The 59,274-nt window shown below is 44.0% G+C and overlaps 1 protein-coding gene across 2 annotated transcripts; it reads left to right on the forward strand.

The window, feature by feature from the left end:
- Window positions 1-14,174: 14,174 nt before the first annotated feature.
- LOC126268050 (chitinase-3-like protein 1) lies at window positions 14,175-46,427 on the forward strand. 2 transcript variants are annotated; one of them, XM_049973478.1, is made up of 11 exons: window positions 14,175-14,187; window positions 27,451-27,520; window positions 29,118-29,294; window positions 32,432-32,526; window positions 32,614-32,745; window positions 33,856-33,983; window positions 36,313-36,439; window positions 36,523-36,708; window positions 39,612-39,734; window positions 41,835-41,993; window positions 45,321-46,427. In XM_049973478.1, exons 2-11 carry the CDS (start codon window positions 27,451-27,453, stop codon window positions 45,624-45,626), a joined length of 1,503 nt encoding a protein of 500 aa, XP_049829435.1. In that variant the 5' UTR covers window positions 14,175-14,187; the 3' UTR covers window positions 45,627-46,427. The 2 variants fall into 2 exon arrangements, with proteins under 2 accessions (XP_049829435.1, XP_049829434.1); XM_049973477.1 differs by lacking the exon at window positions 14,175-14,187 and adding an exon at window positions 27,332-27,370.
- The last annotated feature ends 12,847 nt before the right edge of the window (window positions 46,428-59,274 follow it).

Genomic DNA, 59,274 nt, shown 5'->3' on the forward strand with positions numbered 1-59,274 from the left:
AATATTTTTTGTATTTGCTATTTGTTTTCTGTAAGGCAAAAACTGAGGAGAATCTCCTCTGCCATTAAGCGGGCAATCTTAAACATACTGAACTCATTCAGTACGAAAACATTCATTTCGAAAACATTCTTTGAAACTATTAAAAGATCAAAATAGAGAAGTCTGCCGATTTACATGTAATATTACAGACTGAATTTCTAACTAAAAAATATCGTCAGCGTAATAGCCGACCAAATGCTGCTAGGGAAAGAGAGCTCCCCGCAACACCAAGTTCTGAAATAGAGTTATTAATTACAATTAATGGTGGCTATTACTGGAGGTGCTCACTAATTCAATAATCATCACTTTCTAATGACAATTGGACATATATTCTGATAACTTACAGACAGACTTACATTAAATGTCAGATTGAGATACAATGGTGGCCTCCAGCTAGACGAAACAAGCTGGGACGAAAAATCCAACCAAAAAATAAATTATCTCTGATCTTCTTCACCTCATGACACAGATACTATAGATAAAGGGCTGTTTGTTAAACGCATCGCTGTTTGCGGGCTTCACAGATAATAAACTACACTTTTTAATAATTTATAGTTCACTCGTCACTATTTTTAACACACACAAAAAACCCGTTTTATTATTCTCGAAATTTCAATTTATGTAACTTCCATCACAGCGAGCAGATTTAGTTCACCCAGTTGTCGACCTCATAATGAAAAAGTGAGTACAAAATACCTGCCATTCTGCTGCAATCTTATCAAAATTTGTAATACGCTTCGTAAATTATTTGAATCAACATACAAACTCAGCTAGTATAAGTCTGATTACATTGTCCAGGCCGGCCGCGGTGGTCTCGTGGTTCTAGGCGCTTAGTCTGGCACCGTGCGACTGCTAAGGTCGCAGGTTCGAATCCTGCCTCGGGCATGTGTGATGTCCTTAGGTTAGTTAAGTTTAAGTAGTTCTAAATTCTAGAGGAGTCCCATAGTGCTCAGGGCCATTTGAACCATTTTTGAACACTGTCCAGAGACTCATCATCAGCAATTTCCAAAAAGGATCCTACGACTGTAGTGGCAACACCTGCCCGAAAACAGCGTTTTGGAAGAAGCAACAGAAACTAAACAAACATCAGATTATGTGCGTACATCGTCTTTCGCTATGCCTGAATTCCGTCTCTCAAAGCAAATCGAGTATTTATGACTAAAACTTTCCCGAAGAAGACGAGAGGAGCACCAGAAATTATACAAGGATAAGACTAATCCGAATAAATAACAAATCGGCGTCGAAGACCATGAGAATATTGTTTCTTATTTCCCTCTTAAAAGTCGTAACGATAGGCTGACGCGTGAAAGACAGTTGCTGAGTGATGGAAGAGGCGTAGTAAGGGGGAAAAAAGCCTTTCATTGACATTTTGAAAAATGCAGGGTGTAACGGGTGTAAGTGCAAATATATTTATTAGTAATACCTGAATATGTATACATATCGGTGTTTTGGTTGTTTTTTGTGTGTGTCGAAGAGTCCTCCTGCAAATAACCCACAAATCAAACTTTACGATCTGATGTTTTCTGGATGGTCGCAACTGCACCACAAAGTGGACTACCTCTGTCAGTATAGCCTATCCATTTGCGCCTTCCCGTCCACACTTCAACACCTGACGAGTCGTCCAGGGAGGAACAAGCATCAACGGCTTAGTCATGCCACATGCACTTGGAGGCACTAATCATTCTAAAAACAGACTACTCATAATAGGTATAACTATTAGTGTGATAATGACGTAAATGCTGTCGTAATGTTGTTGAGTGCACTGCCCTCAGTCACCACTAGAAACACTTATACTCATCACATTCTGTACATTTCATGTCAACATCGATGAGTATACGAGATGCCGCGCAGCACACGTCAGGTAACATAATACGCAGCTAACCAGTGTGGATGCAGCAGAGGCGCAGAACAGTCATGAAGGAAGCGTGCAAGGGATAACTCTTTGCAGTCGCGCTATTCATCTGTGTCCTCAGTGGCTCAGATAGATAGAGCGTCTGCCATATGAGCAGGTGATCCCGGGTTCGAGTCTCGGTCGCGGCACACATTTTCAGCTGTCCCCATGGAGGTATATCAACAGCACCTTTCATCAGCTGAGGGGTTCAATTAATTATCAGTTATTCTAGAGAAGCTGCAAGGTCATCAGTGGTATCTGTTCTTTCGAGAACAGTTACTATCTTCATATATACAGGGTGAGTCACCTAACGTTACCGCTGGATATATTTCGTAATCCACATCAAATACTGACGAACCGATTCCACAGACCGAACGTGAGGAGAGAGGCTAGTGTAATTGTTTAATACAAACCATACAAAAATGCACGGAAGTATGTTTTTTAACACAAACCTGCGTTTTTTTAAATGGAACCACGTTAGTTTTGTTAGCACATCTGAACATATAAACAAATACGGAATCAGTGCCGTTGGTTGCATTGTAAAATGTTAATTACATCCGGAGATATTGTAACCTAAAGTTGACGCTTGAAACCACCTACGTTCAGTTGCGTGCTGTAACAAACACGGGCCACGGTCGGCGAGCAGCATCTGCAGGACATGTTTACGATGACGACCGTGTTTACGAGTGTGGCTGTAGTGCACTGTTGTGGTTTGGTCTAGGTGTCGCAGTGTCCGCATGTAGCGCTTGCCGCTATTGTTATTCTGCATTCGTCTCCGCACGCAGATCAACTGTAGTAGACCGTGTTACCAGACGTGTGATAGTGTAGTGTTGTAGGAACTGTGACCATGGTGTATTCGAACTCTGAAAAGGCGAAGATGATACTCATCTATGGCGAGTGTCGACGAAATGCAGCTGAAGCCTGCAGGGTGTATGCAGAACGGTACCCGGACAGAGAGCATCCAACGTGCCGCACATTGCAAAGCATCTACCGCCAACTGTAAGCAACAGGTATGGTCGTAGCACGCAAACGGGTCCGTAACAGGCCCGTCACAGGAGAAGCGGGTGCAGTTGGTGTGTTAGCTGCTGTTGCCATGAACCCACACATGAGTACACGGGACATTGCGAGAGCCGGTGGACTGAGTCAAAGTAGTGTCATGTGCATACTGCATCGTCACCGCTTTCACCCGTTTCATGTGTCGCTACATTAGCAATTACATGGTGATGACTTTAATCATCGAGTGAAAATTTGTCAGTGGGCATTAACAGAGAATGCGTTGCAGTTCTACCTGTTTACCGATGAAGCGGGTTTCACAAACCACGGGGCCGTGAATCTACGGAACATGCATTACTGGTCCGTGGACAATCCTTGCTGGCTCAGACAGGTAGAGCGACAGCGACCGTGGACTGTAAATGTGTGGTGCGGAATCATTGGCGACCACCTCATTGGTCCTCACTTCATTGCAGGGGCCCAAACAGCTGCAACATACATCGCGTTTCTACAGAATGATCTGCCAACGTTGCTCGAAAATGTCCCACTGGAAACGCGTCGACGTATGTTTTATCAGCATGATGGCGCACCTGCACATTCCGCAATTAACACTAGGCTGACCCTTGACAGGATGTTCGACGGGCGTTTCATACGACGTGGAGGACGCATAAATTGGCCAGCCCGTTCTCCTGATCTTACACCTCTGGACTTCTTTCTGTGGGGTACGGTAAAGGAGAATGTGTACCGTGATGTGCCTACAACCCCCAAAGGATATGAAACAACGTATTGTGGCAGCCTGCGGCGACATTACACCAGATGTACTGCTGCGTTTACGACATTCATTACGTCAGAGATTGCAATTGTATGCAGCAAATGATGGCCACCACATTGAACATCTATTGGCCTGACATGTTGGGACACACTCTATTCCACTCCGTAATTGAAAACGGAAACCACGTGTGTACGTGTACCTCACCCCTCATTGTAATGAGCATATCCGTCAGTGAAAAAGACCAATAAAAAGGTGTTAGCGTGTGGACGTAATGTGCTGTTCCAGTCTCTTCTGTATCTAAGGTCCATCACCGTTCCCTTTGGATCCCTACGTAATTCGGTGCTCTCCGATACACACGATCGAACAGCGGAGGAGTAGTACTCAAGCGTCAACTCCGGAGGTAATTAACATTTTACAATGCAACAAACGGCACTGATTACGTATTTGTTTATATGTTCGGATGTGCTAACAAAACTAACTGGGTTCCATTTTAAAAAACGGTGGTTTGTGTTAAAAAACATACTTCCGTGCATTTTTTTATGGTTTGTATTAACCAATTACACTAGCGCCTCTCCTCACGTTCGGTTTGTGGAATCGATTCGTCAGTATTTGATGTGGTTAACGAAATATATCCAGCAGTAATGTTAGGTGACTCGCCCTGTATAGTTAAAGGCTACCCAGCCATTGACCTGCGCACAGGTTGCCCGAACTCCAAACGACCTGTTGAGTCCAGGCCACATCGAGGTGCTACGCTATGGCGGGTAAATGGCGGTCCGACACGACATTATGAGATATCCCATGACTTTTGTTACCTTCACGAATATATTACAGTCAGTCTTTACATTGTGTCCATTCCTCACTGACGAAATGGTTTTAGTTGCATCTGGCCAGAATAGCTGATCGAATTTAAACTTAGTTGATTTTCTTAAATAAAATTAAATTTTACGAGTCCCCGTGACTGTAACTTGTGGTTGCAGAATATAGTGAAATTCTGTTGTTCAGCAGTTCATAGTTTCTATTGCGTGATGACATTATAACAGCATTTTAGTGACTGTGTGGTGACTTACTTTTCCATTTACTACAACACAGTGCAATTTGCTTTCCATTTGAAGCTTGATATGTGCTATAAAGAGAGATATTTACTCCTTTATTTTGATGGTTTACTCCTCGGAACGGCGGAATTTTGTTCATTGTGGGACTACATGAGTATAGGAAATCAGATGCAAACTTAGAGACCCAGTAAGACTCTACATACTTAATCTGTTGCGTATAGTTGGAGATTTTTATGTTGGCCCTTTTCTTATGGGCGGTTCACCCGAGCCAGAATCGCAAAACTGAGAAGTAGGATGGGGGCATATGGGAGGTGCAGGTGCGACTTTTATATGTTAAGCCCAGTCTCTTAGACCATCAAATGAGAGAACTTACGGAAGGGATAAAAATAGCTTGGAGTGAGATCCGGCCTGCAAGGAGGGTGTTCCTACTCGATTAATCAAAGACGCCTTACCAAATCATGCGTATCAGACGGCGGTATGGCGTACGTAGCTGGGTGTTGTCGTGCAACAACACGACGTCTTTAAAGAGTAATGTCGATTGTTTTCTCCGTACAGAAATCTTTCCAACTTGCCATAACTGACTGTATTCAAGATCTCTCCATAGATGAGATAAATCAACCACCACCACACGAGCCTGCCAGAATGGCCGAGCGGGTCTAGGCGCTACAGTCTGGAACCGCGCGACCACTACGGTCGCAGGTTCGAATCCTGCCTCGGGCATGGATGTGTGTGATGTCCTTAGGTTAGTTAGGTTTAAGTAGTTCGAAGTTATAGGGGACTGGTGACCTCAGCAGTTAAGTCCCATAGTGCTCAGAGCCATTTGAACCCCACACGATTTGTGAGTGGGATATATTAGGGTGGTGAAATTTATTGGAAGGTGAGACTAAGAATGTCACCGTGACATTGATGCTTTATTCTCTCAAGTATCAGACCATGTACTCACGCTTAGACGCTTGAGACGAAACGGTACAGGAATGGAATATCCTCCGCCTGATACAGCATTGTGCTGGAGAAATGATCTATTTCGCTTGGCTTTCTTCTCGTCCACGAGATGCTGTGGTACTCTGCGATCACGCCTTTCAGTAGTCTAACGTGTGTTGCGTGATATATACTACACTGGCAACGGAAATGTTGAAATCGTATGTAGTCTGCCATACATGAATGCGACGATCGGCCTGAATCAGCCCTTGGACAGCGCAAGCGTTGTCGTTTGAGGTGAACGTGCTTGCCCGCCATGACATTTATTCGTCTCGTGCATCTGCCTTTTATAAAATTCCTGACACCAAAACCAAGCCTATTTTCGCCATTACGCTCACTGCGTGAATTTCCACTAGTTGTCAATGAATAGTAATTACGGACGTTTACTTTACGCGCAAACAAGTCATTGCATTTCGTAATTCAATCGATTCCATCTTGAATCTGTATCTCGATGAGCAACGCCACAGCTACTTTCAACTACCAGTGGCGTTTGGAATCTTTCATCAAGGAAATTCAATCGTGTGGCATCTGTATATGCCCGCGAGCCCTCTTGTTTCTTATTGAACCTGCCTCCTGCCTTCCTACGTTAACCTGTCCATGAATGCACACAAAGTTTCGAAGAACAACGTCAAAAAAACACAAATGAGACAAGCGGACAGTGAGGGAAAAACGGGTGCAACATCAGCTGAACAATCTCCTTCAGTCGTTGTCAGATGCAGCCACCATTGTAGACACATAATCAGTCAAGAAATGGGCTTCAAAGTCAGCGAAGAAAACGTAATGTACATCTGCAGACTGAAACGGCGAATTAAAATTTGTACCAAGGTAGCCGAGTTGAAAAAGAAGCTGAGAAAGATAATGATACTCGCTAGAAGTTAAAGGACAATGACAATGACAGGTAAATTCGCACGTTATTTTTAACTTCGAGGCTCCAAGATTGTGTCACTTACCTAAATACTGATTTACGCTCTTTCTGTACAGTGGCACCTTACCTTTATGAAGTACCGAAAGTCGTGTGTTACGGTTAACAGTGCTGATTTCTGTGGAATGCACGTGTTAGAATGCGCGTTTGCAGGGCGAGTTTAATGACCACGAAGAGAGAGAGAGAGAGAGAGAGAGAGAGAGAGAGAGAGAGAGAGAGAGAGATGGGGCGAGGGGGAAGGGATTTGGGCAGAGTCCTCAATGTATGAGAGTCTGCGATTTTTTTATTTTTTATTTTATTTTATTTATTTATTTTATTTAGCACAGAACACTGGAAGACAATCTCCTGATCCTATTCTTGCCGACCAATTTGGCGATGAAAAATTGTTGCACCACCGTGCTAGGATCTCGCTAACTCCGGATCGAGCACTGATGCAGTAGCGTGCATTAGCGACCTCGGTTACGGGGGCTGGAGAACATAAATGATGGCTAAGAGACGTGTGGACGCTAACCGTACAGCGAACTGTGTAATTTCTGCCCTTTTGTTCGTGTCACGTAGACGTTCACATTCTTATTGGACACTACCACTTTACTTCTTTACATCAATTTGCACAAGTCAGTGCGCGCTTCCTGAGTAATCACTACTGTGTTGAAAGTTGCGGCACATCAGGAGCTCGCAGAGAAATGGTTGCCTTCTGTTCCAGGAAAGCAAAACAAATACATCTTTCATTATCAGTCACGTGTTATCCGATGAATTATGTGCGACTCACTTTCACAAATTCCATCTCCAAAATGTATTGCTAGCACCGGGAAACTGTGGTCTGACATATACCAAATGTCGTTATATTCAGTGGCCTATTAGTTTCTGTACTTTTTTGTTCTCGAGAGCTGCGCACAATGTATTCCCTCACTGCTCACTATCACACATGTTGCTTTATTCGCTGTATTCCTCTTATTGTCAGTGGATGGTGGTCATAAGTATCAGCCCATAAAGATGATTCAGTTGTGAGTAAGTAAAGTGTGTACCATCAACATATATTTGATAGTAACCTATATGGCTTGTATAGCTCCGACTGCGGGAAAAGAGACAGAACAAAGAAGACAACATTAATATATAGGGTGTGACGGATATAAGTGGCCGGTCGCCGTGCAAAAAAGTCTGTGATGTGTTCGCAGGATGGCCGACGCATAGGAAGAAGTAACCAACAGACTGATGTGCGTATACATTATACCCGTTACACCCTATGCGTTCCACCACACGGAACGCTATATCTCAGTAAATTCTTGGCATCTGGAGTTAGTCATTTCCGCCTATAACGACGTTTGGCTATTCCTAACTTAAGTAGTCATAAATCTGACCTCTAGTCTGCAACGACTTTATAAATTCTGTGGAGTCCACGTATCGAAGGCTACCACTTAAAAAGACTTGTTGTTTAGTGCAGAGAAGCGAATCTCTTTATGAAACACAAACCTAGTGGCTACGCATGATTCACTCAAGGATTTTAGAAGTCTACCTGGGCGTTAAGAACTTTCAGTGATAGGCAAGATAGCGGAATATCTCGCTATAGCCTATCACATGTGAGTCACCACTTCTCTCCACGGCCGACGATTACATCATATCATGATTGTAAACAAAACTGTTAAGATTCGACGCAGAAGACAAGTATGTGGCTGCGGCTCACGGACGCATTCTCCGAAAAGCTGTGAGGTGTGTTAGGGGCGCTGAAGCCAAAGAGTCTCGTTCCTCACAGGAGAATTGCTGAAAACAAGTAAACATGATAAGGTGGAAGGTGCCACTCTTCGTTAAAACATTCAGCCTAAAGAAATGTTTCACAAACAGTTTCTAGGAACAAAAACCTGAAAACAGCTTAACTTGCAGCTGTGAAAGGTGTCCTTCAAGATGGCCACTTGCCCCCGTTTGCATTAAATAATTGTAGCTTCTTACTATCAGTTTTTGAAATTACAAGTCTTTCAGAAACTTTTAGTTTAATTAAATCCATAACAAACATATACAGTACATTCATCTCGAAACATGCTTCGCTGATAGCATAAAGAAGTTTGGGTTGGTAGAGGCACCATAAAATATGTGTATTAACATTCAGTATGCTTGGTATTCTTCACTGAGCAGTTTAACCAAATTGATTAAGTTTCATTCAGGAAACTGCTTTATAGAAGCGAGGTTGACAGATTTTGTTTTAAACATTATCAAACATTACTCATTTTCATAATGAAAAATGGAAAATCTTTCTATCGACAGGCCATAACTAGAATCAAAATACTAAATATTAGGAGGACTGATGACCTCAGTTGTTAAGCCCCATCGTGCTCAGAGCCATTTGAACCATTTGAACTAAATATTATAAATGTGGATGCTACCTACAACTCGAAACCATGACTTCTGTCATAATGAACAATTTTGTATACACACTATAGTAATAGTAACTATGACACCCTAAGTGCACGTAAGTGGCCAAATAAGGTAACGAAAATTGTATTTAATTAACTCATTTCTGGAATAATGAAGTAATTTCTTTGACTTCGGAAAGCTTCTACAGATTCATCAAGCGTTCTCTACTTCTGATGGGCTTAGATGTACCCAAACAGGTCTCACAGACTACATGACAATCTTTAAACGCATACAAAACTGAAACAAGCTGGCAGATTAAAACTGTGCGCCACACCGGAGATCGATACCAGAACGTCGTCTTTTATGGTTCACGTGTAACGCTCTCACCGGCTGAACTATCCAGCGATGACTCACAGTCTCAAACTCTCGCCAACCCCTCACAGCTTCTGGTAGTATCTCTCTCCACAGAAGTTTCCCTACTTACCTCGCTCGACTAGCACTCCTGGAAGGAAGGATACTGGGGATAAATGGCTTAGCCACAGCTTTGAGCATTGTTCACAGTGTGACTCTTTCACTTTGCAGCTGAGTGTGCTGTTTTTAAACTTACTGGTTGTTTAAAATGAGTCAGGAAGTTGGAATCGACTATAAAATACTTTCTCTCCACAGCCGACTTACATTGCTCATATCTGCTCTAATACACACTTCAATCAAAAGGCAACATCACTGAAAGTGGATTCCAAACAATCCACGAAAAAAATACTGTTTGAGAGGGGCTGCCAAAGCCCTGTAAGTCAACATTATTCCTCATAAGGAGTCAGTTCAGGAGCTCCTCTCCGAGATCTCATCCGTCTTTTCTCCGACACTTCTTTCCATTTCTTCGCTTCATTTCCAACAGTTTAAATGGCAATGATAGCACTAGATTTTTAGCTGTATTTTAGAACTTGATACTGAAAGCGCGAATTAAAACCACCTTTTCCCCTGAGTTTCTTTGTGGCTCTCCCTCCGGTATACGATCTGGTCCAGTTGCGACAGATCCGCCCGAGTCCTGACTGAAGGCGATGTTGAAACCTAGTTCTCAAGGTGGAGGAATGACAAAAAAAACCAAAATTTCGTATACCACACTGATCCATATCCAGAAATTTTGATATGTTCACAAAGTTATGGCATTTCGTAAGCTGACATTTTTGCAAGAAGCCAATCTCTTTATATATTTTCTAGAGCTCACGAACTTCAATAAATGCTCACTTCAGCCAAAACTCCTCAAGTCTTTCCCTACAACAAGACACTTTCTGCAGTTTTTGCTCAATGAGTAACAGGTCCTCTGAAAACAACTTCAATAGAGATTCCGAGAAGATTTTTGTGTTGGCCCAAAATGTGAAGGGGATAATTAGAAACGCTAATAAAAAGTTGCTTGACATAGAGTTATGGAATAGGGAGAGCGGATTGGTATATTCCAAAGTTTTATATTAATTGTTGGCGGCATTCTGGGAATTGATTAGGCGGTCAGTTTCAAAGTACCTCCCACAACTATAATATTGAGACGTGTTTTCTAAAAATCGAAACGTATTGTAACGTCTTGTGTGTATATCCACAGTGTACGCGTATGTCTCTATACAAATTACAAGTGCACTTGCGTGGAAGGAATGTTGGAAGGATGGAACCGAGTTTATGACATAACGCCCCGTCAGCGATGAGCTCATAATAGACAGCGCACAAACTCAGATTGGACAGTGGTGCTATGAGACGTCGACTGTGGTCATCTTGAAAGAGTTGTCCAAGTTATCTCTTTTAGTGAATGTGCAAAAGGACGCGAAATCTAAAGCACAATGGCCAAAATGGGATTTGAACCCACTTTCTCCTGAATTCGATTCCAGTGTCTGTGACCCCATGATCGGTAGTTGCGGACATCTTTCATATTGTTAGTGCAGACGGCAATGAGTGAAGTCACAGCATATCCCTAAGAAAAATGAGAAGCCAATGGCTGACTCACACTAGTAATATGATGGTTCAAATGGCTCTGAGCACTATGCGACTTAGCTTCTGAGGTCATCAGTCGCCCAGAACTTAGAACCAAATAACCCTAACTAACCTAAAGACAGCACACACATCCATGCCCGAGGCAGGATTCGAACCTGCGACCGTAGCGGTCGCTCGGTTCCAGACTGTAGCGCCTAGAACAGCACGGCCACTCCGGCCGGCTAGTAATGTGAAAAAGATTGTAAAGCTTATTATCGATTACTTAGTGGCGCGTACCTACTTATTTGTTCCACTGAAATGCATGATAGTGTGTAATTGTGTGCTGAAATTCTTCATGTAAATATGTTATGCGGACATGTGTCCGGAAACGCTTACTTTCCATGTTAGAGCTCATTTTATTACTTATCTTCAAATCACATTAATCGTAGGATGGAAACACACAGCAACAGAACGTACCAGCGTGACTTCAAACACTTTGTTACAGGAAATGTTCAAAATGTCCTCCGTTAGCGTGGATACATGCATCCACCCTCCGTCGCATGGAATCCCTGATGCGCTGATGCAGCCCTGGAGAATAGCATATTGTATCACAGCCGTCCACAATACGAGCACGAAGAGTCTCTACATTTGGTACCGGGGTTGCGTAGACAAGAGTTTTCAAATGCCCCCATAAATGAAAGTAAAGAGGGTTGAGGTCAGGAGAGCGTGGAGGCCATGGAATTGGTCCGCCTCTACCAATCCATCGATCACCGAATCTGTTGTTGAGAAGCGAACGAACACTTCGACTGAAATGTGCAGGAGCTCCATCGTGCATGAACCACATGTTGTGTCGTACTTATAAAGGCGCATGTTCTAGCAGCACAGATAGAGAATCCCGTATGAAATCATGATAACGTGCTCCATTGAGCGTAGGTGGAAGAACATGGGGCCCAATCGAGACATCACCAACAATACCTGCCCAAACATTCACAGAAAATCTGTGTTGATGACGTGATTGAACAATTGCGTGCGGATTCTCGTCAGCCCACACATGTTGGTTGTGACAATTTACAATTTGATCACCTTGGAATGAAGCCTCATCCGTAAAGAGAACATTTGAACTGAAATGAGAATTGACACATTGCTAGATGAACCCTTCGCAGAAGTGTACCCGTGGAGGACAATCAGCAGCTGATAGTGCCTGCACAAGCTGTACATGGTACGGAAACAACTGGTTCTGCCGTAGCACTCTCAATACAGTGATGTGGTCAACGTTACCTTGTACAGCAGCAACTTCTCTGACGCTGGCATTAGGGTTATCGTCAACTGCACGAAGAATTGCCTCGTCCATTGCAGGTGTCCTCGTCATTCTAGAACTTCCCCAGTCGCGAGTCATAGGCTGGAATGTTCCGCGCTCCCTAAGACGCTGATCAATTGCTTCGAACGTCTTCCTGTCGGGACACCTTCGTTCTGGAAATCTGTCTCGATACAAACGTACCGCGCCACGGCTATTACCCCGTGCTAATCCAAACATCAAATGGGCATCTGACAACACCGCATTTGTAAACATTGCACTGACTGCAAAACCACGTTCGTGATGATCACTAAGTTGTTGATGCTATGTACTGATGTGCTTGATGCTAGTACTGTAGATCAATGTGTCGCATGTCAACACAAGCACCGAAGTCAACATTACCTTCCTTTAATTGGGCCAACTGGCGATGAATCGCGGAAGTACATTACATACTGACGAAACTAAAATGAGCTCTAACATGGAAATTAAGAGTTTCCGGACACATCTCCACATAACATCTTTTCTTTATTTGTGTGTAAGGAGTGTTTCGTGAAAATTTGGCTGTACCTTTTTGTAACACCCTATATATATATATATATATATATATATATATATATATATATATATATATATATATATATATATATATATTCTTGCAGAGAACAGGTATACAATATTGATGTCTTCTAACTCAGACAAGGGAAATAATTATGATTATTAAGAACTCTTATGGAACACAATGAGTTCTATATCATTCATTATTCATCGTATTGCAGATTCAAAAATGATTTGAGTAAAATTTCGAAATACATAAACCGCAAGTCAATACTTCTTTCAACCAGAAATAGTATACCTGTATTGTAAAAATATAATCAAGAGACAGAGATGATCAGAAGCAAAACAGAGTCAGCAGATGTCCTTGGGTGAGTTGGCAAACTGAAGCTGCGGGCGGCCAAGCACATACGAAAGGCAAAACCACTACAAATTTAATCAATAGTTGATTCGCTAGATCCCTTGGGGCACAGAGGAAGCACCAGAAGAACTCTGAAGAGGTGGCTTGATGGTGTCAAGAAAAAAATCTGAAACCCCTTGATCCTGATGGCAAAAAAGCTCGTAATACGCAAAAATATTTTGCAATTGTGATACTGTTGTTACAAACAATGAATGTGCTTTTCATACGTTAAATAAGAATAACCCTTACGGCAAACGCTGCCAACAATACATTAGCTGTTCGCTATTCTGTGTTTCGCCGTCTTACTGTTTACTAATAATGGCTTCTCTCCAAAGTATGTGCTTTAGAAATTTTGAAATCAGTTCCCAGTTTAGAGTAAGTTGCTTATTTGATTAAGTCTGAGCACCCAGTTTTGGGCAAGAGTGCGACGATTCCTTTAAACAGTACACAGTCGACTTCCTTCCACATGCCTCTCTATGCTGCCATGTTATTCGTCTCTAATGACCTCGTCGTCGACACTACCCTAAACCCTGCTCGTAAATCCTTCTTTAGCTTACTTTTGATGAGAAATTCTTGTTCACAGTTGAGGTAAGGTCGCTGAGACGTGAAAGAGTAGTTTCGCACAATAAAATCCCCGCGCTCCCCTCAGTGTCGTAAAACAAATTATGCCCACGCGGTCAGACCCGAAGCTCTTGACGGCTGGTGCGACCGACAAGCGGCAGCACGTGTGTACTTCACCGAGTAACCTTATTCCTGTTTCCGCAGCAATTCAGGCTAATGAAAGCAGTTCGTCATCGGTAGTCAGAGGAGCTAGTGAATTAACCAACACTTTTCAGGTCAACTTGTGTTGGCAGTTTTGGGGCCCGTGTTACGTTGCCACAGAGGCGTGACCCACGTAATGGTCTGTGAGCTGTGCGTAGGCCTATATAAGCTCCGTGGACCTGGTGCAAGGCATGTCGTCCATACCTTCGTGGACAACGGGAGTCCTCTTCGAGGTAAGCGCCGCAAATTCTTTCTATCTCTCCGGACACTTTTCGCAGTTTTAACCGGCTGAGTATCAGTCTAGTAGCGGACATCGTTCTCAGTAGCGCAGAATGTGTCTCTCTCTAATCCCATGTAAGTTTGAAACTTCCCCTTAGAACAATTGTACATCACTGTACTTAAACTGACACACAATATTTTTTAGCGCAACGCAATCTGACTTCCAAAAATCCGTATGAAAGAATGCCCCTGACTAACATTAACCTATACGTTTCACAAATCACTTACCTCACAAAAATCTTCGTTACTCAAGCTACTGCAATACCGCGAGCGCCACTACTGCCAGCTAAATAAAAGATTCAAACTACTGAAGGCACTAACTACTGATAGGCATAGTTAGCAAATGAAAGATTTTAATACAGAACAAACAATGTATTTACCTTAATAGTCATAATATATATATATCAGTTCGTGACACCAATTCTTACAAATTTCAAAACTCCGTCATCTCTCTCCCCACGTCCACCACTGCTGGCGGCTCACCTCCAACTGCGCAACGCTACGCGCTGTTAGCATCCAGCTGCCGCTGCCCGACACTACAATGGCAGACAACAATGCAAACTAAACACAGACTGCGCACAGCACAGCCAGTGATTTTTCATACCGAGCGCTAAGCGGCGTTACCAATAAGAAAACCTAAACAGCCTACTTACAAGTTATTAACGGAAAACGATCTTTGACAGCCGAGTGAGATGGTGTAGTATGTGACGCGGTTCTCGTTAATTAAAAGATTATTTAAATCAAGATTACTTAAAACATCGAGCGCAAAAAGGAGACCGATAACGACTAACAGCTTTCTGGTTTTCTAACCTAAATGTACACGTGATAGAAGTTGATACTAACATAACATAATATACATTTTCGATTACTGTATGATACAACCTGATACTTCCCCTTTCTTTCAGTACCAAACATTATAAAAATATTTAGTCTGTCATGTAAGCTCACCGGAAAAAAAATTAATGACCCTAGAAAAACATTACAAGCATCATGTAATATTGTAATTTCGTCCCCGTATACGGTTAAGAAGTGGTTCAACAAGGTGTTCCCCAGGGAAGCGTCCTGGGACCTCTACTGTTCCTGATCTATATAAATGACCTGGGTGACAATCTGAGCAGTTCTCTTAGACTGTTCGCAGATGATGCTGTAATTTACCGTCTAGTAAGGTCATCCGAAGACCAGTATCACTTGCAAAGCGATTTAGAAAAGATTGCTATATGCTGTGGCAGGTGGCAGTTGACGCTAAATAACGAAAAGTGTGAGTTGATCCACATGAGTTCGAAAAGAAATCCGTTGGAATTCGATTACTCGATAAATAGTACAATTCTCAAGGCTGTCAATTGAACTAAGTACCTAGGTGTTAAAATTACGAACAACTTCAGTTGGAAGGACCACATAGATAATATTGTCGGGAAGGCGAGCCAAAGATTGCGTTTCATTGGCAGGACACTTAGAAGATGCAACAAGTCCACTAAAGAGACAGCTTACACTACACTCGTTCGTCCTCTGTTAGAATATTGCTGCGCGGTGTGGGATCCGTACCAGGTGGGATTGACGGAGGACATCGAAAGGGTGTAAAAAAGGGCAGCTCGTTTTGTATTATCACGTTATAGGGGAGAGAGTGTGGCAGATATGATACACGAGTTGGGATGGAAGTCATTACAGCATAGACGTTTTTCGTCGCGGCGAGACCTTTTTACGAAATTTCAGTCACCAACTTTCTCTTCCGAATGCGAAAATATTTTGTTGAGCCCAACGTACATAGGTAGGAATGATCATCAAAATAAAATAAGAGAAATCAGAGCTCGAACAGAAAGGTTTAGGTGTTCGTTTTTCCCGCTCGCTGTTCGGGAGTGGAATAGTAGAGAGATAGTATAATTGTGGTTCGATGAACCCTCTGCCAAGCACTTAAATGTGAATTGCAGAGTAGTCATGTAGATGTAGATGTTATGCAGGTACGTCGGGTGTAGGTTAAGCCATTCGCTGAAGATTTGATAGCACAGTTCCACCAAATTGCGGGGATTTCGATGCCTGCCTTTTACCCATTGTTCTCGCGGTTCTAGGCGCGCAGTCCGGAACCGTGCGACTGCTACGGTCGCAGGTTCGAATCCTGCCTCGGGCATGGATGTGTGTGATGTCCTTAGGTTAGTTAGGTTTAAGTAGTTCTAAGTTCTAGGGGACTGATGACCACAGCAGTTGAGTCCCATAGTGCTCAGAGCCATTTGAACCATTTTACCCATTGTTACAACATGTTCCACAGTTGTTCTATGGGTTCCAATTCAGATTATTTTGCTGTCCGGTCGAGACGTAATAGCGTGGCGAAGGGTTCAGAATACCAGTCACATAATCTTCCAGCCCGATGAGCTTTGCTGTCGTTGCCATTATATGCTTGTGTGAGCAGTGGCCTTTTTCGAGGAGACCGGCTCCAAGTGTTCGTTGCATGCGCTCGCCTTCGCAATGCTCTCTCGCTAGCAGTTTGGGGTGGACCTCCATTCACCTCCTGCCAGCGATTACTGTCGGGTTTGAATGTGATTTTGATTCACAAATTTTGAAACGCGTCTCCAGCCCCTCTCATTCAGAATCTTCTTCAGTCCACTATTCTGACGTCGTTCAAAAAATGTGTGTGAATTCCTAAGGGACCAAACTGTTGAGGTATAGGTCCCTGAACTTACACTATGCTTAAACTAACTTATGCTAAGAACAACACACACACACACATCCATGCACGAGAAAGGACTCCAAGATCCGGCGGGAGGGGCCGCGCAATCCGTGCATGGCGCCTCAAACCGCACGGCCACTCCGCGCCGCTCAGACGTCGAGTTTCGTGCCTATGTGTGTTACACCACTGCTTGTAGACACGTTGATCAATCCACCCTGCGAAGCTCCAACAAAGCTAGTAACTTCACACACCATATGGCCAAGGGTACGGCCTAGGATGACTGCCTCTCTTTGACTCCCTGTCACGTCGTTACATTTACCCACGCTTACGTACAACGTCCGTTTGAGAAACATAAATGTCTCACTGATCGTTACTTCCCTATCCTCACGTAGAGGCAGAGAGCGCGCGGTTGACCACGTGACTCGATGGCTGCGCCCTGTGAAAAGGCGTAAAGTCTCATCTGTGCATACGCAGTTGGGCAATGAAATTTTTGTCCGGTGAGCGTAGTTTTCACTTTTCATTTCCATTTCGGAAATAACGACCTATGTTTCTAACATTTATAAAATTCTCTGTCGGTGACTGACAGAACGTGACAATTATAGTGAAAAGGAACCACTTTCTTGGTGTTCTGCAAATGCTGTTTATTTGATCACAAACCGGTTTCCGAATTCGTCAAATGAGACCCGACGATTGACTAGCAAGCCCAAAACCGGTTCGTGCCCAAACAGATAGTATTGTCACAACATCAAGAAAGTTTTTCCTTTCCGATATTACTAACATTTACTAAAAGTCAGAGCGGGATAACGTGTTTGGTGATTGATAACTGCCGTGAGCTATCGCAAGGAATCTTATATGGAAGCACTGCGCCAGTCCGTTTTTAAGTACTTGTTATTAACAGGTTTTTACGTAATCGAAGTAACTCTGTCCAACCAGAAGGTTAAAATATTCCGGTACAGATATCTAGTCTTCCGCACAACATAATATTTTAAGTAATATATATTTCTTAAAACATTATTATGAAAACGTCAGTTACTTTTTATGTTCGTTGCCTATATAATATAAATCCCACATTCATGTTACACAGATAAAATGCTATCGTAGCGGAACAATCCAATTTATTTTTAATTTTGGTAATATTATGGTAACATTTACTGTTTTATGTTTCTAGTGAATTTCCTTATTTCAATTTATTTCAGTTACTGTCTCATACACACGATATGCATGATTAAAAGGACAGGTACGCTATGAGGAACTCCCTTTTATATCATTAATTACTGAACTATACCGTTAATTTGTCTTCAGCCTAAATTAACAGTAAATCAAATATTAAATGACTCTGAAGTCATTGCGTCATTACGACACTAGAACAGAGACGTCACGAGCTCCAGAGCAAGAGAGCCTGCTTCAGCTGAAGAAGGCTGACATGATGTCCGCGACGCTTAGCACTGGTGTAGGCCTACTGCGAGTGTGTGTGTATTACATACAAGTTACAACACAAATATCAACCATGTTCGATTTTTCATTCGGTGTCAGCACTGAAGTTTGCTTTCATTTTGGAGCGATAAATGAACAAATCTACCGCTTGATGCGATGTACCTCATTTTATTGATCGGCCTTCTGGTGAAACAAATCCCCAAACCTGCAGAGAACTTCACGATTTTTCAACTGAGGATGAGCATAAATAGCAAAAAATACCTTTACTGTTCAGTGATGTTCGGATTTGCTAATATATTTACACGAATGTAAAAATTATTAAATCAATGTTAGGCGGATTGTAAGTACTCTAGTTGAGACTCAGTACTCTGTTCCCGTGATTGGAGTTCGAATCTCCACCTGACCATCCAGGTTCAGGATTAAGTTAGTTTCCCTAGGTCACTTCAGCAACGGCCTTGCCGCAGTGGATACACCGGATCCCGTCAGATCACCGAAGTTAAGCGCTGTCGGGGTTGGCCGCCTCTTGGGTGGATGACCATCTGGGCCGCCATACGCTGTTGCCATTTTTCAGGGTGCACACTGCCTCGTGATGCCAATTAAGTAGATACTCGACCGAATAGTAGTGGCTCCGGTCAAAGAAAACCATCATAAATACTGGGAGAGCGGTGTGCTGACCGCCCCCCCCCCCCCCCCCCCTCCGTACCCGCATCCTCAGTTGAGGATGACACGGCGATCGGATGGTCCCGATGGGGCACTTGTAACTTCAGACGAATACCGCGACTGTTCTTAGAGTAGTCCACCGTCGATTTTGTTCGCCATCCTTTTCCAACGCGAACATGTGTCCCTTCTCTAATAATCTAGACATCGAGGGGCATTAAACACAAACTTACTTCCTATGTTAACAGAAATTTTGATTACATACACTATGTGATCAAAAGTATCCGAACACCCTCCAAAAGATACGTTTTTCATATTAGGCGCATTGTGATGCCACCTACTGGCAGGTACTCCATATCAGCGGCCTCAGTAGTCATTAGACATAGCGAGTGAGCGGAATGGGGCGCTCCGCGGAAATCACGGACTTCGAATGTGGTCAGGTGATTGGGTGACACTTGTGTCATACGTCTGTACGCGAGATTTCCACACTCCTTAACATCCTTAGGTCCACTGTATCCGATGTGACAGTGAAGTGGAAACGTGAAGGGACACGTACAGCACAAAAGCGTACAGGCCGACCTCGTCTGTTGGCTGATAGGGACCGCCGAACCGCCGAGGTTCGTAAATTGTAATAGGCAGACATCTACCCAGACCATCGTACTGGAATTACAAACTGTATCAGGATCCAATGCAAGTACTATGACAGTCAGGCGGGAGGTGAGAAAACTTTAATTTCATGGTCGAGCGGCTGTTCATAAGCCACACATCACGCCAGTAAATGCCAAACGACGCTTCGCTTGGTGTAAGGAGCGTAAACATTGGACGATTGAACAGTGGAAAAACGTTGAGTGACGAATCACGGTACACAATGTGGGGTCCGATGGCAGAGAGTGGGTATGGCAAATGCCCGGTGAACGGCATCTGCCAGCGTCTGTAGTGCCAACAGTAAAATTAGGAGGCGGTGGTGCTTTGGTGTGGTCGTGTTTTTCATGGAGGGGGCTTGCACCCCTTGTTGTTTTGCGTGGCACTATTACAGCACAGGCCTACATTAATGTTTTAAGCACCTTCTCGCTTCCCACTGTTGAATGAACAATTCGGGGATGGCGATTCCATGTTTCAACACGATCGAGCACCTGTTCATAATGCACGCCCTCTGGCGGAGTGGTTACACGACAATAACATCCCTGTAAAGGACTAGCCTGCACAGAGTCCTGACGTAAATCCTATAGAATACCTTTGGGATATTTTGGAACGCCGACTTCGTGACAGGCCTCACCGACCGACATCGTTACCTCTCCTGAGTGCAGCACTCCGTGAAGAAGGGCTGCCATTCCCAAGAAATCTTCCAGCACCTGATTTCACGTATGCCTGCGAGAGTGGAAGCTGTCATCAAGGCTGAGGGTGGGCCAATACCATATTGAATTCCAGCATTACCGACGGAGGGCGCCACGAACTTGTAAGTCATTTTCAGCCAGGTGTCCGAATACTTTTGATCACATAGTAAGGACAGTGTCTTCATCATGAACGTTCATACAAGGGAGATAACACACAGCAAGAGGAATAGCTTTCCAGTTACAGGGTCTTCATCGTGAATGTGCATACAAACGAGATAACACATAGTATCTGAGATCTATCAGTCATGTCGGCAACTATCTAGTAACAAAGCCGACGTTATGAAAATGAATGAACTCTAAAATCGAACAGCTGATTGTAGTTCTTGGAAAGAGTTTTGGAGACGGTCAAAACGACTAGGTGAGAGGAAGAACATGAATTTCCAACGTTTAATAATTTATCCAAAATCTGCTCCTGGTGGAGGCGATCTTTTGAAGGCCACGCAATCCCGCATTTGCATAACTTCTTGTCCTCCGTCTGACTGCTTCAGAATGTCTCTTCAGATCGCCCTCCTGGTCCGTATTTCACTCTGCTTGCCCTTCTTCAATGAACAGTCGAGGTCGGTCAGTGAAGACGTTGCCCTCTGAAATGGTTCTCATCGCGAGGATGATTTGCTCTAAGTATTACATTTGCAAGCTAAACATTTGAAAGTTTTATTAGAATCGACAGTGAATGTTGGTCAGTAAACATAAGCACGAACTGTTTCGTCATTTCCCACTGAAACGGGTCTCTTCACGATGCTGTTATATCTCACATAATCTACAGTGATGGAAAAAATATCAATTTGAAATATGGTTAATGTAGAGTAATGAAATTTCGGGAATACATTCGTCTAGGTAAGATATTTAAGTGATTAACACTGCAAGAACATAGAATAATGTACGCGCGACGTAAGCCATTGCAAATGTAAAATGCTGATACATTGATAACCTGTGTAACCCCAGAATGTTGAATGCTGGCATACAAACGTGCATGCATTGTGTTGCACTGGTGTGGCTTGTCGGTTAATACGATGATCAGTCAATACAGGACAGTTAACGCAGTTTGCGAGTGTCGCTGGAGTTGTCGTCCGATGATATACCATATGTGCTCGACAGGAGACAGATCTGGTGACCTAGCAGGCCAGGGCAACAAGTCTACACTCTGTGGAGCATGTGTGTTACAACGGTCGTATATGGGCGGGCCGTATCCTGTTGGGAAACACCCCCTGGAATGCTGTTCATGAATGGCAGCACAACAAAAATGGTTGAAATGGCTCTGAGCACTATGGGACTTAACTTCTGAGGTCATCAGTCCCCTAGAACTTAGAACTGCTTAATCCTAACTAACCGAAGGACATCACACACATCCATGCCCGAGGCAGGATTCGAACCTGCGACCGTAGAAGTCGCGCGGTTCCAGACTGTAGCGCCTAGAACCGCTCGGCCACCCCGGCCGGCGGCAGCACAACAGGTCGAATCACAAGACTGACGTAAAAATTAGCTTTCAGGATGCGTGGGATAACCACGGGAGTGCCCCTGCTGTCATACGAAATAGCAGCCCAGACCATAACTGCAGCAGTAGAACCAGTGTGTCTAACACAGATTGGTCTCCTTCTAACCAACACACGGCCACAACTAGCACCAAGGCAGAACCAGCTTTCATCACGAAAACCAACAGACCTCCACCCTGCCTTCCCATGACCTCTTTCTTGACGCCACAGGAGTAGCAAATGGCGGTGGCTTGGTGTCAGTGGAATGCACGCTACAGGGCGACCGGGTCGGAGCTGTTCTCGAAGTAACCGATTTGTAACACTTCGCTTTGTCACTGTGGTGCCAACTGCTGCAGATGCAGTACGATGCGCCAGGACCATACGCCAAACCCAGTGTTGCTCCCTCTCAGTAGAGTCACATGGCCATCAGGAGCCCGGTCTTCTTGCGACCGTACGTTCTCGTGACCACCGCTACCAAAATCACGTACATTGGCTACAGTCCGGCCAAGTATTCCTGCATCATCACAGGACGTACATCCAGCTTCTCATAGCCGTATTAAACGACCCCGTTCAAACTCGGTGAGGTGTTGATAATGGCCGTTTTTGTTGCCTCAAAGACATTCTTGATTAACATCAACCCAACACGTCATATCTCAAAGGTAAGTCACACTCACAACCGTTACGAGGTGTATTTAAGTCGAACCTGAACCGAATCCTCATTGTGGCGCTCCTAGTGCCACTGTTATATGAATCGCGCGATATATGAATAGGCATCGTTTTTCAGATGTATAAACAAGCCTACCAACTTTCGTTTACGTCGCACATTTCCTTCCTGGTATTGCGATTTTCTTTACGTCAGTGTATTTAGAAGATAAACGTACTGAAAGCTTTATTAGATTGTTAGCTTACAGAGGAATTAAACAAATACATGCACGAGGGTAATCTCAAAAGTAAGGTCTTCTATTTTTTATAAGTACATAGACCTGTATTTCTACAATGGTTTACATCAGTTTAGAGCTTGAACATTTAGCTATTTTTCGACATAATCGCCATTTCCGTCAATGGATTTTTGTAGACGCTGTAGCTGAATCGCTGGGACCACAATTAACGCTGACATGTACTGTGAGACTCTGAAAAAAACTCTAACGGGCAATTCAGAACCGGAGAAGAGGAATGTTGAGCAAGGGCGTAGACATTCTCCATGACAACGCTCGCCCACACATCGCTCGGCAAACCGTTGCTCTCCTGCAACAGTTTCAGTGGAACACAATCACCCACCCACCCTATAGTCCTGACTTGGCGCCCAGTGACTATCACCTGTTCCCCAGGTTAAAAGAACATTTGGCCGGAAAGCGATTCAGCTCCGACGACGAGGTGAAAGAAGAGATTCATTACTTTCTGAACAGCATGGCAGCGAGCTGGTATGACATGGGCATACAAAAACTGCCACAGCGTCTACAATAAAGTATCGACAGAAATTGTGATTATGTCGAAAAATAGTAAATTTTCAAGCTGTAAACTGATGTAATCCATTGTATAAATAAACGGTCTATGCACTTATAAAAAAAATTGGAGACCTTATTTTTGGGATTACCCTCGTATGTTTGATGTACACTGTAGTTCATCATAATTACAGTGGCATATAGCTACAGAGAGATTGTCTCTATCAACAATTTCAGTACCTTGTACCTAGTGTTACATAATGACGCTCACAGAGGTGTGGAGACACAGTGTTCCACGCCTCTTCCATCTGCAGTTGCAGTTGGTCAACGGATACAGCTGGTGATTCATTATCACCACAAAGTTCCGAGACTGTTTTTATTCCTGACATATAAGATACGTCAGCGCTGTAACTACGATGGCAGTTTAAACTGGCATCTGTGAACAACAGAAGCATATTCTACCAGTCAGTTGCGAGCAAGCTGTGCTAAGCAGTGGTCGGGTGTGAGTAGTGTGTCAACGATGTTGATTCAGGTGATCAAGACATTCTTCTAAATGTTTTGAAGAAGAGAAGCCTGTATGTCGATTGTCGCATACAAATAAAGATCCGCTGACTCCTAACTCGACTTGGTTGAACTGTAAAATGCGAACAATTTTTTTTCTGGGAAAAAATCATCAGGGTGCTGAAACTTGGTGTTATTGATAGGAACCTACCAAAAAACGACAAAGTGCAAAAAAATTCACATGAAAGGTCAACGATTTGGCAACATAACCATTATTCAAGCCAATATGATGCGCCAGATAAACCACATTCCAAAGGACGTCTTTCCTGACGATTTCACATGATTGTATAAACGTTCTGTGCATTGTACTCGAGGAGGAAAGGGGGGGGGGGGGAGGGCGTTATGTACATCTGCAGCATTCGAACCACCATCATGGAAGACAGGTTTTGCGATATGCTGACATTTGAACAAAGGGAGAAGTGTGTGCACAGGTATTGTCCTACTAGAAGAGCGCGTCTCCTTTATGACCGGAAGCAAAGTGGCCTGGATTTCTCTGGCGATATTGAGTGTCCGCACAGCAAATACTTTACTATGTACTTAAGATTGAATATGCAGAGAACAAGAAATATTGGAACACGACTGTAATATGTAGATGAAGATTAACAATTTTGGTACATTTTACCTTCATTGCTGACAATGTTATGTATTTTACTATTTGACAGCAGTGGCATAAGATGTATTTTATGTTATTTACGCCACAGTGTTAATATTGCCTTGTAAGCTGCTATAATGGCTAAGATACCTGACGATCTTCAGCTGTGAATATAATGGTATTTATTAATAGCTCTTTGCGGTTGAACTACAACCTTTTCTTTAGATTCTTACAATCTGTCGGGTACTACCTTCATTAAATGTAAGAAAATCCATGTGCTAGCACAATCGGACACTAACAGCAGAAAACTAATGAGAAAACTGTCGGATTGCAGTACATGTTGGTACAAGCCGATGGTAAATTACTAACAAGTGAGAAACCAGGTGAGGTGACAGATTCCGCTAGCCTACATTTCACAGTTCAACTATATCTTGGATGTATTCTCGAATGGATTTAGAAGAGGTCAAACGACGTTCTGATACGTCTCCCATCGTCTGTCAACGAGCGAACTATTCGTTCACATCTATCAGTTTCTTTGGCTACAGCAGCTTTCATGTGACGTGTGCATTCAGCAAGACAAACTGTGTCAGAATACTCCATTAAATTTCGGGCGAGCAGCCGTATGAATTCCACTTCTTCTTCTTCGTATGATATTTTCGGCTGTGTATCGTTCAGCCATCTTGAGAGTCAGCCTGTCATTCGGCTCACCCTGAAGATAGCTGAACGTTAGCCAGCCGAAACATCAGAAGAAGAAATGGAATTCGTGTGGCTGCTCGCCCGAAATTTAATGTAGCAGCCACTGCGCCGCAAAGACGTGAAGACGTGTCAGGATATTTTGAGAACACTGCATGCAGACGAGTGTGGTTGGGTAGGGCCAAAGGTCACACGACCAGAATCGAGTAATACGGACATCATAGGTCACAACGGCTCTGCAGAACTTCGGGTGTTTGTGGAGTCCACGCCCCGACAAGTCGTTGACGTTATCGAGGAGTGCTACACGCTCCTAGTTAGATGTCTCTAATTGTTAAACACGATATACCGAAAGTAAGCGAAAACATTGAAATGTGTGTGCCACGGGTAACAACCATAGATACTATTCAAGAAACACAACTCCACCGAAATTGCCATGAACGCATATTTTTACTCGAGGAGCGGTCGGAAGCCAAGAAGACGGTTCAACTCTGAAGCAGCTTCTTGTAGACCACTGGCAGAGCTGTAGCTGTTCCCGTTAAAAGCACAGCCAGCTATAAAATGATGGTATACTCTTGCAGCTGAGGAGCTTAGAACATACCGGACCAATCAACGCGAAAACGCTTCTGGTGACTACGGACATCAAGATTTTCAGATTGTTGTCGAAGTACCTAGCAGCGATGGAACTGGAATTCTGGCGGTGCTTAGCTGTTCCATCAAAGGAAGGCAGGATCTGAAAGGAGCTGTAGCTCATACATTCAGGATTTACTAATAAGATACTGTATCCTTTTATAATTTGTATGTGTTATGTTTGTACGAGATGTCATCAACTTAGCCTGTATCTCATGGTAAACTCGCTATGGGAATTCGCAAATCAAATGGTTTGTGTGGCTCGAATATGTGATAGTGTGATCGCCTGAGTAAACAACAGTTTTATCCGTATACTGTAGATGGCCCTATGACTGTAAATATCAAGACCAAAGAAATCATTATTACAAAAATCTGAAGGTACCTGAGAGTTAAAAGGGAACCGTGTTGCCAGAATCGACTACTCAGACACGAAATAATACGCATCCTGTCTATTTTAATGTCGAGAATCCCGAAACGTAAATGTCGCTGCCGTTACACAAACAATCAAACTGTTTTAGGAAACTTCTTCTGTCTTTCATTTAACGTGCACACAAAATTTTCAAATTTTCGTCTACTTTACAATAAACAATTATACTGTTTTTTTAATCAGGCATTTGTTGACTGTAAATTTATAATCGATAAAAAAGACAGTCTGATGTTCTTCACATAGGACTCCTCAAACCAAGATTACAGATAGAATGGTCATAATAAAACTGATTTCTGTAGTTTACAGCCAACTTGGTGCAAAATCATTTCAAAGTACTTTGTTAAAAGGGATATGTTACTACCCTTCAGCTGAAATTTACGAAGTTCCGTAGTGTTCTCGGAAAAGTATTTAACATTGAATGAGTGTTGCTTTGCTCGAGGATGTAAAGAAGTCGCTTCTTATTAAGCGTAGCTGATGAATAGTATTTACTTTTTATAATCGTTTGGTTGGAAACTCTCATGTTCATATTTTAACTTAACACAGTTTGCACTGAATATTATGAATTTTCCCATATTTCTTGTAACTGACATATTTCAAAACTTTCTACTCTGTAAACATCATGTGCTTCTCTGATAGTTTCCCAAGCCCTTGTGTGTCACAACATTTATTTTATCCGCATTACTACTGTTTCGTTTGAACAACAGACTTTCACTTAAAGAAGATCGACTGTAGTTTCGAACCCACGCCACTAGAAACCACAGTGTGAACATCATTTCGAGTCTGGAATCTTTGTCCAGCAGAAAACGTTGCCTAGCAAGTGTCATTATTGCGGCTGTCTCGTTGTATAATTAACTGTGGCCGATACAATCATCACCCTTACTGGAAACGGTCTTCCTCCTAAGTTTGCGTCTCCGATGATGAATCCTTTCATTCTAGGTATCACTTAAAAAAACATTTCCGTTCGCAAATAGCGTAATAGTTTTCTTTCTCGAGATTAATTCCCGGTATCTAGATTGTTAGTCGAACTGGCTTGAGTGGGTGAAGATGTTCCCACCACAGTTTCGCAATAGGCTTCTCTCTTATCACTAGCGATTATTTCTTGTATATAAAGCACACCGTCAGTCCTGTGTTGCATCTCGTAATTCGTGTTCGTACCACCAGCTTTCCCGCTCTGAAGCACCGGTAATAGTCTTATATCTACGGGTAGTGCGGCCTTTCTTTTCTATCCAACAAGCCAGCTAAGTGACAGTTTCTGTTTGCAGATGTCGCCAGCGTGGCTCGCTCTACTCCTGGTTCTCTGGGCTCCACACGACGCCTGTGGGGCCAATGAAAGTGAGTAACTTATTCTGCACAACAGAATAGTATGGATGAATGATTGGATGTCTATATGAAATGTAGCCTCGGTAATCCAGATCGTACAACACCCAGAGTGTACCGTTAAAGAATAACGTCTATATAAAGACTTTAAGGAGATATATCGTTAAGTTTATTAACATAGGAGATTAACCAAAGTGTTCACATAATGTAGGGCTATAGGAACAACTAAATCAGCAAAACAAACAGAAAAAGCTAGTTAACCAACTACCTGTTGTAACCTTTTCAACGCCAATCGTTAGCGCCTGGTGCATTATTTTCCTCAGTCCACTTGATAAAATAGCGTTGTATTTGACGAGTTAGTGCACTCGTCTCCAAAAATGAAATAAGTAAAAGGAGTAATTAAGCTGTGATCCGAGGTCTGATATATGTAACAGATTAATGTAGTGACGCCCTGTTAACTTCTTCAGTCTTTACGAGCCCTACGGCGGTGAGTTACAAAACTGAAACAGCTTGCTAATAGGGCGTTACTTGACACATACGAGCGATTAAATAGAGACTTTAACAGAATTCTTAACAGCTGTTGATGAAACTTATTTCTGTGTACGTTTAGGAGGTTAAGAAACTTTCGGCTGTAATGCACAGAAGTAAAGATAGAAGCTATGGAACTTAATAAATGCACTCACTTTGCAGGCTGCTTTTGGTCATTGACCAGAGCAATCATCGCCCTTCTAACGGCTGTTATATGACAACAGTATGTACACACTACATGAAGCGTCTGTGTGTGTGGTATCAGATTCCACGATTCGTCGGTTTTGACATTCGTCGAATTGCAGGAAGTATCAGTTGTATTTAAAGCGTAGTTACTGTTGAGTGACGAAATAAGATGAAATACATCACCGCAAGGAACCTCTAATATGACTTTACTTTATTCAACGAGTGGTTTAGGTAATGTTATCGACATCTGGTACAATGTGATTGAATCAAATTCGAGCTACTGTCAGAGTGTGCAATGGATTACTATACACTTTACCTGGCATAACCTAAAAATCTGTGAACTTTACAAAAAACAGGGTCATCTTTAAAAAATCATAGTACGTTTGTAAGCTGCGGTATGTACACTGTGTATGTGATGTTTAACCAACACAACAAACTTCCATGTAGTAATATGAATCATTTGTGAAGTTGACAAAATTCATACGTCATGCCAATAATAAATAGAGAAACAAACGCTTATAATTTCTAGTGATCTGCGGCACATGCTGATAATGTCTCGTCATTGTTAGCCATATGACTCAATTACGTTGGCCAGATGATGATAATACTATTTAAACTAGTTGTTCAGTAAATTCATACCGCAATTTACTGGCTGTCATGTCTATCTTTTCCAAATACTTCGAATCTCTGGACCATACCCGCAAAAAAAATATCAAAACCGAATTTCGTACGCAATGCTATCAATACTATTTCTTGCTTACAACAAACCTCCGACAGCTGGTCGATTAAAGGTCTGTTTGAAAATATCTTTTAATTTGAGATCGGTCTGAACTGCTGCAGCTTTCCTCTCTATGCAACTGTCTCAGTGCTTTAACGTGATACAAGTTTTTCATTCCAGAAAAAGTGGTGTGCTACCTAGGTAGCTGGGCTGCCTACAGAAATGGTAATGGACAGTTCGAAATAGAATACATCCAACCCGAACTGTGCACGCACCTGGTGTACAGTTTTGTTGGAATAACTTCTGCAGGAGAGGTCAAAATTCTTGATCCGTGGATGGATCTTCCAAGCGGAAAAAGTAAGTCCAATCTGCAAGCACATAAAATGTACTGCAATCATTTATGTCCAGAGTTTTGGTGTGCGTTCTTATGTATGTGTGTGTGTGTGTGAGAGAGAGAGAGAGAGAGAGAGAGAGAGAGAGAGAGAGAGAGTGAGTGACAGAGGAAAAGAGGAAGCTTTTCACGTCCTTAAGCTTCAACCTTTTACTTAATTCTTTGCTATTTCCTGGAAATACCGGTGACAAATTTCTTACCTCTACAAGAATCGTTCTGAAATGGTTCATACGTGCTCCAACTAAGCTACACTAGTGAAACAGAATATCATCTTACGTAGAGTTATTGATTGTCAGTTATTTAAATTGCGTCAGCGACTCCAAAACTCGGGTGGTTCCCTAAAAAACGCCTTTCCTTCCCCTTCCTCCTGCAATTCAAGCATATACTTCCTCCTCTGCTTCTACGGATCGTAAAGCTTCACTCTTCCTTCCTAATTCTTTTAGTTGCTATACAAAGTAACGTCTGAGATTAATAAATATCACTTCAAGAACTCGATGATCACATTCAGCGATTCGATTCTCAACGCGAATACGTCTTGCAGACTTATCATAGAAACTTGGAGGGATCTATATCTACATCTGCATCTACATGGATACTCTGAAAATCACACATAAGTGCCTGGCAAAGGGTTCATCGAGCCACTTTCACAATAATTCTCTATTATTCCAATCTCGAATAGCTCGCGAGAAAACGGAACGTGCAAGCACTGACTTCTCCTATTTTATTATGATGATCGTTTCTCCCTATGTAGGTCGGCGTCAACAAAATATTTAAGCATTCGAAAGAGAAAGCTGGTGACTGAAATTACCTGAGAAGATTCCACCGCAACGAAAAATGCATTTGTGAGAAATCCACGAACGCTATTAATACATAGAATAGGCAGACAATTTCTTCTTACTATTTTCATGCAAAGACACAATCACTGTTGTTAGAAACGTTGAAGATTAGTGGAAAGTACATTCGGACGGTATAAGCTCATAGGCTTGCTGAAACAGCTACAATTACACTTGTCCAAAATCGAAACGAACATTCCAGACAGAACATAAAGAATTATATTCAAGATGACACTATGGTCTCATCAGTAACCATGACATCGGGTGCTCTGTACTAACTTATTCTTTCTTTTCATGAATTTACCACGCATATTAGATGATAGCACGGTGATACACGCATAGTTGAGCGTATGCTTAAAGTTTGTTATGTGATGCGTCAACATTAATGTATCACGCTTTTAGAGAATGAATGTGTATAAGGAACAGTCCTAATCCATGGCTAGTCGTAATCGATCATTTGAATTTTTTAAAGGACATCATATTCGCCGTTGACTGTAGAAATTATTTATGTCACTGTCCGCCCCCGGTAGCGGAGTGGTCAGCGCGACAGAATGTCAATCCTCAGGGCCTGGGTTCTATTCCCGACTGGGTCAGAGATTTTCTCCGCTCAGGAACTGGGTGTTGTGTTGTCCTAATCATCACCATTTCATCCCCATCGATGCGCTAGTCGCCGAAGTGGCGCCAAATCGAAAGACTTGCATCCGGCGAACCGTCTACCCGACGAGAGGCCTTAGTCACACGAGTGCGAAGTTCTGTATGCCGTGAAAGATTTAAATTACGTGAAATGTTACCAATGTTAACATCATTCGCGTAAATCGTTACACATCGATGTTATCACATTATTTACACGTAAAATTCCAAAGTTGGACAATTACACGTGTCATCTTTAAGCAATCTTCTTTGGAATGCGAGTTCACTATCTTAATCATTCCGCCATCTCGCTCGGCGTCGCGATTCGGTACTTAATTATGACTCATCTCGTGCGTGGAAACGTTGTTGCTCTTTGCTGGAGTAGCTGAGTCACTCTTTATCAGATGTTAACAGTTTTTACTCGCCCTACTCAGACAGTAGTGTCACAACCTCAAACGAAACGCTATACTTTTTTATTGAAACTGTCAGCTCCAAAAGATGCGTCACTTTGTCGCATAAGTCGAAAATTAGCTTCTCCATTTGTCGGGCAAGTAGAAATATATTTTCTGTCTTCAATAAAAATGTTTACGTGTTTACGTTTAAACTCGTTTGTTTGTAAAGTCAGTCTCCAAACCTTAAACTTTTACACAGTAAGCCAATCGTTGCAAACTAATCGCCTAGTATCCTTCGTCCGCAAGGTGTCTCTCCAAAGAATCGTCAGGTGCCATTGTGTTCCAGCAGATATTGGCAATTGAGTTTTTTGTAGCTGAAGTCAGCCTAAACAAATAGTGCTCATACGTCTTTCGTGCGACTCCCAGTGTCGAGGGAATGTGTCGGTTTGTTTGCCGTTGCAAACAAAATAATTTTTAAATGGAATATTACATGCCCACTGGAACCCGCCAGGTTAGCCGTGAGCGCTAATGCGCTGCTCCCTGGGCGCGCACGCCCCGGATCGAATCCGCCCGGAGGATTACCGACGTCGGCCGGTGTGTCGGCCAGCCTGGATGTGGTTTTTAGGCGGTTTTCCACATCCCGCTAGGAGAATACCGGGCTGGTCCCCACATTCCGCCTCAGTTACACTACTCGTAGACATCTGAACACCCCTTCTCACTAACCTTGCCAAATCCGTTCCTAACCGTGCCGACCCCGAGAAACTGTGGGACAAGGCACCGGCAAAAGAAAGAAAGAAAAGATTACACGCCCACTCGATACAGCGGTCCCAAATTAGTCTTGTGTGATATTTGTTTCAGCTATATGTATTAACATGGACAGTATAGAATGACAGTATCCAATATTCAAAGTAGAGACAGCACTGCCCTGGCCAGCCCTGATTGCTGCCGCCAAGCATGTAGCGCTGCTGAGTCGCTGCTGTATTGCTGTCCCTTTTAACACATATCGGTAAAATGAATGTCGGAGTAGACTGATATGGGAGTGCTGTATCGCGCGGGCAGGTGAAATTCCAATTTAAAAATAATTTTGCTTGTAGTGGGAAACAAACCGCCGCTGTCTACTGAAACTGGTCGTTGAATGAAAGACAAGACGACTAATAACCGAAACAACAGAGAAAAATACGCCTGACGACTCTTAGGACTTGTGATAATACCCTCCACATAATAATCTTAATTTTTCTGTTTTTACAGACGGCTACAACCGATTCAACAGCTTGAAATCAGCGAACACGAAAACTCTTATTGCTATCGGTGGCTGGAACGAAGGGTCAACGACTTTCTCGGCTGTAAGTAACAGAGCACCACAAAACATCCAGCACAGCCGATGCCCCGCCTGGAAGGTGAACTCATGCTGTTCCTCTTTGTGACTACAGGTTGCGAACGACCCGACACTGAGAGCGAGGTTCGCGCAGAATGCAGCAGCTTTTGTGGGCAAATACGGCTTTGACGGGCTGGACGTGGACTGGGAATACCCGGCGAATCGTGGCGGAGCTGCCTCCGACCTGGTAATTTAGAGTGTCTTAACAATAGCACTTCTGTTCAACTGTCTCTCACAAAAGCATCCATTACTTGTTTTTGCGTGAAGCTACCTGGGCCAAGAATTGATGCTTTTGTGCAACTTGCTGGAACTTGTGATTAATTGAGGCTTGGAGACTGATCTTGAATTTAAACAGCGCAGTTTTTGACGTTGCCTATTTGTCTCTTACTAGCGATTTTTCTTACAGTTCTTCTTGTGACATAAAGCAAAAATAATTTCTTAAGTTTACGCTCTGATGGATTATTTTTGTCTTATTTAGTGTGCGTTCATTTCTGTCATTTCTGTGCACAAGTCAGTTCTCTGTTGCATTTAAGGAAAAACTGGAGCGTTTTCGTCCGTCATTTTCGTAATTTTTCTGTTAAAAATTATAGCGTATGGCCATTACTCTCTGCTAAACGGTGAAGTAAATCCTCACATTTTCTTCCAACTACATTCCTTTCTCCTTTTGTTTCAGTATTTTCCCTTTTCCCCCTTTCTTCATTGCTTGTGTTCTCACACGTCTCCGCGTCCTCCCCCCCCCCCCTCCCCCGCCCTCTCCTATCTTTTTCTCGCGCCCATTGCTGTTCCGCAGTCTAAATCTACCTCACTGTTAATTAACTTTATTCTTTTACTCTTCGCAAACAAATATAAACGTCGTTCATTTTCCGTTATACCTATTCCAGATTTTACTCTTCTATCTTAAATATTTGTGAGCGAGCGTTAGATTCCATACTAAGATTTTTTAACACGTTTGTCACGATAATATACTGATAAAATATGAGGAATGCCCAGTTAGTTTAATAGAGGGCTTTATGCCCTCATATTGGCAGGGTAAATATATCAACAAAGAAAACGTACACTACAACATTATGTACGTAGTCGCCTCCGTAAACAAAGGCTGACATGAGATGTACTTGAAAAAATCTTTTTTTTTTTTTTTTTCATTCTAAGAACTGGCCTCCATTTATTTCGCAGAGCCGTAAACGTCGTTGCTGTTAATATCTAGTTTACATCCAGTTATAACACACGTGAAATCCGTTTCGCAGAGCAACTGCACTCCAGAAAAAGTCAGACATAAGGTCAAAATTTTCTACCCCAGGTGGCGTTTGTTGAGCTACTGAAGGCGCTGAGGACGGAGTTTGACAAGTACGGCTACATCCTGAGCGCCGCCGTCGGAGCTGCCCGCGACCTCATCGGGACTGGGTACGACGTGCCGCAGCTGTCCAAGTGAGTTCAAATTCACGCGTCCGGCTTACGTATTACATTCGTAGCAGCTTTTTTGTTTATCACCATTACAGTTCACTGCTAGGACATTATTTACCGTGCATCATCTGTCATTCGATATTGGGAATTTTGCGCTTGAATGTACGGAGTAGCAATTTCCTGTCTTATTTCAGTGGCTTATTCATTCTACTTGTTGTGCTAATCCCTCTTACCGCTCTCTTGCGGCCCCTTCCTAAGATACGACATACTGTCAGCAGGACTGCCGCACTGTCTTCATCGAACACCTGTTCTCTAAATTTACCCAAAAACTTTCGCGAGAGCCAGATCGCTTTTCCTGTGAAGTTTCCCGATGCGGCTGCCCAAGCACCTAGGTTTTGTGACAGCCATACCATTCTGTTAGGATCTTAGCTGTGCGCCTCTCAATGCCTTTGATGTCTACTTCCATACTTACCTGATAAGGACTCCAATCGATGGGCCAATACTTCAGAACTGGTCGCACTAGCGTCTTGTACGCCACTTACATTAAATGTGTAATGCACTTTCCCATAATCATTGCAATGATTCTAAGTCTTCCAACCGCCTTCTCTAGTATTTTGCGTGTTCGTACCATTTTGTATCTCTTCTTAGTGCTACCTTTAAATACAATTGCTATATTTTCTTCAACGTCCGACCGGTCGCGAAATGTAAACCACATTGAAAATCAAAAACTTTTATTTCTAACATTTAACTACAACTTCCAGATACCGCTGGTACCAACTTTTCAATACCCTCGTCGTAGAAGGCGGCCGCCTGTGCATTCCGCCAATTTTCTACGCTGGTCTGTGCCAAAATACTGCCCCCGTAGCCAGCAGTTCGTGTGAGCAAAGAGATGAAAATCGGAGGGAGCCAAGTCTGGGCTGTGTGGTGGGTGATCAAACACTTCCTATCAGAAACGCTGAAGTAGTTTCCTTGTTATAGCTGCAGCGTGTGGCCGAGCATTGTCATGAAGAAGAACAGTTCCTAATGACACAATTCATTTTCGCTTCTTTTTAACTGCTCCTTTTAGATGATTTTCTTTAATCGCCCGATCTACTCGCTGAACAAGATCATCGGCTGACGCTCACTTCCTTCCCTAACGACCTGCGTCATTTACCGTCTAAAAATCGTGCTTCGAAGTTTCTGCACCGTTGCTGTGCTTTGCTGCCGGCCAGAGTGGCCGCGCGGTTCTAGGCGCTACAGTCCGGAACAGCGCGACCGCTACGGTCGCATGTTCGAATCCTGCCTCGGGCATGGATGTGAGTGATGTCATTAGATTAGTTAGGTTTAAGTAGTTCTAAGTTGTGGGGGACTGATGACCTGAGATGTGAAGTTCCATAGTGCTCAGAGCCATTTGAACCATTTGTTCTTTGCTGTCACGCATGACAGTTACGTTGTGTGGGCTGCATGAAACCAGGCGGAACTCCTCAGTATGAAGAAACTGAATGACGGAACGCGCTTTACGCTCGGTGGGAGACGCTGTTGTTCTAGGAATCTTTACGTGCTCATTGTGCGCTCGAGACTGAAAAGTGCCGCGTCCGCGTGATGTCATAGCCTGGCGTACTAGAGACACTGTGTAACACTTCGGCGCAAAGCTTCGTCAGATTTTCACCGTGGTTTTAATCTCACGACCGATCGGACCTTGAAACAAAGAGCTAGCCCTTAAAAAACGATAAGAATTGTTTCATGTTCACCACTAATGGTGTAATTGGATACTATCGGGTCATTTCTCTTTGTTATGAAGATTGTTTTACATTTATCCCTATTTAAAAAGAGCTAGCAATCATTACACCATGTGGGTATCTGTTTCGAGTTTTCTGCCTGTTTGCATGATTCTTCAACGACCATGCTCGGCTGTAGACAACAGCATCCTTAGTAATAATCTTATAATACTGCGTATCCTAACTGACTCATTATTTATGTATATTGCGAACATAAGATGTCTCATTACTCTGTTTTGAGGCACAGTCGATGTTATTTTTGAGACTGTTGATCATTCCGCCACCTGTCAACGCCTTCTGGATCCTAGTAGTCAATTGTGGTATGTATGGATGATTGTATCTCGATTAATAATCAGCTACATGGTAGTGTCGAAAGCCTTTTAAAAATCTAGAAAGACGGAATCTACCGATTAAGCTGCATCTTCTGTTTGCATGATATCGTGAAATCAGTAAAACTGAAGAGAGCTTATACTATTTGACATTTAAGGCGTACGAGATGCAGTTTACGGTATATTGACATTAAAAGAATGCTACAAGCATCTGCATCAGCCCAGTAGAACAGATGAGGCACGAAACCGGATGAACCATTTTTGCAGGTATCTTGACTTCATCAACATGATGGCATATGACTTCCACGGTTCCTGGGACCAGAAGACCGGTCAGAATGCCCCTCTGTACGCCAGCTCAGCCGACACGACCGAAGCCGAACGTCAGCTCAATGTGGTGAGTTTCTGTTCAGTTAATGTTACATATCAGAAAATATGATACGGGATCAATGCAAACGACTTATTTTTTGTTGGTTCCAGGACGCTAGCGTTCGCTACTGGATACAGAGTGGAGTCGATCCTTCTAAGCTCATACTGGGAATGGGGACCTACGGGCGAACGTTCACTCTGAGCAGTGCTACCAACAGTGGCGTCGGCGCTCCTGCCAGTGGTCCTGGAAACGGTGGGCCGTACACCTACCAACCTGGCATGCTGGGATACAACGAGGTAAGCACCCACGCGTTTCCGGCTTTGTGGGAGAAACACCTGCTAGGCGCACTTTTCGAGGCAGCTGTACCACCAGTACGGAATAGTCGACGCCGAGTTTTCATTTTCTCATCTTGCGGATTCCGCAAGGTTGATATATTCCCTTTATATTTCACCAACTCGGCTAGTGCACTTTTTCACATAATGCAAGCGATCGCCCTCTTGGTGGTCGCTTACATGGGCTCTTACCTGGCAGTTTTGATGACACGACACTGAAACGGAATAGACACCCGCAAATATGTCTTCCCTATTAAGTCGTGAAAACCTAAAAAATTACATTTTATCAAACTATTACCCACTGCACCTGCAGCACCAATCGACTCGGAATTTTACTAATGACCCCAGAATGACATCAATAATGGAGGAGCAAAAACATGATTCACCCATTCAGTCACGTTGATTGACTGTCGGAGGAACAGAGATCTATTGCTTTAGTTGTGGAAATATGTTTGCTCGCTGTTCATTTGCACGCAGGACTCCAACTGATCTAAAATTAGGCAAAAGTTGATCAGGCAGGTGATGGCCACACGTTTGATTGCTCGGAATCCATTTGTATGTCTCATGGTAGACGTAAGGGAACAATGCTGTTGGTAACATGGATCCCCTGGCACGAAAATTTCGGAAAGTACACCGCACATGTCCACTTTCCATCTTGTCATTTTAGTTATTTGCCTCCACCCACCATTCGCTCGCCAAGCATTCAGAGAAAGCTGGTACCTGAAGACCCAGGTTCCGTCCCGAGATCTCCTTTGCACTTTTCTTTTTTGAAATTGCGGTAATGGTTCCCCTTTAAAAGTCGACACCGAAGGCCGAAAGCACGTCGTGCTATTGCGCAGGAATTCTCTCATCCCAAAATGCCTGCAGCAAGGAGTGGAACAGCACTCGGTCGGTAGGCCAGACTCCAGCAGGATGACAGCAGTTTGTAGCATATTTCCTTTCACTCTGTCTCTTCTAACAATTAACGAACTTCAGTAGATGTTCACCAGAAGATATTTGACTCTTTATCTGACGTGGTGTTAGACTCAGAGTTCAACAGTTCGAGTCCTGAAGCGGATCGAACTTTCAGTGTGGACAAGGGGAAGAAAGATGATGATACAAAACCGCTGATCTCCAGAATTTCCTCCAACGTCCTGAATGAAGTTCCAATTGTCTCTGCATTGTCTTAAGGAGTGAGGGCATGTGACACTGTTGATCGTGGTTCCTATGGGACCAAACTATTGAGGTCATCGGTACCTAGGCTTACACACGACTTAATCTAACTTAAACTAACTCAAGCTAACGACAATACACACACTTATACCCGGGGGAGGACTCGAACCACCGACGGGAGGAGCCACGCGAACCGTGGCAATGCGCCCTAGACCCCGCGCCGCCCGTCCTCTGGAAGAAGACGTCATGCAGCATTGGTGCTATACGAGAAGATTGGGCTCCGTGCCGGCACCAGGTGTCATTCTCTCTCTTCTCTCACTCAGCGACATCAGTCATCAACAATAAAATATGACACTAGATCTCCACCTGCACACATAACGGTCACCTACACTTAACAGATGTACGCAAAGACTTCACACTTGGGGAAGGAAAGGTCCCCTTATGAACTAAGAAAGAAAACGTTCCAGTTAGGAGCTGAACCTGTTTCTAGGGATCTCCCATGAAAAACACCATATGAATTTACTTCACTTTGCCGAAAAATCATTGTAATTTATAGCCAATAGCGTTATGAGCTTCAAGTATTTGAATAATTAAAATTATAGAATAATGGGAATTTCACATCATAGAGCAGATCTGATAATGGTATATCATATAGATAAAGAACTGTTTCTCTTACAACATCTTGAACCTCAAATTGAGTGAACATACGACTATATACCGTATAAACACAGTTCTCTTGTACCTAGCTTAAATTCAGATCTTAAAAATAGAATCATTAGATTTTCAAAATTCCATAATTCATCGTTGATTGATGCGTATTCTCTTAACCTAACTGCTTACTTAGGCAATCGATTCCAATCTGGGCAAGATTAATTACTGCAGAATAACATGTATTTTTCGTCGCCCAGTTCAATTGTAAGAAAGAAACGCCCTCACTTATCAAAACAAAAGAACTAATACTTAAAACATTTTACTTCACTGTTTAACTAATTGATTGTTTAAGCCTTTAAAAGACACACCAACCAAGTCTATCAGTTGTTGTAAGACAACGTCAAGATACTCAGTACAGTTCTGTGGAACAGCTCGAGTTACGCATAGAACCGCCTTTGTGGTTAGCCAATTAGATACACAGTATTCAGCTATAAATTATAGCCATTTAAGGAAAAGTAGTGTTAAAACCCTGTTGATGTTCATTCGAAGTTTGTGATGTTAATGTAATTGATGCAAATTGTTTATGATAACCATATATTTTAAGTTATAAGAAAAGTGTTTCTGGGTTTCCCCCAGCATAGTTCACTTTATTTCAAAGAGAATTTCATGCAATATGTATATGATACGTATAAATTACAAATCGTTAACAAATTAAATCAATTTAAATTTTATGAAGTATTTTACCGACCTAAAAGTTGCAATGCTTTTGCACAAAGCATATCTTTGTTTATTAGCAACTTGAAACTCACGTTACATCAAAAATTCCTCTCATTCGTAATGAATTGCTTTATCTCGTACTTGTATCGTAAATAATCAATTCCAAACGGAAAAAGGCTAGTCAACGACAGTTCCATTATTTAAACCGGCGAAGCATACACGCGAGCGGACTAATTTTCATTTAGTGCCAGTGTTTCCCAAAGAACTTTTTATTGCCTACTTTTGTTTTCTGACCTCAAAACGTTGAACACGTTGTAGTAACCCTGTTTTGCCATTAATTCTTGCAGATATGTGAGAAAATCAAGGCAGGAGGCTGGACGGTAACGTGGGACGACCAGCAGAAGGTTCCATACGCGGTGAGTGGCAACCAGTGGGTCGGCTACGATAATGAAGAATCCATCAGAATAAAGGTACGCTACTCTTAGTGTTAAAAAGCAAGTGTCCGGTCGTTCTTTAGTACTTTTGTTACAAAAAGCACACGATAACTGAAGCTACAATCTTAGTTGTCCGAGCTTACCACTTCTTGGGGACTTCCACATTATGTCCCATAAGTGAACTTGAGAGCATATGAAAGTAGAAATTCAAGTGAGAAGTTCCTGAAAGCTTTACGGAGAACATATCTATTCGTTTACACAGACTATGAATATTATCCCTCTCACTGTATCGTCTGTAGCTGCAGAAAAAGCGTTTATGAAACTGGGGAAAAAACATTGATTAGATTCGTAAAATGCAGATGTAGACACATTGAAACAGTGTTTTCTGCGAGTTAACATGACCAGGAAGCAGCAATATGTCTGGCTGTCATTCGTTTTCTATAGATTCACTTGCTCCATTAAGATAGAGTGCATCGTATCTATGGACTACACACACTTTTCATTGCTTCTACGACGTCCCAACCACACGTTGGTACTTCTCACATCTACATGTTACTTGTATTACTTCTGGTGACTGGAATTTTGACCCCTTATTGTAACGTATTAGTCTTTGTAACATGTCCCATAGAAATGTTGCATTCATTGGACACGTACCGATGAGCAACAGTCTGTAACCGGCCGGCCGGAGTGGCCGAGCGGTTCTAGGCAAGTTCGAATCCTGCCTCGGGCACGGATGTGTGTGATGTCCTTAGGTTAGTTAGGTTTAAGTAGTTCCAAGTTCTAGGGGACTGATGACCTCAGAAGTTAAGTCCCATAGTGCTCAGAGCCAGTTGATAATATACACCTAACCCGCTATACCTTCACACAACAAAATTCCGTCTCTAATGACCTCGATGTCGACGGGACTTCAAAAACTGTAAGCTTCCTTGCTTCCTACAACAATGCTGTCTTATCTTAAGCAGTAGTATACTCCGCAAGTTCCCACGCATAATCCTGGTCCCCCTATTCGCAGAACAGATACACTGTGTGATCAAAAGTATCCAGACACCTGGCTGCAAACGACTTTCAAGTCCGTAGCGCCCTTCGTCGGTAATGTTAGTATTCAATATGGTGGTGGCCCATCCTTAGCCTTGATGACAGCAGGCCTGGCCACCAAGAGCTGTTACAGGACGATTTGATTCACGGATCCAGTTATATGGCTCCTTCCGTGTATAGCAATTTTACGACTGTGACGAGTGGGGCCTGAAGATGGCGTCAATGTAGTGCCGAAACTGGTAGCACATAGAAGTTCATAAAATAAAATAAATTTGTGCAATACATACGGCTGTTGGTAAATTATTGCATCAAGAAGTTCATGCCAGCCGTCGTTCCACGATCCAAAATGGATCAACGAGGGTTAATACATTTATGCCACTGTGAGATAAGTCGGTCAGTGCTTTCATGGAAAAATGTTCACAGTTTCCTGAGGAACAATGACTGTACATGTGCGTGCACCTCTTCGTCCGAAACAAATCCTTGGCCACAAATGTCTTTATTAAGGGCTTCAAAAATACGTAAATCTTAATGGGAGATATCGGGCGGGGAGGCTGCGTTGGGGGTTCCAAATGATACTTCTGCAGCGTAGTCGAAACAACACTGGCAACACTGAAAGCGATGTCAGTGCCGTCTAGCAGTAAAGGACGAAAGCCAATGCCTGCCCTACTGCAGCACATAGCCTGCAAGGGCTACAGTTCCAGATAGCTGGCGCGAGGTCCCGCCGACTTCCTAAATGTATATGGAGGAGGTACCAGACAAGAACATAATTTTGATGTCGAGTTCATCTTTAAAGGGCGTCAATAAAATGCGGGAAAAGGTCACACAGAACAGTAGGTCGCACCGGAATGGGCTGGACTCGGGTAGCCGGCAAATGGGTGTAGCCCACGCTAAACTGACGCTGAAGTCGGCCGGAATGGGCAGCGTGCTAGTCTCACCTCCCACCACTGACACGAGATGTCACTCGAAGCGTCAACAAAATAACATTTGTACCTCCTGAGAAATTTGCTGACGTGCAGTGAGTTAAGTTATATCAAGGTAATAATTTTCAGCAACTTAACGTTGCCCTCTGACTTTGAATCGTAACTCTAGATTCTCTTTTAGTCGCAGTATGCCCTCGCGATGAACCTGGGCGGCGCCATGATCTGGAGCCTGGAGACAGACGACTTCAGAGGTCTGTGCGGCGCCGGGAAGTACCCTCTGCTCAGCACCATCAACGGCGTGCTGCGAGGAGTCAGATCACACAACAGCACTGCTGCCACGGTAAGTCTGCGGGTCTCACGTAACTCGAATTATTGTGCTATCACGGGCGCTAGTTTGCTTGGCATCAAATCTCATAACATTCTGATTCGGTAGCCTCCGTCTCAGAAATAAGTACGACTGCTTACCAGTCAGTACCTGAGGGTAGCGGGCACACATTGTTAGGGCTGCAGGCATCTTCCAGGATAACGAGCAGGGTATAGTGAAAAAAAATTACTTTGAACAGAACAGGCGAACTAAATGTGGAATGAAGTTCATGCTGACATTTTACTTTAGCACTCCATCACTGAAAGAGTCAAGTGTATTGGGTGTGACACTCAGACGCAGTTCCTTAGGGTCACACATGCTTTCCACCCTACTTACTGACGGTTGCTGCATTCGGAAGGAGCGAGGTTCAAATTCTTTCTGTTTCCCGTGGTTTTCCTAAATCGCTGAAGGCAAATGACAGAAAATTCCTTCGAAAAGTATGCAGGCTATTTCCTCCCCTATCCTAGTCTAACCCCAACTCGTCGTGAACGAGATATCAAATCCATATCGCCATTCTTTTAGTGGTTACTAGCCACATCCAAAAGGAGGATGGCTAAACTTCAGGTAACTATTTGCAAGAGACATACGATGATGTTCACCAGTGGTTATGTCTCCCACAGCTACTTCACATCTATCTGTCACATACTGCCGTGCACCATTCGAGCTTTCCAAATTCCCGTCGTCTTCTCAGAACCAATGCAGCCCATCTTCACGAGACATAATTTAAGAAATGAGGCAGGTGTCCGTATACTCAAGGAGCTGGATGGTGAACACTATGGAACTTGATGATGCATACACACGTTGACGCTTGTTCGTTGCGAATATCTGCTCAACACTGACCTTCCCACCCACCCCACACTTCCTATACATACTATCATCACAAAGTGAGGGGATAGAACCAGAAAAAAAACGACAATTAAATACTGAACGCACTGTTCTTTGACGGTAGCAATAGTAACTAGTTGTTCTGTGAGCAGTCGTCCGTCCTGTGAAGAAATTACTTGTGTCAATAAACCGTATTATTTGGACTTCCTTTTTTCTATTTAATCTACCTTTACCACAATGTTCTAATGTTCGCAGAAAATCAGTTTTCACAGATAAAGTAATGTTTCTGATTTTTTTAATGTCCTTAAGTCTTGCTCTACGTTAGAAAGGCTAGCCGATTTAAAGATAGTTATTGCACTTAACGTCAGAGAAACAGCTATATCATGGCGAGTTTATGCAGTTTATCAACAGAATATGTAAACAATTCTCATAGAAATACATTCAGTCGTTTTTCCAGAGGTACTCTGTTTTATCCTTTACTAGCTATTGTTCAACGGTAACAGCGAGTCAATACACACATCCTTGACGCCATACAATGTGATAGATTTGTATGCACTGAGAACTTACGTACCCTACTCACGCTTGCATTCAGCTGTTCTTTGTCACTTAACCAAGTTTCGTTCCTACAGTGACCGAGGATACCTTTGGAAAACACATTTATCACTCATAACGGTGTGGTGAAAGTGACACTCGAGAACTTCACGTTCGATTCCCAGTATCTCAGAGAATATTTTTTACTAGAACAACACATCATTCGACCTCGTAACTGATTAGTAGCCTGAAGGAAGCACATTGGCTCCAGTTTCGAAATCTGACAATAACAGCTGCGAGAGCGGTCTGCTCCAAACGACTTAGGCAGGGGACTAGAAGAGAGCAGTAAGCATAACAGGCCAGTTTCCTACAACTGCGGTAAAACTACGGACTTAAGTATCAAAAAAGTAACTGTCCGTCAGCTTCTGTGTCTCCTGTGTTTCCAGTGGAGAAATTTACACTATTGACCACACCACGAAGATGTCGTGCTACAGACGAGAAATTTAACCGAAAGGAAGAAGATGCTGCGATATGCAAATGATTAGCTTTCCAGAGCGTTCACACAAGGTTGGCACCGGTGGCGACACCTACAATGTGCTGACATGAGGAAAGTTTCCAACCGATATCTCATACACAAACAGCAGTTGACGGGAGTTGCCTCGTGAAACGTTGTTGTGATGCCTCGTGTAAGGAGGAGAAATGCGTACCATCACTTTCCGACTTGGACAATGGTCAGATTGTAGCCTAGCGCGATTGCGGTTTATCCTATCGCGACATTGCTGCTGGCGTTGATCTAGATCCAATGACTTTTAGCAGAATATGGAATCGGTGGGTTCCGGAGGATAATACAGAACGTCGTGCTGGATCCCAACGGCATCGTATCACTCACAGTCGAGATGACAGGCATCTTATCCGCATGGCTGTAACGGATCGTGCAGCCACATCTCAATCCCTGAGTCAACAGATGGAGACGTTTGCAAGACAACAACCATCTGCACGAGCAGTTCGACGACTTTTGCAGCAGCATGGACTATCAGTTTGGAGACCATGGCTGCGGTTACCCTTCACGCTGCATCACAGACAGGAGCGCCTGCGATGGTGTACTCAAAGACGAACCTGGGTGCACGAATGGCAAAACGTTATTTTTTCGGATGAATTCAGGTTCTGTTTACAGCATCCTGATGGTCGCATCCGTGTTTGGCGACATCGCGGTGAACGCACATTGGAAGCGTGTATTCGTCATCGCCATACTGGCGTCTCACCCAGCGTGATGGTATGGGGTGGCATTGGTTACACGTCTCGGTCACCTCTTGTTCGCATTGACAGCATTTTGAACAGTGGACGTTACATTTCAGATGTGTTACGACCCGAGACTCTACCCTTCATTCGATCCCTGCGAAACCCTACATTTCAGCAGGATAATGCACGACCGCGTGTTGCAGGTCCTGTACGGGCCTTTCTGGATACCCAAAATGTTCGAATGCTGCCCTGGCCAGCACATTCTCAAGATCTAGCACCAATTGAAAACGTCTGGTCAATAATGGCCGAGCAACTGGATCGCCACAATACGCCAGTCACTACTCTTGATGAACTGTGGTATCGTGTTGAAGCTGTATGGGCAGCTGTACCTGTACACGCCACCCAAGCTCTATTTGACTCGATGCCCAGGCGTATCAAGGCCGTTATTACGGCTAGAGGTGGTTGTTCTGAGTACTGTTTTCTCAGGATCTACGCACCCAAATTGCGTGAAAATGTAGTCACCTGTCAGTGCTAGTATAATATATTTGTCCAATGAATACCCGTTTATCATCTGCATTTCTTCTTGGTGTAGCAATTTTAATGGCCAGTAGTGTATATTTCCATCAGCTTCTTTTTATACTACATCCAATTTTTGAAACTTGTACGTCAATTTTTAGCCGTTTTCGTAATATTAAAATCCGGTTGCAGGTTTGGAACACACCGACCGCTAGCAGCAGTGGCGGTAGCAACGGCTGGGGTTCCAGCAGTACTCCTGGAGCCAGCGGCAGCGGCAGCGGCCTCGGCAGCCTGCCTGGAGGCAACGTGACGGCGGCGACGCCGGCGCTTCTGTGCAGGGCTCCGGGCTACATGAGGGACCGACACGACTGCGGCGTCTTCTACTACTGCTCCGCCTCGTTCGGCGCCTACGCCGCCAGCAAGTTCCAGTGTCCCGCCGGACTCGCCTTCGATCCCCGCACGTCGATCTGCAACTACAGAAACCTCGTCTCCTGCTGACGAGTTCTTCGGTTCTCCGTGATTGTATCGCAACACGCAGTGCGAACGACGGAACGACAACGTGGGAAAATTGATCATCAAAAACAGAAACCAATATTTATTTCAGTGTGAAAACTATATGTGGGACAGTCTGCTGGAATAGATCGAGTTTCTGTATTATTGTTAAGATAATTAAATAAATACCTTTGGTAAAATGAGTACCTACAGTGAGAATTATAAATATTGATAGATCGTAGTCACGGCTATGCATATCAGAAGTGATATTCCTATGATTCCATTATCAGAAAATTGTAAACGTTTGGTCTAATGATCGCAGGAAATACATCAGTACCAATGGCAGTCTATCATTTTCGATTCCTATAGAATAACACTTTTCCTGTTACATGAATTGTGTTTCTTCCACTTTCAAAACAAACATAAAAACGTAGAAATACTAATTGTGGGAACATGTCAATCGTTGTTTGGAGTACGCCTATGGAACATACATTCATTACCAAATATAGCTGAGTAGTTACACAGAGTCTCTGTTTTTGGCTAGTAAAGAATGTTTATGTAGTTATGTATTATGATAAAGATGTTATTTTCCTACAATTTTAACTCGTATCTTTGTTTTAAAATTCTAGTAATAGCTGCAAAAAGGAAATGAGTTTTCATACACTTCTAATTTTATAGCAACTGTTGCAAATCCTTTCTGTTTTCTGTACATTTGTAGCAATTTTTTTCTGAATCTCTTTTCTTTTTTTTAATGATTCACTATTTGTATTGTATTTATTATAATTATAATAAAATATTTTTCTTTTATTTTGTGTTTTTCCTTGAGGAAAGTTTTGTTGTTGAAATTATTACAGTAACCTCTAGCGAAGGAAACCCGATTGCCTCACAGCACTTACTTTGTAGAACTGCTGGTAGTTGACGTATTCCTCTGAAAGACTTTGCTACATACGTTGTAAAGAGACCAGCACTTACCACGTATCAAGCCCTTCTCTTTACAACGCCCGTCTCTGAGCGTTCACTGCGTCTGGCTGCCATGCGAAAGTCCCGGGTTCAATTCGCGGTACTGCCAGGAATTTTTCCCTAACGGGAGGACTGGAAAGTGGTGCACTCATCCGTGTGAGGCTAACTGAAGAGAAATTGGAATGAGAAGTAGCAGGTCCAAGGTCTGAAAACCAGACAACGGCTCCCCCTTGCACATCCAAATGACGCCATCTGGCAGAGGATGATACGGCGGCAGCCCGGCGTCGTCTGCTGCTCTGAGCGTGGTCGCCGCGTTGCTTTTTACGATTTACTACGGATTTGCTATTAAGTGCTTGGAGAACAATTTTATAAATTTACCATTACCTTTTTGCTTAATGTTTTGGGTACTGGTGAGGATACATACAGTTGTTACAATCATTTTCTGTAAGTGAATTTCAAAATGAACCAGTCTTCAACGCGAAGACAGATGTGAATAACACCGCTCATTTGACGTGGTCGCAAGGAAGATGGTGTGCGCTTGTCTTTCACCGACTCGGTCAGGCAGATACAGAGGGACTTTGTAAAAACTTATACGATGCATTCAAGTAAAACAAATACACAACATTGTTATAGTGAAAGTCACAATAAATACCAGTCAACTATATCAGAAACTGAGATCCCTATTCTAAATCACTCAGTTCGCCTCTAGCAGCCTTTCACTCCCCCCCCCCCCCAAAAAAAAAAAAAAAACAACAACAAAGTATCGAACAGCTGTGAAAGGATAGATCATATTTTTACACGATGGAACATACATTCATTACCAAATATAGCTAAGTAGTTACACAGAGTTTCTGTGGAAGACAGACTTGGGACCAAATACACTAACATATGTGAAATTAGCAGAGATTAGTTACATGACAAAACCTAAATGGTTTGGATTACACAATATTACTCGATATGGCACTGAGCATTCACTATACAGTGACAATCTACTAGCTACAATCAGAGACACCGTTGATATAAAATCAAAGAGGGCGTAAATATGTGCCTGGTGTATCTCCCTCCAAGTAGTTTGTATGAGAATCCATAAAGCATCAACACTATTTGTTTAAAGTCAGTGACTCTATTGCCGAAACATACACCTTTCAGATGTGACATTTCTGTTGGGCCCACCCGTTAGAGTAGGTGCCGAAATTCTGCTTGCGTTGTGGGAGTGCATATTCTATTTCTGGCACAATGAACACACAAACACAGAGAAAAACATGAACAGAGTGTGACAAGAATGTCGTGAAGCGATATTTTTGTATTCAGTATGGCGAAAGCCGAATGCATACTGTTGCAATGCAGGCGACATTTCGCCACCTAGCCTCAGTGCTTCACCTAACAGAAATATCTCACCTGAAAGGAGTGCAGACAACACTACGGAATATAACGTACCGCCCCTTGAACATGACGTCGTGCTGTCGGTACGTCGCTTCCTACCAAACTATTAGCTCAGAAAAAATTGATAAAAGAACGTCAAATGTTTTGTGAAATTATTTATCTAAAAGTAAGATATAAAATAGATTAGAGAAACGTTTTGCGCTCCTTTGAATGTTGATAGAAATCATGAGCAGCAGATGGCGCATCGGTTGAGAATATCAAATTCAGTGTTTAGTCTACTAGTGGATATTTACTGTACGTGTTTAGGAGCATCATACAAAGGGACGTTAAATGTTTCTCTAATCTATTTTATTTCTTATTTTAAGGCAAATCAATTCACTAAACACTTGATCGTTCTTTTTCCAAAAAAACATTTTTTTTCTATTTTTGTTCAGAAAGTATGGAACATAACGTATTTTTGATACTTCATTTACGTAATGAGCTGCAGCGGTTCGTGACATTTTTCAATTTTGCCACTAATCACTAAGTTTTTCTTAATAACCCTAATTACAGTCTAATACCCCATCTTCCGTTAAGTTCTGCCCTTCCACACAAAATTTTTTCCCTCTCTGCTCAGTAATTAATGTTTTCTGAATTACTCTGATTACTTTCAAGCAGTTTTATTTCAGTTATTTATTTACTGTATAGCAGTACAAATACAAAGTTTGCAAAACTTCTACACGTCAACATTTAAACACAGCTCTGCAGCATAAAATAACGCAAATGACAAAATATATACAGATATCAATGTCCTTTAAGTATTTTGTCACACCACTCGTCGCTGTCAGGGGTCTTCAATAGGACACCTGTACGCTCATGAGCGGCATGTTGATACAACACGAGCAGTTGTGTGTCGTTCCGCACCACATCCCAAGGTATTTTGGATGCATCTTGTGGTGGAGTTCATCTCTCTCAAAATAGACATCTGTGTTCCAATCTATTGGACAGGCAAAAATATGCAATTTCTGTTTTACTTGAGTTTGGGTGTAACTTCCAATTACGGAAATAGTGGCTAAAGATGTATATATCAGAAGTTGGGATTTCTTCAGTTGTTTCAAAGGTTTTGTGTTGGGTGGCTATAGCCCAGTCGTCCGTTTAGCCAAACTTCTGGATTGGAATACCAGGTATATATAAATTAAGCAGGAGAGGAGCAAGGACGGATCCCTGTGGTATCTTAACCATCTATGTGTCTTTGTCTGTGTGCATGTCAGGCGCATGCGAAATTGCGTGAGGTTGCATATACACTCCTGGAAATGGAAAAAAGAACACATTGACACCGGTGTGTCAGACCCACCATACTTGCTCCGGACACTGCGAGAGGGCTGTACAAGCAATGATCACACGCACGGCACAGCGGACACACCAGGAACCGCGGTGTTGGCCGTCGAATGGCGCTAGCTGCGCAGCATTTGTGCACCGCCGCCGTCAGTGTCAGCCAGTTTGCCGTGGCATACGGAGCTCCATCGCAGTCTTTAACACTGGTAGCATGCCGCGACAGCGTGGACGTGAACCGTATGTGCAGTTGACGGACTTTGAGCGAGGGGGTATAGTGGGCATGCGGGAGGCCGGGTGGACGTACCGCCGAATTGCTCAACACGTGGGGCGTGAGGTCTCCACAGTACATCGATGTTGGCGCCAGTGGTCGGCGGAAGGTGCACGTGCCCGTCGACCTGGGACCGGACCGCAGCGACGCACGGATGCACGCCAAGACCGTAGGATCCTACGCAGTGCCGTAGGGGACCGCACGCCACTTCCCAGCTAATTAGGGACACTGTCGCTCCTGGGATATCGGCGAGGACCATTCGCAACCGTCTCCATGAAGCTGGGCTACGGTCCCACACACCGTTAGGCCGTCTTCCGCTCACGCCCCAACATCCTGCAGCCCGCCTCCAGTGGTGTCGCGACAGGCCTGAATGGAGGGACGCATGGAGACGTGTCGTCTTCAACGATGAGAGTCGCTTCTGCCTTGGTGCCAATGATGGTCATATGCGTGTTTGGCGGCGTGCAGGTGAGCGCCACAATCAGGACTGCATACGACCGAGGCACACAGGGCCAACACCCGGCATCATGGTGTGGGGAGCGATCTCCTACACTGGCCGTACACCTCTGGTGATCGTCGAGGGGACACTGAGTAGTGCACGGTACATCCAAACCGTCATCGAACCCATCGTTCTACCATTCCTAGACCGGCAAGGGAACTTGCTGTTCCAACAGGACAATGCACGTCCGCATGTATCCCGTGCCACCCAACGTGCTCTAGAGGGTGTAAGTCAACTACCCTGGCCAGCAAGATCTCCGGATCTGTCCCCCATTGAGCATGTTTGGGACTGGATGAAGCGTCGTCTCATGCGGTCTGCACGTCCAGCACGAACGCTGGTCCAACTGAGGCGCCAGGTGGAAATGGCATGGCAAGCCGTTCCACAGGACTACATCCAGCATCTCTATGATCGTCTCCATGGGAGAATAGCAGCTTGCATTGCTGCGAAAGGTGGATATACACTGTACTAGTGCCGACATTGTGCATGCTCTGTTGCCTGTGTCTATGTGCCTGTGGTTCTGTCAGTGTGATCATGTGATGTATCTGACCCCAGGAATGTGTCAATAAAGTTTCCCCTTCCTGGGACAATGAATTCACGGTGTTCTTATCTCAATTTCCAGGAGTGTATGTACGTAATTAAATTGTATACTAGAAAGGAGTAATGTAGCTCTGATGCACGCATGGCTGTCTATGTCAACATCGTACATAGACTGCCGGCACTGTGTGGTCAAGGAAATACTGAAGTGGTTGTACATTCTGTGTATTAAGTGTCGTGAAGTGTGGCCATGCGGTTTGACGTGCCATGTCACGGATTGCGCGGCCCCTCCCGCCGGGAACCTCCCCATCGCACCCTCCTCAGATTTTGTTATAAGTTGGCACAGTGGATAGACCTTGAAAAACTGAACACAGATTAATCGAGAAAACAGGAAGACGTTGTGTGGAACTATGAAAAAAACAAGCAAAATATACAAAACTGAGTTGTCGATGGGAAGATAGGCAAATCACGGATAATGTGAGCTCAGAAGCGCTGTGGTCCCGTGGTTAGCGTGAGCAGCTGCGGAACGAGTGGTCCTTGTTTCAAGTCTTCCCTCGAGTGAAAATTTTATTTTCGCAAAGTTATGATCTGTCCGTTCGTTCATTGACGTCTCTGTTCACTGTAATAAGTTTAGTGTCTGTGTTTTGAGACAGCACCGCAAAACCGTGCCATTAATAGAGGAAAGGACGTGCCTCTCCAATGGCAACCGAAAACATTTGATCGCAAGGTCATAGGTCAACCGATTCCTCCACAGGAAAACACGTCTGATATATTCTATACGACACTGGTGACGGCATGTGCGTCACATGACAGGAATATGTTGTCAACCCACCTAACTTGTACACTTGGCGAATGGGTAAAAAGATTCTTCTTCCTTGCCCGATTTAGGTTTTCTTGTGGATGTGATAATCACTCCCAAAAAAGTGATGAAAACATAAGAATTTGTCACAAAAACTGCAAGAAATAAATGCAACAGTTCCACAGTCGCACAGTTTTCCCTGCGCTCTATAAAAAAACATGTTTTACCGTTTTCAAATTTTTCCGTATGTAGACCGTCAAATCCTGCATATGTCCAAGTAAATCTGAACATGTCCTGGATTATGTGTGCCTGAACTTTGATAATTGTCTGAAAATAAAAAGTTGAACATTTCACTCGTACCGCACCTGCTCACGCTAACCACAGGACCACGGCACTCTTGAGCTCGTAGTCTCCTTGATGATGCCTATCTTGGGCAAGGACTACTCAGTTTGTATATTTTGCTTATTTTTTTCATAGTTCCACACAACTTCTTCCTGTTTTCTCGATTGGTCTGTGTTCAGTTTTTCAAGGCCTATCCACTGTGCCAACTTATAACTAAATCTGGGGGTGGTGCGATGGGGAGGTTCCCTTGTTAGCGTAAGCTAGTTTACGTAGTGTGTAAGTCCAGGGACCGATGACCTCAGCAGTGTGGTTCCTTAGGAATTCATACACATTTGTACATTTTTTGTGAATTAAGTATTACTTTGTGGAACAGTAGACAGAGTTTTCACAGTTGCAAGAGTAATTTCAGAGGCAGGCCAATACACAGATCGTGAAATTGTCAGGGGCACCAATGGAAACAGAATTAGTATATGAATTTTATTCATAATAGTCCGTCGCAGTGCTTTCGAAGCACCACATACGAATGGAACGTGAAATGGGAGAAATGCTATTCATACTAAAAATACTAACGTAAGGTGGCTTGCGCATTTTAGATTTAGATCCAGGTGCAAACCGTGCCAAAGACTTATAATTCTGGAATCAAATGAAGATAGACAATACTAAGAACGTATTTGCAACATAAGGCTAGGAGATCGCGTATGTGGTCATGTCAATCAGTACACTTCAAAATATTCAGAGCAATGTTTCGGCATACGGCAGCTAGAAACTGTTGGTTTCATCGAAGGTACAGAACATGGCTGGCTTTTCTCGACGTAAAGAGACAAAGGCCGCTGCACTGAGAAGCTGATGTTTATTCCAAGGCCAGCTGCGGACACATTTACAGGTCTCGGACCTCTGCCATTGTGGTTTTACTGCTACGTACGGATGATCTTCCTTGAGAACCCCGTTCTCTTGTGAACGTTAAATTTGTATCTTCACCCTTTGAAACGAAAGATTCCTCAAGGACGCCTCATCGTCAAGGTTACCGCCACAGCAGTGCACTGAGGCCTCGTCCACGGAGTCACACTGCTCAGTTATTAAGGAGCCCGTGACATCAAGGCACTGGTCGGGCTACGATGCACGCAATCACCGACGGGCTACGGGCTGCATTGTGTGCCGAAGTCTAAGAACGGGGAGCAGGGACAGTGTTTGTTCGGTGCGCCGTAGTGTGTAGGCTAGTTTACATCGCCATCAACTTTTCCTCTCTCTCTTATCGTAGAAAATGAATGCAGAGTATACGGGAATATTTTCTTAGATGGCCCAGTCGAATGTGGGAGCGACCGTGTCCGAGCCCTGTAATTCCACTAAATTGTTCAAATATTTTCAAGAACAGAATATTTGTTTTTGTTTTCAGTGACACTTTCACATTTACAGTAGGGCCCATACTGGCGCTAATTTTCGGAAGGGTATATTACAGGGTGCTTCAAAAATGACCCGTATATTTGAAACGGCAATACAAACTAAACGAGCAGCGAAAGAAATACACCGTTTGTTGCAATATGCTTGGGACAACAGTACATTTTCAGGCAGACAAACTTTCGAAATTACAGTAGTTACAATTGTCAACAACAGATGGCGCTGCGGTCTGGGAAACACTATAGTACGATATTTTCCACATATCCACCATGCGTAGCAATAATATGGCGTAGTCTCTGAATGAAATTACCCGAAACCTTTGACAACGTGTCTGGCGGAATGGCTTCACATGCAGATGAGATGTACTGATTCAGCTGTTCAATTGTTTCTGGATTCTGGTGGTACACCTGGTCTTTCAAGTGTCCCCACAGAAAGAAGTCACAGGGGTTCATGTCTGGCGAATAGGGAGGCCACGCCGCCTCCTGTATGTTTCGGATAGCCCAAAGCAATCGCACGATCATCGAAATATTCATTCAGGAAATGAAAGACGTCGGCCGTGCGATGTGGCCGGGCACCATCTTGCATAAACCACGAGGTGTTCGCAGTGTCGTCTAAGGCAGTTTGTACCGCCACAAATTCACGAAGAATGTCCAGATAACGTGATGCAGTAATCGATTCGGATCTGAAAAATGGGCCAATGATTCCTTTGGAAGAAACCAGTACTTTTTGAGGATGCAGTGACGATGGGACTGCAACATGGGTCTTTTCGGTTCCCCATATGCGCCAGTTCTGTTTATTGACGAAGCCGTCCAGGTAAAAATAAGCTTCGTCAGTAAACCAAATGCTGCCCACATGCATATCGCCGTCATCAATCCTGTGCACTATATCGTTAGCGAATGTCTCTCGTGCAGCAATGGTAGCGGCGCTGAGGGGTTGCCGCGTTTGAATTTTGTATGGATAGAGGTGTAAATTCTGGCGCATGAGACGATACGTGGACGTTGGCGTCATTTGGACCGCAGCTGCAACACGGCGAACGGAAACCCGAGGCCGCTGTTGGATCACCTGCTGCACTAGCTGCGCGTTGCCCTCTGTGGTTGCCGTATGCGGTCGCCCTATGTTTCCAGCACGTTCATCCGTCACGTTCCCAGTCCGTTGAAATTTTTCAAACAGATCCTTTATTGTATCGCTTTTCGGTCCTTTGGTTGCATTAAACCTCCGTTGAAAACTTCGTCTTATTGGAACAACACTGTGTTCTAGGCGGTGGAATTCCAACACCAGAAAAATCCTCTGTTCTAAGGAATAAACCATGTTGTCGACAGCACAGTTGCACGTTGTGAACAGCACACGCTTACAGCAGAAAGACGACGTACAGAATGGCGCACCCACAGACTGCGTTGTCTTCTATATCTTTCACATCACTTGCAGCGCCATCTGTTGTTGAAAATTGTAACTACTGTAATTTCGAAAGTTTGTCCGCCTGAAAATGTACTGTTGTCCCAAGCATATTGCAACAAACGGTGTATTTCTATCGCTGCTCGTTTAGTTTTTATTGCCGTTTCAAATATACCGGTCATTTTTGAAACACCCTGTAAAATGTCTTTGAAAGGCAAAGAAAACGACGCACCGCGAAGGAACCATCCGAATGGGACGAAAATCGGTAGATGTGATTTACATGTACAGACTAACAAATGATGACAATTTCAAAAAAAATTAGGTGATTTGTTCAAGAGAAAAGCTTCAGAAGTCAGTAACACGTTGGCCCACCTCTTGTCCTTACGCAAGCAGTTATTCGGCTCGGCGTTCACTGTTAACGCTGTTGGATGTCCTCCTGATGTATGTTGTGCCAAATTCTGTCCAATTGGCGCGTTAGATCGTCAAAACCCCGTGCTGGTTGGAGGGCCCTTCACATAAAGCTCTTAATTGTGGGGAGATCCGGCGACGTTGCTGGCCAAAGTTGGGTTTGGCATGCACGAAGATAAGCAGTAGAAAATCGCCATTTGTGTTTGAAATGTAAGCGCAGGATGGCTTGCCATGAAGGGCAACAAAATGGGGCATAGAATAGCGTCGACGTGCCGTTGTGTTGGAAGGCTGCCGTCGACAGCCAGAGAGGTTCTGCTAGGGAAAGAAATGGCGTTCCAGACCATAGCTCCTGGCTGTCGACCTGTATGGCGGGCGACAGTCAAGTTTCTATTCCACCGCTGTCCGGGGCGTCTACACAGACATTGCACTCCTGTGCGGGGCATCTTCAGAAAAGTCTTCGCTGGTCCTCGGGACAGTTCGAAGCGGGCCTCATCACTGTGGACGTTCTTCACTCAATGAGCTCCCAGGCTGATAACGTGTCTGGAAGCGCTCCAGACAGCAGCTCTCATTCTCAAGGAGACACAGTGTAATGCCACAGTTCGCCTGAACAGATGCAAAATGTGCTAATTTTGATGTGAATAGTGTGCGCCAGCTGTGTTGTCAGTGTTTTGCGGCACAGGCTCAAGTTCAAAGAACTTGAATTAATGGTTTGTGGTAGCGAAAGATGTGACTGCGAGAATAAACTCTGTGTAGGCGATGCTACTTTTTGCTGGTAAAGCATCCTTGACACTGGATTACCGTGGCTTCAGATACTGGAACAGAAAGACGTGCTGTCGGAGTGGATCTAATTGTATTGTTGCATGTCAGCCATTATGGAATTAGTTGGAGAATTAAGTTTATTTCAACGTGTAGGCGTAATATCTTGTGAATAGAAATACCAACGTCGTTGTTTTGTTAAAGACAACTATCGTATAAATAAATATTTATTCAAAGGTGAGCTTTTTCTTCATTTTAAAAATTTGGTAATTTGTGCTTCAAGTTTACATATACGCACAATTAGACATTCTCCTCTACAGCGTTATGAGACTGTATGCGGTCTGGTTCCGTCGCAACATGTATCCTGCCAACAGGCAGTACACAACAGCGCTCGATCTCGTCCATAGCTGGCTAATGTTCGGCACAAGGCGGGCTGGACACACAGTAACCACTACTGAGGTTGGAATCGTAGGCGGGTAATCACCGGTGGCATATACTCCATGTGGACTCATCTTCGTGCCTGCAATTTACCTCATCGCCGGCCGGAGTGGCCGTGCGGTTCTAGGCGCTACAGTCTGGAGCCGCGAGACCGCTAAGGTCGCAGGTTCGAATCCTGCCTCGGTCATGGATGTGTGTGATGTCCCAAGCTTAGTTAGGTTTAAATAGTTCTAAGTTCTAGGGGATTGATGACCTCAGAAGTTGAGTCCCATAGTGCTCAGAGCCATTTGAACCATTTTTTTACCTCATGAAGAAGGGCCACACTGAGGCGCCACAGACCTATACTTCGTCGGACGCGTTGGCGGGGGAGGGTGAGAGTACACACATACGCCAGGTGGTCCGTGAACGCTGCCGGCCACATCTCAGCGTCGACCACTGCCGATCGCAGGCCGCGTGTGACGTAAACACGATCCAAACGGTTCGCGGAATGACTAGTAAAGTAGGTGTATGCCTTTCGGTCTCCGTGTTGTATGGCACACGTGTCTGACAAAGCCAAGTCCTTTACAAGCGCCTGAAGTGCTGGACAGGTGGTATAGTGCGGCACCTGGTGGAATGGTCCGAGCACACAATTGAAATCTCCGCCTACTTCCAAGTGGTCGGCATTGCCTTGGGAGAGTAGTGCCATGCCTTCGGCAAGAAAGGTGCGGCGTTCTCTCCTTCCGTCGGTGCCGGAGGGAGTATACAGGTTCACCAGACGATCTGTACCAACCATAAGTGCGACCCCCGGGCCGACGGTAAATAGGATAGATCAGTCGCCACAATCCCTTCCCTCAGCAGAATAGCCATACCTCCTCTCCCCACATCTGATGGCATAGCGTAGGCGTCATATGCGTAGGTATCGATACAGAGTCCTGATCGGACTTCTTGAAGGAAAACAACATCCAGATCCGCAGCTCGTAACGTATCGTGCAACATACGGGTTTTGAGAGCGGAAGTAACGCCGTTGACATTGATCATGCCGAGGCGGTATGCCTGTTGCATCAAGTCGCAGGGGCTGTCCTTCGTATTACAGGTGGAGTGTCGTTAAGGCGTAGAGACAGGATGCGACGAGTGTGGGTCGCCCTCAACGTAACGTTGCCAACGGCATCGGCGTATCGTCAGGGTCCTGAAATGCATTCTGCATTTCCATCTCCTGCGCCCAACCTCCCACTAGATCTCTAGAGGCAGATAAAGTCGCGGGTGTATCCCCGGTGGTGGGGCAGCATCCCCACAGTGCGCGGATCCACCGGTAGCGGGAGAAGACAGCGAACCGTATGATACGTCAGTATCGGCCGTGTCGGATCGGTTTATGAGCTGACGCACCTCATCGGTCGTTATGCGCCGTTTTTTATGGCGCTTCGGCGATTTCTGTTTACGCTCTCTCGCCTCTGTGTCCGGCGCAGGGCAGGGGTGTGGACGCGCCATCCTGTTCTTCAACTTCCACCGTACCGTCGGCTTGTCGTTGTAGTGATGCTCCTGGGCTCGACGACAGGGCAGCAGAGATATCGGCGCTGGAAGACGCAGGGGTCTCCTCGGGAACTGTTGCAGGGGCCTCTAAGGCTTGCACCAACATAGAAGTGTCGTCATAAACAGCTGACGTCTCTCGTCTCGCCGCCGCAACATACGTAATCGGATCAGAGGTCGCTATCGACGGTCGAATCAGATAGGCTGAGGACGTCTGCACGAAACGGCCTTGCAGGCATTCGGTACGCACATGTCCTACTTGTCCACATCCGGAACAGGTCCTCGGCTGGCCGTCGTAAATAAGTATCACCCTGCAATCAGCGATCGTGAGATACGAAGGTGCAGTTCAACACGGACCTGCCGCACCCCGTTAAGGACAAGGTAAGTTTCGAAGGTCTCCCATTTTGCGGCCGTATGGCCGAGGACTGTGCCATAGCGTCGAAGAGCAAGGGCGAACAAATCCGCTGGAGCTTAACATCGCAGGTCATCAGTATCCTAGAACTTAGAACTACTTAAACCTAACTAACCTAAGGACATCGCACACACTCATGTCCGAGGCAGGATTCGAACCTGCGACCGTAGCGGTCGCGCGGTTCCAGACTGTAGCGCCTAGAACTGTTCGGCCACCCCGGCCGGCCTAGGATGAGAGCTACTGCCTGTAAGGTTCTGCAACCGAACCAGGGTGGCTCGTTACATAAAATAATGTTATAAATTGTGACTGAAGTGACGAATGAAAATTTGTACCAAAACTGGGATTCGAACCCAGCCAGACTGTAGCGCCTAGAACTGTTCGGCCACCCCGGCCGGCCTAGGATGAGAGCTACTGCCTGTAAGGTTCTGCAACGGAACCAGGGTGGCTCGTTACATAAAATAAATAATGTATAAATTGAGACTGAAGTGGCGAATGAAAATTTGTACCAAAACTGGGATTCGAACCCAGGTGCTAACCGCTACGCCACCCTGGCAGACCCACTGTGCTAGGGTTGTATAGTAGTTAGCGCACTTTACTAGTGAGCAGGGAATCCGGATTCGAAACCTAGCCTCGGTACAAATTTTCATTCATAGCTTCGGTCTGCATATATGATCATAGATGTTTGAGAGTTGGAAAGGTGTTGAAACCATATAGTTTCCTTTGACATCAAATAAAACTATGAGTTAAACAGATATGGTCAGTGTGGAGGCGACAAAGGACAGTGGATTCCCTCTGGCTGGAATCGAATGCAGAGCGCCATGCGGTAGTAGCGCACTTCATAGTGCGGAGTTTATTTGACGAACAGTAGCCCATCTGGTGTCATCCTGTCTCCGAGTTGAGGAGGGGTCTTATTCGCACCTATGAATACGCAACTCAAATCTTCAAAGCGAATGTTGGACAAGCAGTAGTTTCTCTAGTCAAGTGGTGGGCCGGATCAATCAATTGGTTCAGATGGCTCTGAGCACTATGCGACTTAACATCTAAGGTAATCAGTCCCATAGACTTAGAACTACTTAAACCTAACTAACCTAAGAATATCACACACATCCATGCCCGATGCAGGATTATAACCTGCGACCGCAGCAGCAGCGCGGTTCCGGACTAAAGGGTCCAGAACCGCTCAACCACAGTGGCCGACCCGATTCATTCCTTGGTATACCCACATGACTTACGATATAGAGATAGACAAGTGAG

This window comes from Schistocerca gregaria, chromosome 4 (assembly GCF_023897955.1).
Source record: "Schistocerca gregaria isolate iqSchGreg1 chromosome 4, iqSchGreg1.2, whole genome shotgun sequence".
Classification (NCBI taxonomy): Eukaryota; Metazoa; Arthropoda; class Insecta; order Orthoptera; family Acrididae; genus Schistocerca; species Schistocerca gregaria.

Coding starts and splice junctions, on each gene's coding strand:
- LOC126268050 (XM_049973478.1), top strand. CDS start 27,451: ATGTCGCCAGCGTGGCTCGCTCTACTCCTGGTTCTCTGGGCTCCACAC. Junction 29,295..32,431: donor GGATCTTCCAAGCGGAAAAA/GTAAGTCCAATC, acceptor CTGTTTTTACAG/ACGGCTACAACCGATTCAAC. Junction 39,735..41,834: donor AAGAATCCATCAGAATAAAG/GTACGCTACTCT, acceptor ATTCTCTTTTAG/TCGCAGTATGCCCTCGCGAT.